The sequence below is a fragment of the Triturus cristatus genome, chromosome 6 (assembly GCF_964204655.1).
Source record: "Triturus cristatus chromosome 6, aTriCri1.1, whole genome shotgun sequence".
Classification (NCBI taxonomy): Eukaryota; Metazoa; Chordata; class Amphibia; order Caudata; family Salamandridae; genus Triturus; species Triturus cristatus.
Window position 1 is genome coordinate 705,447,344 of NC_140589.1, and position 62,999 is coordinate 705,510,342.

At 46.7% G+C, this 62,999-nt stretch overlaps 1 long non-coding RNA gene across 3 annotated transcripts; it reads right to left on the bottom strand.

Moving 5' to 3' along the window:
• Nucleotides 1–6,951: 6,951 nt before the first annotated feature.
• Nucleotides 6,952–60,714, bottom strand: LOC146817741 (uncharacterized). 3 transcript variants are annotated; one of them, XR_014963017.1, is made up of 6 exons: nucleotides 60,622–60,710; nucleotides 60,401–60,542; nucleotides 60,232–60,295; nucleotides 46,509–46,627; nucleotides 44,007–44,372; nucleotides 6,952–9,574 (listed from the first exon to the last, which is right to left on the bottom strand). It is a non-coding gene; the product is annotated as an uncharacterized LOC146817741 (long non-coding RNA). The 3 variants fall into 3 exon arrangements; XR_014963018.1 differs by lacking the exon at nucleotides 60,232–60,295; XR_014963016.1 differs by lacking the exons at nucleotides 44,007–44,372; nucleotides 46,509–46,627 and having other exon boundaries at nucleotides 60,622–60,714.
• Between the last annotated feature and the right edge of the window lie 2,285 nt (nucleotides 60,715–62,999).

The following is a 62,999-nucleotide window of genomic DNA, read 5'->3' on the forward strand; positions in this document are numbered from 1 at the left end:
TGACAAAGGTGCAATGCGTTGGATGCATACTATGCCTTGTTGTAACCAGCAAATTTGTTCTAATATGTGTCTCTGTGACATGTGCCAGGTGTATTGATGTAGTGTCACTTGTTCATCCTCACAGGTAGGCGCCTCTGCCAAGAAGCAGATCTGGATGAACGCCGTCAGTGCCGTGAGGAGGACGGATGGTCGCAAGCGGCGCCTGGCCCAGGTGAGAAAACGCTGGCAGGATATCCGGTGCTGGACGCGGAGGATCGCACGGGTCCTGCTGGGGGACTCACCTGAGACCCATAAGAACCGTGGGCGCCGCCGTCTGACCCACATCCACAAGCGTGTGCTGGCGGTGGTCTTTCCAGACTTGGACAGGCGCTTACAGGAGAAGCAGCAGCAGGAAGGGGGTAGGTACATGTGTGTTTGTTGTGTGTCACCAGCATTTGTAAGTGCGCAGTTGCATGAATACACTGCCAGGGTCTAAAGGTGCTGTGCAGATCCTGTTACCCATAGTATAGCGGTGCTCTCCTGCCTCCCTTCCCCTCCTTGCAATGTGTTCCCTGGTCTGTGTGTAGTCACTCCTTCACAAGGTTATCTAGGCTGGCAGTTTATCCACGTGAACAATGCCTGTAGCATCATGTGTAACAGGTTTTGGGACCTTGCCTGTGCCCTGTCCAGTTAAGTACTTGTGAGTTCCATGTCAGTTGGCACTGATGCTGAGTCCAGACATGGGAGTTATTCTCTCAAGTGTCATGCCTTACAGCACGCATGTCCTATGTTGTGGCCTGTTACATGATGTGCATGAGTGTGCGATACGCATAGTGCAGGGATGGTGGCGTGTGTTGCAGTCATTCCCATTCAGGACCATGGAGTTGTGTGGCCACTACTGTCCCCTGGGGCATATTTTCCTAGGTGTCATGTGTGTCATCACAAAATGTGGACACTCTCAGTGTCTACAGCATAGGTTGTGCTCTGTGCCATTGTCCTCTGGCACCATGTACATTGACGTAATATGTAGTACAAGTGTCCACTCTACAGCCTGACCTGATTTTCCTTGTTCATACTCACGGTGGCCAGTGCCTGTGTGTCTTGTTACAATCATCTGATGATGCCCATTTCTACATGATTATTTGGACAGGCGCACCTTGGGTATTTTGTGTCCAATCTAGCATTTTTCCAGCCCATGTGTATTTCACCCAGACTAAGAGATGTAAGTGCTTCCTGTGTCTCAACAAATTGTCTCATGTAGGGGGTGGTTGGTGCGGGCAAAGCCTACATGTCAAAACCTGAAATCTCCTTGCTAGATCTGGCCAGTGTGTGATGTTTGTCTGGACATACACTCAAGGTGCAGTGAGCCAGCATGTTTTCAGTATTACCTATGCAGCATGTGCCTAAAGTTCATGGATATGGTCCCTGCTCATCCCTATTTTCGGCAACGCTGTGTGGTGCAGATGCAGTGCTGGATTGTCCCCAGAGCCTGGCTCCTCTGTCAAAATCCATTTCATGTCATTTGCTATTGTGTCATGCTCTCCATAGTTTTTCAGTGGCATGGTGGGTCAACCAACTGTGTGTTGCAGGGCCTACATATGTACCTTGTTTTGCAGATATTACTCATCTTTCTTTTCAGGCTATGCACTGTAACCTATGTAGATTGGACTCATGTGACATATGTATACAGGTGTATGATTAATTCCTGTCTCTTCACCTTGCCCACAGCATCGTCGGGGGACACGGATGAAGACATCAGCACAGACCGAGCGGAGGGACCGAGCACCAGTGCCAGCGGTGACATCTTGGCTGGCACATCGAGTGGAACTGAGGCGGAGGGGAGTGAGGCGGAGGACCTGTCCACTGCCACCACAGAATATGAAGCTGACGGGTCCGAGGCTGAGCTCTCCGAGTGGGCGGAGGCTGCACAACCAGCTGACAGCGGCACAACATCTCTCCCCGCCCCCTCCATTGCCATCAGCCGCCTCCCACTTGCTCGTGTCCCTTCCCAGCGTGCCCAGTCACCACATGTCTCCTTCCTGCCAGGCACCGCACCCCCTGCCCCTGTCTCCACTGCTGCCGCCAATGCTGAGTCTGTGGACATCCAGCGGCAGTTGCATGTTGGTCAGGCTGCGATGCTTAATGTCCTCCATGGCCACAGCCAAGTGCTGAACAACATGGAGGCATACTTGGAGGGCATTTTCTCATCGCAGGCTGACCAACGCAACTTGCTGAGGTCCATTGACTCGACACTGACTGCAGCAGTGGGTCTCCTGCACCGCTTCGTCCAACCTCCTACCCCTGACCCATCCACACTTCCCACTCCCATGCCTGTCCCACGTACACCCAGACGTCAGCATGCACCCACCACAACAGACACAGGCACCACACCAGCAGGGAAGGTCAAACACACACCTCCTGGCACGCACACACAGGGTGAAGTAGGCAGACCCACTGGGTCGGGGGGAAAACGTAAGACACGCAGCCAGAGTGGGAGTCCGCATTCCACAAAATCCACTCCCTCTAAATCCCCTCCCCTCACATATCCAGCAAAGACTCCTTCATGGCCGCTCTGTCCCTGAGCCCCACAGTGACACCACCCCGCAAGCGGTCAAAGGAGTCCCCGGTCAGGGTGGTTGAGTCCCGCCCCTGTCCACACCCTCCCCCAGTGGCGCTGCGACCCATCCCTCTGACCCCCCCCCTCCTTGGGGCCTGTGGTTCCTTCGGGTGCAGGGGAGTCGCTGGAGGACCTTGCTAAGGTGTGCAGCACCATCCTGACCTCCGCCTTTGGCGCTGCCCCACCCCCTGTGGTGGAGTCCTCCGTCCCTGCACCCGCGACGCCTACCCTTCGCCCTCATGTCCCTGCGGTGCCTGGTCCTTCCCCCCCACATGATGCCCCCCCCCTCTGGAAGACAAAGGAGTCTGACTGTGCAGGCAAGCTAGGGGACACGCATCCCACTGTGTCCCCCACCTGGATTTGAACTTTGGATTGCCCTATGGGCATTGTACATTTTGAACTTTCAAGGGACAAACAGATTTTTGGATGCTGAATAAAGCAATTTCTTTTACCTTAGTACACTACTGTCTATCTGGTATTGCTGTTGGTGGACCTGCTCTATTATTTTGGGTGGTGATAATGTGTTGGGTGTGTGGGAATTGTAGTCTTGTGCTGGTCATAGGGTGGACCCTGGTATCTGTGTGCCATCACAAGCTGTTGGCTACATAACTTTGTTCATGTAAGCAGTTACTGCATGGTGACATCGTCCCAAGGTGTGTTCCTTCCTCTGTGTAACCTGACATCTTCCCTGCAGGGTCATTCCAATATGTGGTGCTGAGCTGTGTCTACATTGGCTGGGTGTGTGACGGACTCGTTAGACTTTGGCCATGCATGCTGAGCGATGTCTCCACCTGCATCATTCGTGGCGTCCTTGGTGGTCACTGTACTTGTGTATGTAGACTGTTGTCATGACTTCATGTGGACATGTTTTCTTTTCGGCGCTATGCATGTGTATACTCCCAGCCTCGCACACATGTGGTACATGTACTGCAGGATCTTTGTGCACCTGACTGACATTTGTGGGCATTGGATTTGTCGGTTCTCCACCCTTTTCTTTGCAGGGGCACTGCTGTGAGTGTTAGGCACCCACCCCTCCTGTGTCTGGGCACTGCTGGGAGGACTCTGCACACACCCCTCTTATGACTGGGCACTGCTGGGAGGACTCTGCACACACCCCTCCTGTGTCTGGGCACTGCTGGGAGGACTCTGCACACAGCCCTCTTATGACTTGGCACTGCTGGGAGGACTCTGCACACACCCCTCCTGTGTCTGGGCACTGCTGGGAGTGTTAGGCACCCACCCCTCCTGTGTCTGGGCACTGCTGGGAGGACTCTGCACACACCCCTCTTATGACTGGGCACTGCTGGGAGGACTCTGCACACACCCATCCTGTGTCTGGGCACTGCTGGGAGTGTTAGGCACCCACCCCTCCTGTGTCTGGGCACTGCTGTGAGTCTTAGGCACCCACCCCTCCTGTGTCTGGGCACTGCTGGGAGGACTCTGCACACACCCCTCTTATATCTGGTCACTGCTGGGAGTGTTAGGCACCCACCCCTCCTGTGTCTGGGCACTGCTGTGAGTGTTAGGCACCCACCCCTCCTGTGTCTGGGCACTGCTGGGAGGACTCTGCACACACCCCTCTTATGTCCGGGCACTGCTGGGAGGACTCTGCACCCAACCCTCCTATTTCAGGATATGTACGCTTAGAACATACACGGGTGTGGGTTCGCTCCATGCATACGCGGGTGGGGGTACGGTCCATACGTACACTGTTGGGGTGGGGGTACGCTCCATACATACGCGGGTGAGGGTACAGGCCGCACATACACTGTTGCGGTGGGGGTACGCTCCATACATATGCGGGTGAGGGTACGGGCCGTACATACACTGTTGGGGTGGGGGTACGCTCCATACATACACGGGTGAGGGTACGGGCCGGACATGCACGGTTGGGGTGGGGGTACGGTCCGTACGTACACTGTTGGGGTGGGGGTACGCTCCATACATATGCGGGTGAGGGTACGGGCCGTACATACACGGTAGGGGTGGGGGTACGCTCCATACATACGCGGGTGAGGGTACGGACCGCACATACACTGTCGGGGTGGGGGTACGCTCCATACATACGCGGGTGAGGGTACGGGTCGTATATACACGGTTGGGGTGGGGGTACGCGCCATGCATACGGGGTGGGGGTACGGTTCGTACGTACACTGTTGGCATGGGGGTACACTCCATGCATACGGGGGTGGGGGTACGGTCCGTACGTACACTGTTGGGATGGGGGGTTCGCTCCATGCATACGCGGGTGGGGGTACGGTCCATACGTACACTGTTGGGGTGGGGGTACGCTCCATACATACGCGGGTGAGGGTACAGGCCGCACATACACTGTTGCGGTGGGGGTACGCTCCATACATATGCGGGTGAGGGTACGGGCCGTACATACACTGTTGGGGTGGGGGTACGCTCCATACATACACGGGTGAGGGTACGGGCCGGACATGCACGGTTGGGGTGGGGGTACGGTCCGTACGTACACTGTTGGGGTGGGGGTACGCTCCATACATACGCGGGTGAGGGTACGGGCCGCACATACACTGTTGGGGTGGGGGTACGCTCCATACATACACGGGTGAGGGTACGAGCCGTACATACACTGTTGGGGTGGGGGTACGCTCCATACATACGCGGGTGAGGGTACGGGCCAGACATGCACGGTTGGGGTGGGGGTACGGGCCGTACATACACGGTTGGGGTGGGGGTACGCTCCATACATACGCGGGTGAGGGTATGGGCCGTACATACACGGTTGGGTGGGGGTACGCTCCATACATACGCGGTGAGGGTACGGGCCGCACATACACTGTTGGGGTGGGGGTACGCTCCATACATATGCGGGTGAGGGTACGGGCCGTACATACACGGTAGGGGTGGGGGTACGCTCCATACATACGCGGGTGAGGGTACGGACCGCACATACACTGTCGGGGTGGGGGTACGCTCCATACATACGCGGGTGAGGGTACGGGTCGTATATACACGGTTGGGGTGGGGGTACGCTCCATGCATACGGGGTGGGGGTACGGTTCGTACGTACACTGTTGGCATGGGGGTACACTCCATGCATACGGGGGTGGGGGTACGGTCCGTACGTACACTGTTGGGATGGGGGGTACGCTCCATGCATACGGGGGTGGGGGTACGGTCCGTACATACACTGTTGGGATGGGGGGTACGCTCCATGCATACGGGGGTGGGGGTATGGTCCGTACGTACACTGTTGGGATGGGGGTGCGCTCCATGCATATGGGGGTGGGGGTACGGTCCGTACATATCCGTACCCACGCTGTGGAATGCTTGTGCGGGCCGTACCCAGGCCTTTGCCACGTGGGTACGAGCCGTCCCACCATTGTTGGGGTGACGTAGGTGTGGGCGTGGTACGACTCGTACCCACGCTCTTAAGGCGTGGGTACGGGACGTACCTGTATTGTTGTGTTACCGGTTCGCGTCGTCAACCACTTCCGTTGTGGCGGACGCTGGCTTTGCTGGACACGCCCCCACCCCCTCGTAGTGACCAGGGCCTGGGGGTCAGGTATGTCCAGGGCATGTGTGCTGTGTGACTTGGGTGGGGGTTTTGTGGCCTGCCCCTCCTCCTGCCCCCCCTTTCCCCCCTCCCTTTGTTGTTCTGACCTTCTGCGGCGTCTGCGTCGGAACCTGTAGAGGAGGTCGACTGCTATGAGGGCCGGGATGACAAGTAGGTTCGGGTCCATGTCTGTCCGTCGCATGCAGGTACTCCTTGTTCGCGTTGTCCTGATTTCCCGGCAGTTTTTGGCTGCCGGAAAATATTCTCTGTGCGGGATGACGTCGGTGCGAATCGTACTTCCTGGTCCGTGAATGGCAGGCTGCGTGCGTCCCGACGTCACGTCGGCGCTTTCCCGGATCACATTTGTATGTATATTTTCGTCGGTCGGTGTTTTGTACGAATCGTACGGAAATAGTATTTCCGTGCGAATCGTACTTCCATGTTTGTATTTTGTTCCGACCGGGTACGCGCCGGGCGGAGAATATACTCCGTCCGACGATTCGTACCCGGTTTTCACAGGATCATAATCGGCACCATGGTATTTAAAAAAAAAATATATATATATACAAATAATGTTTATAGAAAATATCTGATAAGATATTTTTGTATTTCAAAGAAGTTCACCTTTTGAAAAAACTTTTTGTGCTTATAACCAAAATGAAGGAGAAATATACATGGTTATTTAAAGAAGCATTTTTAAGATTAATTTTTAGAACAAAGACTAGAAGATAATATTTTTTTTTTAAAAAATGCATTTTATGGAAACAAACTAAGCTTTCTGATGGTTGCAAAATTGGAATGGATTTTCACTTTAGGAAAAAAGAAACAATTTTTTGTATTATTTTTTATAACCAACTTTTTATTAATTGAGAGGTGCGATTAGTCAAAATACAAAGCTGTACGCCTACAACCACTGTGGCCGGCAGCAAAAAATCATTGCTTCATAAGACAAATGCGATAGGACAGAGCAGGTGTGATGCACCTAACATCATTGGACCAGCAATATACGCTATACACAGGGTCACTTATACTTTGGATTGCTTGGGGTTTTTGGATGTTGCAAAAATTGAATTTATTATGGTGGAAAAAGGAGAAGAATAAGAAAGAAGGCAACAAAAGGTAGGTTGACCCGACGTATATTTTGGAAAAATGTTTTTGAAAAATGTTATTGTCAATTGTAATTAGTGTTTGATAAAATTGAGGGCAAAGCAGGAAAGTAAGGTGAAAAAGTGATTTAGAAGCTTAGAATGTTAGCAACATTTTCAAGGTAGTCTAGAGCCACACACAACGAAAACTGTTGCATAATACCCAATAGTCTCTCAGACATTTCCTTTGTTTTTTGTGTAACTCGTGGGTTTAGACTTCCAGTTAATTTTTGTGAAAGTCTCATTTACTGAAAACGTTGCTCCTTCTTCAAAGTTTCCAAAAAAGAGTAGAAATTAGGGTGTGGTTTGCCAATTGTATGGTTGAAGGAGTTATGCCATCCCTCAATGGCATTATTTGTTTTAGCTTCTCCCTCTAAACAGCTCGTGTAACAGTTCCACCACTCCACATGGAAACGTGGCTTCCTCCTGCGACCTGAGCTGCTTAGGTGCCCAATCCATGTGTCTTCAAAATAATTTAGGATGGGTGCCAATTTGCCTTCATTTACATTGCAATAATCTGATTCTGTAATGGCAGTGTACTACTCGTCTACACTTTTGGGAGGAACAAAACAAAGAGCTGTTAATGTTTTTAACTCAACTTGTAGTTTGCTATCTGTTGAGTATTCTGCAACCAGGGATGTTTTTTGTAACTTACGCCAGAATGCCTGGGAAAAATGGAAAAAACACCCCTGAATTTGGGTATCCGTGTACGTTTTACTGATCGCATTGATCATGCTCAATTCAAAATCGACAATTATTTTCCTAGGTCTTTTGGATGTTGTATTTTTAATAACTGATAAAAGTTCTGTGTAGGTTGCAGAAGTCTTATCAGGCAGCAAACTATATACTAAGGGGATCACATTATGGTTAATTTTAGCGTGTATAGTGTAAATTTGAGTGAAAGGATGGGGTGTACTTTTAAACGTCCCATCCATCATCCAAATTTCACTATTTTCTAACTTAAAAAGGTTGCGGGGTGTACTAAAAATTAGAATACGTTTTTGAGGGTTTTCGTTGTCATGGAGAAGGAAGGGTTCATCAGCAAAAGAAATAGTAAGTTCATGTGGAATAACAATGTCAGAAAAGGTGTGAGGTATTGTGGTTTGTGTGTTACTTGCCTGCTTTTGTCTTTGTATAATTCGCCTCAAATTAGGAATTATAGGCATATTACTAGCAACATGACTGGGGACATGCTGTGCAACTTCTCTTAAAATGGATCCAGTAGAATCATTGGAGGTGCTTGCAAGTTCTTTCATCTCATTTAAGGTTTCCCTTACATCAATCTCCATTGCAGAGGCAGAGTGGTTATGATCTGTTGTTTTAATAATGATATTATCAAGGGTAACCGCTCTTCCGCTGCAATGGGATGAGTAGTATTGCACACACCTCCAATGATTTCTTGGAAAACTTATCCTTTCTTTACAATATGTGTATCCTGCATGCTTAAGTAATCTGTTTCCTTTTCTGGATTTTATGTAGGAAGCTGTTTCCTGAGTAGCATTATCTGTGAAGAAAAAATGTTTAATTTTAGTATGTGGATTAAAATGACAAATAAGAGAGAACAATATCCTACATTTACCCTACTGCTCCACTTACTTGGAGTTAGAATAGTAAATCCTGCCCTTACACTATCCTCCACTTTCCCTAATGTTCCACCTCTTTGGAGTTAGAATAGTCAATCCTGCCCCTACACTAACCCACACTTTCCCTATTGCTTTACCTTTCTGGAGTTAGAATAGTAATTGTCACCCCTACAGTATCCCACACTTTCCCTGCTGCTGCACCTTCCTGGAGTTAGAATAGTAATTGATACTGGTACACCATCCTACACTTTCCCTAATGTTGCACCTTCCTGGAGTTAGAATAGTAATTGTTACCCCTACACTATCCCTCACATTCCCTACTGCTGCACCTTCCTGGAGTTAGAATAGTAATTGGTTTCCTCTACACCATCCCACACTTTCCCTGCTGCTGCACCTTCCTGGAGTTAGAATAGTAATTTATACCTCTATACCATCCTACACTTTCCCTACTGCTGCACCAACCTGGAGTTAGAATAGTAATTGTTACCCCTACACTATCCCACACTTTCTGTATTGTTGCAGCTTTCTTGAATATGTTTTTTGAAGTTTTGCCTATTGATTTGTTTCCTAGTTTGGAGTGTACATTTTAAATAACTTTTGATTTAGGTGTTTTCTTCTTGGTCTGGTATCTGGTCTGGTTTCTCGTTTTTTGCTGGTCTTTTTTGTTGTCTGGTCTTCTGGGATTCGACTTCTGATTTGGTGTTGAGAAGATTTATGTGATTATCTGAAAAAATGAGAAAGTAATGGAAATGAACTTTTTAATGTCAATGTTTCTGATACAGTCAAAAAAGTAAACGTTGCTGTGCATAAGTGACATTTTACTTTACTGTACCTACATACTATACTACACTTTCCCTGCCACTGCACCTTTTCTGGAGTTAGAATAGTAATTGTTACCTCTACACCATCCCACACTTTCCCTGCTGCTGCTCCTACCTGGAGTTACAATAGTAATTCTTACCCCTACAGTATCCTCAACTTGTCCTGCTGCTGCACCTTCCTGGAGTTAGAATAGTAATTGTTACCCCTACACCATCCTACACTTTCCCTACTGTTGCACCTTCCTGGAGTTAGAATAGTAATTGATACTCCTACACCATCCCACATTTTCACTACTGCTGCACCTTCATGGAGTTACTTGAATTATTTTAACCTCTACACTTTCTTACACTTTCACAATCTTTTTTTCATTAATGAGGACAGAAAAAAAAATGCTGTTATTTTATGTTGAAAATATTTACCTCCTTTAAAACTTGACGTTTGAATTTTCAAAGATGAAAGTATTTTTTTTTTTCGATATTGTATTTCTGTGTGAAAAACAGAATAAATATGTGTGGAATAGAAAATGTTTTTTCGACAAACTAATTTATAATTGTGTTTACATAAATTTAGAAAAATACCTTCAAATTATTATTGATGAGGAGTGTGGCTCGTTTTGCAAAACGCTATTTTTTTTCAGTTGTCTTTTTCGTCACACTTTATAGAAGTTCTATTTTAGAAAAAAAAAATCAATTTGTGATTTGTTAAAAATAATATATCTTCTTATTTATTTGACAATCCTTTTATTAAATAAACAATTTACTTTAGATCTTAGTCAGCTTAAAAAATGTTGTGTTTTTTTTAAAGTAATAGCTTGGTGCTATTTTTTTAAATAAAATTGGAAACTCAAACTTATTAGGTGCAGCGTTTTAACTGTTTCTATTAATCATTTCTGTTATTCGTTTTAGAAACTTACTTTTTTTTTCGAAAAATAGGCTTCTTAAATGGATTCGGGTCTTATTTCGGTGAAGAGGTAAGAGGGTCAGCTTCTGGCGTCTGCTCACTCTGGGAGTTGATATTCAACTGAGTTTAAAATGGTTTCTTGCTCGTATTTATAACTTTTAGTCAGTGTCATTGTTATTTTTAAGAAAGACAGCGTTGGTTATATTTTTTTTAAATCTTTTAATTACTGTGGAAACTTATAATTTAAAAAATCATCTTAAGATGTGTTGTTTTCACTTTGTAGTTCCGTTTTGGCATCCATTTTGAAAGTAGTGTTGTGGTATTACTTTTATGGAAAGAGTTGTAGGACAAAATTTTGATCTTAAATGTTTAAAATCGCGATTATGTGTATGTAAAATGTTTGTATTGTCGAATAAATATTTACTTAATTAGTAATATATTGTAAGTGTATATTTAATAATTTGTTGCCTGTTTTAAATTTTCAAAATTGAAAAATAATTGCGTATTTTTTGAATACTCGAGTATTAATTTTAATACTCGAGTATTAATTTTAATAAATGCTTTGCATTTCATTAAATTAACGTTCAGTTTTTCTCTACATTTTAAAACACTTCCCCACCCAAAAACCCCTAATTTCCCTGCATCCCGTGCCAGGTTTTATTTCATAAAAAAAAAAAATTATCATTATTTATGTGTTGTAAAGGTATGCGTTATAATTGAATTTGTTGTAATAGCACTTTACAACTAATAACACTATCTCGCGTTGTAACAGTATGCATTGTAAAAACATGCATTGTAAATGTATTTGCGTTGTTAGAAATGCGCTGTAAAGCCATGCGTTGTAATAGTATGCGTTGTAACGTCATACATCCGCTTCAGGAAAATCGGTGCCCATTAAATAGTGTAATCGTTACTACAGTTGCGTTCCTGCTCTTCTTTGAGTGTGGTGTTTGAAAATAAGTTTTAGAATTTTATGACTTTGGCTGCTGAGTAACCTTACTCTTTTTGACACTGATTTTACTCCTGACCATTAGTGTCTGTGCAATTGGTGCCATTTTTGGGGTCGTTAGTTTTTTATTGATCTATGATGTAGAATTCTTGCCGGGATCATTTCTATTCAGATTACTTTAAATGTGATCTAAAAACCGGTGCCACTATTAGTGCCATCACCAACACTGCCATTGCCCACAAAGACTGCCTCTTTGCCAGTCGTGTCACCTTCAACCTGCAGCCATAAATCACAATAATGGTGTCTTTGCACAAATCCCACTCCCAAGGACCACCGTGAGCATTAAGTCAATATCACTGGAGGTAGAAATATTGACAATAACTTGGCCGTAACTACTACAATGTATACCATTACCAGTAAAGAACAAGGACACAACCTTCATAACCCAAGCAACACAATGTGGGCCATTACCTTAATGATCCAGAGGCTGCCATCCCATTGCCACATTGCAGTGCAGAATTTCAAATTTTGCAAACTTTGTTCCATGCTAAAAATGAATTCGATTAGCATCTTTAGTTATCCTCTAGCAGTTTTTTTTGGCCTGGCCTAAACCAACATATCACTCTTTGTAAGGACAGAAGGATGACTTGTCACACTTGGCACTCAGACAGCAACAAGCGGAAGACCATCAAATAGGGATATCCCTGGGCCTCTACTGGATTTGTTGATTCATTAGACAAAAATATTGATTGGTCAGATGCTGCAAACCATTAGCAGCCCCAGCAAGTAATACTTAAACACTACTATATAGAGTGGCATCTGACATCTTCCCATTGTGAGTGATGCCCTTTGATGCTCTTTGATTTGGACTCCAACAAGGAAGGTGAATACCCTTAAGAAGAAATAAATGATAATGATTGTAACAAGGGATGGCTGAATGACTGTAGTACATCGGCAACAATCCTTCTCCTTAGAGACCTGCTTACAGATATGCTACGTTATGTTCCATTAGTTGTATTGTGTTGGATCTGCCCTTCTCTGTGGAGTCACCCCCAAACATTTTACTTGCACCCCTGCTGTGTTCAGAGACCATTTTTGTGGCCTTTAGCACTCTGTGCATTTTACCACTGGTAACCAGGGCTAAAGTGCTTGGGCTGTCTTCTTCAAACATCTTAAAATTGACGTACATCCAATTGTCACATTTAATTTACTTAAAAGTCCCTTGTAAAGTGGTATACCATATACCCAGGATTGGTAAATTAAATGGTACTATGGGCCCTGCGGCACTTTTTGTGCCACACACTTTAGTAACCTTTTGAAAACATGCCTCAGGCCTGCCATTGCACCTTGTGTGTGCAGTTTTAAACTGCCAATTCGACAGGGCAAAATTAACATTTTGCCAGGCCTAAACCACCCTTTTAAATATATATAAGTCACCCCCAGGGCAGGCCTTAAACAACCCATATGGCAGATTACATTGTACTTAAAAATCTGGACATATACTTTCAAGTTTTACATCCTCCTAGTGAAAAACTCTCAAATTTGTTTTTCACTATTGCAAGGCCTAGCTCTCCCATTGGATAACATTCCGTTACCTTATTACATTTATTAAGTGATAATTTTGATTGGGAGTAGGTAGGAATAAATAGTTTGGTCTCTAAAGAATTGACATTTAAGTCCCTCTTTTTTTCTTTTTTTTTATATGTTTTTATTGAGCATGGCATACAATAAAATATATATTTCTTTTTACAATCAGATGTTAAAATACAATTAGATGTTTGAAGTACAATTAACAATACAGAAAAAACAATGAAGAAGAGGGACTCTCAGTAGTATTCAATAACCTCTATACTGCCATATTCAAATTTCCTTTTTGACAAAAGTGTACAGAAATTTCAACTAAAGTGCAATAGCCATTGAAAGTGCAAGATGCTTATTAACTATTCATATCTAATGAATACTATTTCCACAAGTAAAGTGCAAATGCTTATAAATATGCTGACTGAGTCCATTTAAATAATCATATAAAACATTTTCGTTTTAATCCCCTTTATCCTTTTCTAAATTTTCAAAATATCTCCAATTCACTTCAAATTTTTTGAGAGCTTCTACTCTGCTAGCATATGCTTTTTCGAATTTGTAAATCCTTTTCATTTTATTATACCATTTCAATGGGGAGGGTACATCTCTAGACTTCCAGTCCTGCAATATTAATGATCGAGCTACAGCACAAGAGATATATAAAAATACTTCTTCAGCCTTGGTCATTAACATATTTTCCTTGGATATGCCAAACAAGGCTGATTCTCTTTCAGGCTGTAGTCTCTTTCCAATTGCCAAATTTATATCTAAAAAGACTGCCTCCCAGAAGGGTTGGATTTGGGAGCATGTATAAAATATATGATGCCAACCTCCCTGACCATTAATATGACACCTAAAGCAGCGATTTTTGAATTCCACATACCGTTTCCCCAAGCTTCTGGAGTCAGATAGGCCAGCGATCGAGATAAAAAGGCCATCTTTTTAAAATTAGCTGCACTCAGGGTTTTATTTCCAAGATGGCAGATTTTTTCCCACTCTCTGGTTGACAAAACACATTGTGTTTCATTAGCTATTTTGGCTAAATGTTTATCGATTAATTGTATATGACCTTGATTGTGCATTAGTTTATACCATTTTCCCATACCCTTCATTCCTGCCCCATACAGGGCTGCCACTCGATTTCTTACTGGGTTAATAAAGCCTTCCATCTTACTCAAAAAATGAACAATCTGCAAATATTCGAAGAAAATAGGTAGATTGGGACTTTTAGCTCTTGCTGTAACTTACTGCCATGAAACTAATCTATTTTGGGTAATAAAGTGTCTTAACTCCTTAAATCCATAGTTTGCCCAATTTATTAAATGATTGTATCTAATTCGAAGACCTAAGCATGAGCATTCCCCTATACTTAAATATTGCAGCCCGAGGAGCCCTCTTTTTTAAAAAAGGACTGAAGTCTAAATGAATAAGTTCCTATTGTCTTATATCTAACTTTCTTTGGACATTTAGAGGTTTTTAAAAATACACAAAGTTGAGAGCCGGCTTCCAACATCATTTTATCCCAAAAGAAAGTATCTCTATTGGATTTTGGTCTTATCAGTCCTGCCACTATATCTAGGAAGGCTGCCTCATAATATGTTTTTATATCCGGTAGGGCAAGCCCCCCCTGGGCGATTGGGAGTTGAACCACTGCTCGTTTAACCCTAGATACCTTATTTCCCCAGATAAAACTCCTAAACATCATCTCTATTTCTTTAAAACAAGATATATTAATTCTAATAGGAAGATTTCTGAATAAAAACACTAATAGCGGAACAATAGCCATTTTGATTAGTGAAACCCTGCCTATAATCGAAAGGGGGATTAGCAACCACTGATCTAATAGCTTCTTGATTTTATTTTTCATTTTAATATAATTTAGATGGAATAATTGATGATATTGAGTGGATACGAAGATCCCGAGATATCTAATTGGATCTGGTTTGGCTGCTTGTAGCCTCAAGCCTGGAGGAAGGGAAACAATATCTATATTCACAGCCAAAACTTCGGTCTTATTTGAGTTTATTTTATACCCCCCAATTTGCTCATATTTATTAAATTCTCTTAAAACCTTCTCTATATTTTCCTTATTGGGCTTCAGATATAAAACTATATCGTCTGCAAATAACTTCAGTTTAGTCATTTGAAGGATGGGGGTAAAATTGCAGTGTTATTTCTTATTTTGACTGCAAGAGGCTCGATGAAAAACGTAAAAAGTAATGGCGAGAGGGGACAGCGTTGTCTTGTCCCACGATTTATTGATATTGTTCCCGCTTGTTTTGCATTTATTAAGATCTGGGCCGTCGCCCCCTTATAAATATTTCGTAACATATTTATTATCTGGACTGGAAAGCCAAAATATCGAAGGACTAAAAACAAAGTGGACCAATTAACTAAATCAAATGCTTTTTCAGCATCTACCATTATGATACATGCTGGAGTTAGAGTAGTATTAAAATAATCCAGGGCTTGTATTAGGTATTCCGTATTGGCTGCCATAAGTCGTCCAGTTATAAATCCTGTCTGGTCTTCGTGAATTGTTTCCTGAGCAGCGAAGGAAAAACGCTCGGCCCATATTTTCATAAAAATCTTATAGTCCGAGTTTAAAAGACTTATTGGCCGATAGGAGATTACATCTTTGGGATTTTGTATCTTTTTTTACAAAAGACACAATTATTGATTCTTTAAAGTTTGTGGGTATTAACCCTCCCTGTTTAATAAAATTAAATAGCCTTTGCAGGGGTTTTAATAGTTCTGTTGAAAAACTTTTATAGAATTCGATAGGGAATCCATCATTCCCACATGCTTTTGCGCCCGCTGTTTTTTTTATCGATATTGAGATTTCATCTAGCTTTATATCCATTCTGAGTTGCTCTATCCGATTTTCTGTAAGTTTACAAAGATCTATGTTTGCAAAATATTCTCGGATTATCTCCTCCTCCACTAAATACTCTGTGGAATATATATCTTTAAAGTGTTGTAGAAAAATCTGTGAAATCTCATCTCTATCCTCTTCTACTCTGCCGTTGTGGGGATTCCAAATCTTCACTATTTTTGCTGCCTCCTGCTTATTCCTAGTAGCGTTAGCCAGAAGTTTTCCTACCAGCTGACTCTCTTCATATACCCTTTGCTGATACATATTTGAGCTGTTGATTTCCTCTAATTAAAAAAAAATCTCTAAGAGCAGCTCTCACCTGCTCAAATTTATTAGGAAGCTGTTGTAGATGTAGAGCATATTCCTGTTCAACTGCTTTTTCTAATGTATCTATCCTTAATCTCCGATTCCTTGCCTGAGCAGCTGTATAGGCAATAATCTGTCCACGTACAGCCGCCTTAAATCCACCCCATATAGAGAAAGGTTCCGCAGTTCCTTCGTTGATTTTAAAATAATCTACAATCCATTTCCTCAAACGTTCGACCCATTTTTGATCCTGGAGCAGAGTGCGGTCCGGTTGCCACCTGGGTCGCTCTCTGCTCCCGGTCTCCAACAGAATCTCAAGCTCGACCTTTGCATGGTCTGAAAAGGGATTACAGCCATTATCTACTTTAACTATTTGGAGGGATCTCGATATCAAAAAGAAATCAATCCGAGAAGCGGTTTGAAAACGATATGAATGACAGGTAAATTTTGTCTTTTCTGGATTTTTAGCACGCCAGGGGTCTATTAACTGATATTCTTGTTTCAAGGCTTCGATGATTTTCAACGTTTTTGGTTTTAGTTGTTTTTTGTTTTTGTTAGATGTAGCTATCTTTAAGTCTTGTATAAAATTAAAATCCCCTCCCAATATAAGCTGCCCCGAAGCTCCTCTTAAAAGCCCATTTATTTTGACCAGACTGATCGTATCGTCTGACACTGGTCCATAATAATTTACAAAATTAATAATCTGCCCTTGTATCTTAACTGAGACCTCTATCCATCTCCCCAGTATATCTCTTTGGACTTCTAATATTTCCCAGGGTAGTTTTCTTGAAAAATAGATTGCTACACCTCTCTGGGCCAAGCCAGCTGATGCAAAAAATGCATATGAGAAGTATCTGGGTATATATACTTTGGGAGAGTTTGATTTTAGATGGTTTCCTGAAAAAATATTACTTGAGGATTGCAGGATATCAACCACTTCATCAGGGCCCCATACTTTTGTTTGTTCAACATCCAGTTGATATTGACTGATAAGATTTGGAATTTATTAATTGCCATTGAAATTCTGTATTTCTATATTTATCTCAAACATCTGATTGTAATAAAAACTGCCACTTTGCACTTGCACTTGCTCTATTTTTCCTGTTTTATACCCCACACCCTTTAACCCTTCCCTTATAACCTCCTCTGAATGTGGAATCCTCCCCACCAACCACGCTGACCACATCCCCCACCCTCCTCTTCTCTGGGTGTCCTGTTGTTACACCCGAGTGATCACACATCCCGGCAATCCCAGCAAATTTATTTTTCATCATTTTCTTTTTTTTTCCCCTTCTTTCCTCCTTTCTTCCCTCCTATCCTTCTCCCTTCTTTCTTGAATCAAAGAGAAAGTCTTAATCTTAGACCGATCCTGCCTAAGATGCCGGACCTTCTGAGATTTCATTCAATAATTTCTGTGCTTCCCCCAAATCAGAGAACATATAAAACTTGCCCCTTATCAATACTCTCAATTTGGATTGCTGAGCAATGGTTGCTTGAGCTCCTCTGGCTTTAAACAAACACAGCATCTTAACAAATTCTTTCCTTCTCCGAGCCGCGGTCGCAATCATATCAGAAAAAATACGACATTTTACATTTTTGTTTACTGAAAACTGCCTCTGTTGTATTGCGTTAGTCAATATTTTTTCCTTGATTCGAAAATCAGCAAAATTTAGCAGTATTGTACGCGGCATCGTGGAATTGGGGAAAGCGCAAGCTGGGACTCGATGGGCTCTTGTAATAGTGAGGTCGCCCTCAAACTCTGGCACAACTTTTTGTTTTATAAATGCGTCAACCCACTGCAGAGTTTGAGAGCCCTCCATTCCTTCTGGAATCCCGACTAATCGTAGATTAGATCTCCGTGAATGGTTTTCTAATTCTTCCATTTTATTCTCGAGGAAGTTTTTGCTCTTCACTGCAGCGTTTGCTTCTTTCATTACAATCGTCATTTGATCTTCCAGTACCGAAATCCTTGCCTCTGCCTCTTGAAGTCTGATTGGAAAATCTAACATTGCTTCTTCAATTTTTTCCAGATGGGCATGGACGATATTTAACTCAGTTTTCTGTGATGTTTTCAGCTCGCGGAGTTCTTCTAATATCAAGTTTAGCATATCCTTAATATCCATCTTACCTTCTCCGATGAATTGCCATCTAGGACTATTACCAGTCAGAGGAGATAGGTCGTGGGCTACGGTATTATTCCTATTAACCTCAGAATTTGTTTGAGGACCTTGCCACAATGTTTCAGTGATGCTATCATCCGCTACGGTATCATTCCTATTAACCTCAGGGTTTGTTTGAGGATCATGCCACAGTGTTTCAGTGGTACTGTCATCCAGAAGAACTGGATTACCAAGAAAAACGGGGGTATTGGCGGTCTGATCCAGCGCTTCAAATACTTTTGCTGTTTCTTCTAGGGTTCCCCCCGAGCCTCTCTCATTTAGTCCCAGCGCAGAGGTTGTTGGGATCTTACATCCATCTACAGATGGTCTTTCCATTGGAGAAGAGTTCCCCCGCGGGGTGGCTTGTACATCTCTTTGCCCCCTTGAAATAGCTCCTACTGTCAATACTGGTGCTAAACTTGGTCCCTCCATACCATAAGATTTTTGTGGTGCTTTTGAACATACCAGGGAGGGCTGCAAGATGGTTTTTTTAGAGAACAGCGCGAACTGCTTTGGTTCTTTTGCTTCGCCTAGCGTTTTTGAGCTTTCTGGAGGTATCGCAATCTGCTGCGATACACCATTATTTACTGTCAATTTTGTCTCTTTAACTGTCTCTACCAGGGCTTCTGGTGTAGATGTTACATCAAGGAGTGACTCCTCATCAGAGCTTGAAATATCTGAGCCTGCCTGATTACAGCCTTTCTCCTTGTTGACCATTCGAGTCCCCTCTTTAGCCTCTTTAGCAAGAGCTCGACGTGTTTTGGCCTTTAAACGTGCATTTAGTAATTTTCCCATCTTGGCACTTAAAAATAGCAATAGTCCTGAGGCCAATGTCAAACAAAGTCAGTTTCCCCCCCCCCCCCAAAAAAAAGGGCTACCTTATATCAAGATGGGGGGGTGTCTTCCGTTGTGGCCAGAAATCCTCTAGATGTACTGCTCTCTACATCCTTGTAGCCTTCCCCTGGGTGATCTCCTGTCCAGCCACTCCAATCCCAGTCGCTGCTGCCAAAGGAACTTCGTCAAATGAGTTTGCTCGCAAAAACGCCCATTCTTTCCCAACAATCCGGCCACAGCTCTGCCGTTCTATCACTGCCACATCCACAGCGGTATACACGCCATTATTCAAGCCCCCGTGTATCTCCGCGGATCAAAGGAATCTCACCGCCAGTACCTCCAGTGTAGATTTCGCCGGAAAACGGCCGGAAAAACGCCGAAAATCCTGCTCGGCAGATCTGCCGAGAATCAAGCAGCTCCACTCCGCCCTCAGGGATCGCTAGAATTCGCCATTTTGGGGTCGTTAGTTTTTTATTGATCTTTGATGTAGAATTCTTGCCGGGATCATTTCTATTCAGATTACTTTAAACGTGATCTAAAAAACGGTGCCACTATTAGTGTCATCACCAACACTGCCATTGCCCACAAAGACTGCCTCTTTGCCAGTCGTGTCACCTTCAACCCGCAGCCATAAATCACAATAATGGTGTCCTTGCACAAATCCCACTCCCAAGGACCACCGTGAGCATTAAGTCAATATCACTGGAGGTAGAAATATTGACAGTAACTTGGCCGTTACTACTACAATGTATACCATTACCAGTAAAGAACAAGGACACAACCCATAACCCAAGCAACACAATGTCGGCCATTACCTTAATGATCCAGAGGCTGCCATCCCATTGCCACATTGCAGTGCAGAATTTCAAATTTTGCAAACTTTGTTCGGTGCTAAAAATGAATGCGATTAGCATCTTTAGTTACCCTCTAGCAGTTTTTTTTGGCCTGGCCTATACCAACATATCACTCTTTGTAAGGACAGAAGGATGACTTGTCACACTTGGCACTCAGACAGCAACAAGCGGAAGACCATCAAATAGGGATATCCCTGGGCCTCTACTGGATTTGTTGATTCATTAGACAAAAATATTGATTGGTCAGATGCTGCAAACCATTAGCAGCCCCAGCAAGTAATACTTAAACACTACTATATAGAGTGGCATCTGATATCTTCCCAGTGTGAGTGATGCCCTTTGATGCTCTTTGATTTGGACTCCAACAAGGAAGGTGAATACCCTTAAGAAGAAATAAATGATAATGATTGTAACAAGGGATGGCTGAATGACTGTAGTACATCAGCAACACTCCTTCTCCTTAGAGACCTGCTTACAGATATGCTACGTTATGTTGCATTAGTTGTATTGTATTGGATCTGCCCTTCTCTGTGGAGTCACCCCCAAACATTTTACTTGCACCCCTGCTGTGTTCAGAGACCATTTTTGTTGCCTTTAGCACTCTGTGCATTTTACCACTGGTAACCAGGGCTAAAGTGCTTGGGCTGTCTTCTTCAAACATCTTAAAATTGACGTACATCCAATTGTCACATTTAATTTACTTAAAAGTCCCTTGTAAAGTGGTATACCATATACCCAGGATTGGTAAATTAAATGGTACTATGGGCCCTGCGGCACTTTTTGTGCCACACACTTTAGTAACCTTTTGAAAACATGCCTCAGGCCTGCCATTGCACCTTGTGTGTGCAGTTTTAAACTGCCAATTCGACAGGGCAAAATTAACATTTTGCCAGGCCTAAACCACCCTTTTAAATATATATAAGTCACCCCGAGGGCAGGCCTTAAACAACCCATATGGCAGATTACATTGTACTTAAAAATCTGGACATATACTTTTAAGTTTTACATCCTCCTAGTGAAAAACTCTCAAATTAGTTTTTCACTATTGCAAGGCCTAGCTCTCCCATTGGATAACATTGTGTTACCTTATTACATTTATTAAGTGATAATTTTGATTGGGAGTAGGTAGGAATAAATAGTTTGGTCTCTAAAGAATTGACATTTAAGCCCCTCTTTAATGGTAAAGCCGGATTTTAAGTCACAATTCTGAAAATGCGACTTTAAAAAATGTATATAAACACCCTCCTCCGGGAGGTACCCCGGGTAGGGAACTAGATGCCCTGGGGTCTCAAGGGTGAGCTGGTCTCCCAACACAACATATGTACACAAAATAAGCTCCCTGAGAATTTTGCAATTTATAAAGATATGTGATGTATCCCCCCAACTCTACTCAGTGCTAGTGTTGGGCATACAAAAAAAAAAAAACAGATTTTCCTCACAAACCACCAGGTGTAATGCTACATTATAGGACAATCCTCACTCTCCGAAACCTCTGTTTGATGGAGAGTGGGCCTACACCTGGAGTCAGTGAAGCACTACTAATTTAGAATGGATCTGTGATATAAGTGTTTTAAAAACCAATGTGGCATCCGAAAGATTAAAATCAATTGTGGAGATAAGGAGAATTAGTACACCATCACCACTGTTACCTTGGTGATGTGTGGTAACCCTGTAGTCTGTACACCACAAACAAACATCATCACAATGCACCTCTTTAACCAGCAACAGACCTTATACTTCCCACACCACTTTTCACCATTCACCACCAATAAGGGGTGAACATGACCACTACAAACACACCAAGAGCTCATACCATTCGAGGAGTCTGGGCCTCTCAGAAAGAAGGTGAACTGCATTCCCAACCTCCCGCTCTTTCCACATGAAAGACAATAAATATTGAGAGCAAATAAGATAGTGAATGAGAGCAAGAAAAGGAGAAGGAGAGAGGTAAATAGCAAGGCAGACAGCAATGGAAAGAGGAGAAAGGGACAGCAAATGATAAATAGAGGGGGTAATTGGAAGAAAAGGGAGGATGAGACAGCATACATAAGGGGCATTATGATGCCCTCTTTCCAGTGTTCATCTCAGACACGTCTGTCTTCTAGTGTCAGGTAAATTATGTACATGTTGGCCTAAAGAAAATGAGTACTGAAAGACAGCCGAAAAGGTGAAGGGGAGAAATGATGTGAGTGAAACAAATCTAAGAAAGAGAGGGTGAGAGAGACAGCGGGGAGACAGCGAGGGAGAGAATGGCATTGAGAGTGGGAAAGAGAGAAGAGACATAGGAGAGGCAGCTCAGGGAGCAGGGGTGTAGCTTGGGGAGGGTGTTACCCCACCCCAATAAATGTATTTTCTGATAATTGGGTACAGGTGCTTTCAGTTGGGTATTTGTGATAGATGTTAGTCGGATTTCACCAAGGAAACTTACATACAGAGACAAAAACGCACACAAACTCACTCCCTCTCTGTTTAAACCGTTCTCAAAATACTGGTAATTTTACAAATTATTGTGTTTTCTCTCTTAATACTTCTACCAATCCCCATTCCTCTCCCTTTCTAGTTCCCCACCGGCCCCTCTCATGCACCCTGTTTGCTGTATTGAAACATTATGTGCCAGCCTGATTGTTGGAAAATCTGAAGCTCACCCCCCACCCCATTCTTACTGGCCAAGCTACGCCCCTGTCAATGACCGACAGTCACAGAAAAATACACATAATACTGTATATCTGACACACAATGTACAAGTACTATTCAAAGAAGCGTCTTTTCATAGTTAACATAAGAAAATATTCCAGAGGTTATGTATGTTTCTGAAACCATTCCATATGTTGTCAAATACAGCTGCTTGATCTTTGAGTTGATGGGACATTTTTTCCGGTTGAGCCAAATTTCATATCTCGAGGATCCTTCTTTCAGATTGTAGCTTGATATAATTTGCACTTGACAGTAAGTTGTTTTTGCTAGAGTAATAAAACCCTGAGAGATTCTCTAAAACCTATACAGGCTTTTCCAATCACTGATTTTGTTGAAAAAAGATATTTGGCAGACACAGATATTTTAATTCACATTGGCTTACAGTGCCTTTGTTCTGCTACCTTCTCTCACCAGTGTACTAGCAATAGATATTCATACATTTAAGCCAAAGCTGCATACGGTGCCTGCCAAACCCAGCAGCATCCACTTCCAAAAGATTTAATTTCTCAATTTTAGCAGGTGTGCAGTAAATCCTCAGGGGGGTCGTCCGCTGTGTTAGAACTGTTTGCAGCTGATCATTCGTATTTGAAACCCGTTCCGGATAACTTGACTAATCCTCAAGATAGAGATCACAGTTCACTTCTAAATCCCAGATCACCGCAATGTTATTTTAAAGCAAGGTGTTATAGGATTTGAATGGTTGATACAGTGAGGCGGATGGAATAGAGACCAATAGAATAAAAAAAATACTTTCAGGTTTTGAATCAAAAGCGCCAATGTTAGGGATTCCATCCAGTAGAAACCGCTGCCTATGAAGATAGCTTATCAATTCATCTTCAGGAAGTGAATGTTTTTTTTCTTAAAAGTTTACTGGAAAGCATTGCTCAGTACATTCTCTTCTCCTTACGCAAAACTTGTGCTGTTCTATGCATTTTTGCCAATAGAGCATTTTTACTTTTAGGGGGACTCTTACATTATTTCAAATTGGTATTCAAGACAACATTAAATAGTCCACATCAACGTTTTTCATCTGACGCTTAAAAGAAGACCATGCAAAAGTCCTGCTATCCAAGTCAAGGTAATATGGTTTTTAATTCACTCTAAAACACAGAAAAGTGTGTTATATCATTTACCAGAGAATACATTGACACACATTTAGGGTCTCATGCAAAATAGATGAATCTAATCCCTATTTTGTGAAAATGTGAACGCCAAATGATATTTGATAATTTGTTGTGAGATAAGGGCAAGGGGTGAACTTTGCAGAAGGACCACTGATGAGGGAAACTCTACTTAAAGATGCGCTGACAATGGCTGCTAGTGGACTGTTGCTTAACTGCCACTAGCTATAAATAATATCTGAAGCTGCCCTTTTGCTTAGTGAACATCTACTTTAGTTTAGGCCAAACCCACATGAACTCCGTTGTTGTGGTTCTTCCAGAATGTGCAGCTGAGTGATGATCATTCTTTCTTCACTGAGGCAAATAAGCCTAAACACCCTGTTGCTGCTCGGCTAGCCTACCCTACTAATGTTGATGACCATGCATGGATGTAAACAACCAACAAGCCTAGGGAGTCATGAGATGCAGTGACTGAATCTGTAAAACCTTTCTACCACTTGTCAGAAACTGGAGGAGGACTGACTCATGAATCTACTTCTACAAAAGCAAGTGAGATAAGAGATGAATCTGCTCGGGAAAGCACTCTCTGCTGGCACCATGTTTGATGTTTTCTTGATCCTGTTCCGGCAGGAACCCAGGTCCTTTTTCATACTGGTTTTTCTTTTAACCCTCATTTCTTCAATACTCACTTGATCCTCTGATGGATCTTGTTTTGTGCCAATGTTGGGCTGGCTACAGGGGATCCAATATTCCAGATATCCAATGAGGATCAGGAATTGGATAACCTACTTACAAACTAATAATTAGGTTCATGTATGTGACTCTCAAAATCAGACTATACAAGTAAAGTATTATCATTATTAGTACGAACCTCCTGAAGAAATTAAGCCTGACTAAAATCAAGCAAACCAATAATTCTGCTAGGGCAACACAAAACAATAACATTAGCACCTGATGCTCGGAAATTTCTCTAAGCTGATCTCTCCTTGACATTAATAAATTAATTTAGAATGCACAATCAACTCAAAGAGACGTCATTATAAACAATAGACTCAGACTTCTAGTTGAAACTTAATTTATCAAAGATTTCAAATACAGGTCATCACATTATCGGTAGACATTTCCTGCCTAAAGACTACAGGATAGTCTGGTTAAGTTGGGCTGACCATTAAGTGACAAAGGGTTCAGGAAAGTTCAGCCAGGACTTCAGCCACGCTAGCTCATAGGCAGTTTCCCATTGAGGAAAAGTGCAAGTATGGAGCACACAGCATATGCATCAGTCCAAAGGGAAGGAGCAAGTAGAGTGCACAAAATCAATGAGCATGAACGAAGTCAGCAAAACAGTTTCCTACGGAAAGATGCAGGAAAACCAAAAGAAGTCACGCATATTCACCAATCAAATCAAGGTCTAATATAGTCCTCTAGTTCGGAGGTGACACCTCCTTGGTCACCTCATCATGTCATCATCATCATGTCAGACCACACAGGCAATTGGCCAGTTCATATATTGTCATGAGGCATAAAGGAAGAAACACATTATAGCCAGAGACAATACTAATCACATAATTTGTATGGTTTTCCGGTACACGTAAACTTCCAAGCAATTATCACAGAAGGCACATGAGTGAGTGAGTTCAGGAGGACAGTTTTCCCATAGCAAATGTTCCCAATGTGTCAACTTTGTTGCAAACAGCCCTTCTAAGTGAGTGAGAACTCTCTAGGAAGCAACAGTTTTGCTTCACATTGTAAATTTAGGAAACTTCCCAGAAGTGTAAGAAAATGCTAAAAAGTTCAAATGCAGGCTTAGAATAAATTCAATTTAGGAATATACAGGATATAAAGGAGTGAAATATACATTTTATAAAGGTAAATCAATATTCTAATAGACCATTTCTACATAAGCATTCAAAGGTGTTAATAATCTGTTTGCGCAGATTGCATATAAATGTGTTATTTTACTACTATTTAAAAGTACCACCTAGTAAAATTATTTCTGTTGATAAAATATTAATCTCATTTCAGGTGCTCTATTTTAGCCCATATATTAAGTTTACTATCTGAAGGTTTCATCACATTTACACTCAATATGACTGTATAGCACCATTTTGGCTTTTCTCATTTGTTGCACAACTTAACATATGCAGATGATGGAAGTCAGAAAGAAACCCTGAATGTAACATGTAACCTAATCTAAATTAGATTAGATTTCATTATTTCTTCACACAAAGTATTATTCCCATGGAGATGGTTAAGAATTTTATAACACATGAGTACATCCTTTTAACATTCTATCACATGTTAAAATAATATGCTACGGATGGTTAATAAAATATGAACCTATATTATTTAAGTGAAAGTTATTTAATCTATCCTAAAATTATATGCATGCTTTTACGATGCAGTGACTAAGGTCTCTAACCTTTATTTCTCATGTCTCTTTAACATGTATTCGGTGCACGTTTATTCATGTATTACTTAAAATGTCTCAAAATCAGTTTGTGTCAAGTAAAGATTCTTACAGCTTGTCAGCTGCATTAATCCTATAACCCTGCCTGTTGGAGGGGGCACCTGTGCTCTAGGCGACTTGAGAAGGTTAACAGTTGTCCAATGTGTTCTGATCTGAGGTCTCCCAAAATGGCAAGTAAGTGTGGTTGACAAACAAAGACAGGAATGATTGGTGTGACGCTTGAAATGCGGTCACCACTGCGCTTCTGGTATAGAGAGCTTCCTGTAACCCGAAGGGCACAGCCTGATCTAGAGTGCTTGCATATTCCATATCAAACAAACCGGATTCCGGCCAGACCAGGGCACCGACACGGCCCTTCTGGCAGTCGTGGATGAAGCCAGAAGCATTTTGGATTCAGGAGGGTCAGTGGCAGTGATCCTCCTGGACCTCAGTGCGGCTTTCGACACTGTGAACCATCTGGTGTTGATTCAGCGACTGTCCGAGGTTGGTGTGTCAGGGGTCGCTCTGAAATGGCTTAGGTCATTTCTCAGCGGCCGGACATACCAGGTCTGGGAAGGGAGTGATCGGTCGACATCTATTCCCCTCCAGTGTGCGGTGCCACAGGGCTCCTCCCTCAGCCCTACATTGTTCAATGTATATATGGCCCCCCTGGAGGATGTTGTGGCCCCATTTGACATTAAAATCGTCAGTTATGCGGATGATACGCAGTTGGTGGTTGCTCTATCCCAACTGGTGGAGAACCCCGATCTACTGCACTCTTGCCTGTCGGAAGTCTACTCCTGGATGTGTGAGTCATCTCTTAAACTGAATGGCTCGAAGACAGAGATAATGCTGTTAGGGAGTAAGACCTCTTCGCTCCCTGTGACCAGCTGGCCCAGCTGTATGGGAGAGCTCCCCAGTTCGAAAGAGGAGATCAAGAGTTTGGGGGTCTGGCTAGAGCAAGACCTGTCGTTTAGGACCCAGGCGAAAAAAACGGCAGGAGTCTGTTTTGCCCTCCTCCGGTCAGCCCGCAAAATTCTCCCTCTCCTTCCTCTAACATCCAGGAAGTTGCTTATTCAGGGGCTGATTACATCGAGACTAGATTATAGTAATGCTATTTTTCTGGGCGCCCCTGAAGTAACATTTAATAAACTCCAGCAGGTTCAAAATGTGGCTGCAAGGCTGCTCATGGGCGTCCCTAGGATGCAGTCAGCTAAACCGGCCCTAAAGGCCCTGCATTGGCTTCCGGTGCGAGAAAGGGTCAAATTTAAGGCTCTCTGCACTGTGCACAAAATCCTTCAGGGGAAGGGCCCTCCCATTTTGAGGAACTTAGCGGTGCCTTATAAAGCCAATAGAACATTGCGCTCCGATCAGAAATTTCTTCTCCAAACCCTTAGAGTAAAAAGGGCCCGTACTGGTGGGAGAAGATTCTCGGTCAACACAGCTATGCTGTGGAACGCGCTCCCTTTTAAGCTGCGATCTGAGACCTGCATTTTGCGGTTTCGGAAATGCCTCAAAACTTATCTGTTTTCTGCTTGATTGCACTGAACTGGCCTTTGGTTAACTATTGGCGTCTGGACAAGCGCTGGGATGCCCGAGGGTAACTGTGCGCTATATAAAATTTAAAATAAATACATAAATCAAGCATTGTTTTAACTTTTTCAACCCCTTCTGCGGTCTCACTGGCCCATTTAGCCCCATGGGGACTTCTGAAGCTCTCGCCTGTGTTTTAGCTTCTTACAGCCCAGTAGGCCTCTCATTGTGTTCTTAACTTCCATTTAAAAATTGTGAAGGAATTGCATACTGGAAGGTATTGCACGACTTAAAGTATGTAATTACAGCTTCAAACGGGGGGCACTCTCAATTTCTTGCTTAGTCCCTGGGGTTTCACTAATCACATACATTTATTTTGCTAGTTCATTTAAAATATTTGAATAAGGCAATTAAATATATTAAGGGATTTCATGCTTCATACTGTGATGTTAGGCTTCGCAAATTTCAGATATTTAATTTATGCTATTAAACCGATATAGCTACTTTATTCTACTTGGAATAAAGTGTCACTCAACCTGATACTCATAAGCCAGCGAAATGTCGAACATAAGCACACTGAAAACATGGCAATGTGAACAGAAGCAAAAAAAAGAGAACTTGCAGCTACGGATCGGCCTCATGTCACCCTCCCTCCTTCCCCATCCGTTGAAATTCTTCAGCTGAAGTGTAAGGTGTGTTGGTCTCGGGGACACTATAAATAAGGTGAGACCTATTTCAGTTATAGGCTGGCCTAGCAGTAAATGGGATGCACACACACAGTTAGCTGATGCCGGGAGATGGCCCCCGAGTGGGCTCTCCCCTTTTAGTGAACCCTGCAGACCACACCTGGCCTGCGGATGACGTGGGTACAGTTCCGGCCAGCAGAACAGAAACACAGGAATGATAACCATTACATCCCTCTCCAACTTGGTTCTTGAAAACAAAACTTTTGAAAAGTCTAGTAAACATACATAGTTCGGTGGCCTCAGTCTCTACAGTCTTAACACGCAAAATCCTGGAGCCATTAGTTCGGGCGAGGATTGGGCCGTAGATTGTAACATTGTTGTTGGCTTCGTATGGGTGGTTCACTTGGCATTGGCTGGCTGGGAGGTGAACCGGGAGGCGGTGTGCTTGGGGGACAGGTTCTGGTGCGTTTTCCCCTTCTTCTTTTTCCTGGCTCTGGACGTTCCTGCTTGGGCTCAGCGGGGGCCGAAGGCTAGACCCTGAAGGCTCTGTTATAACCTCTTTGAACCAGGAGATGTTTTGCGATATCTCCTTACTCCCCTTCGAGCGTCACCATGGTTCCATTGCTGGTGATGATTGTCCAGGTGCCTGGTTCATGAACGGTCCGGAACTTCTCCCCTGGCCGGCGGTCTTTGAGTATGACTGTGGCACCAGGTCGGAGTGACCGGGGTGTGGCATTGTGCCGAACACTTGCTCAGTAGTTTGGTCGTTCCGTCTTGCTTGGGTTTCCTGGATGTTCAGAGGCGGAGGTGTCCACCCTGGACACATAGGGATCAGGTCTCTTCTGTGGACCTTTGAACATAAGGGACCATGGACTCCACAGTGTGGTGCAGTGTGCTTCGGTATTCCATGAGGAACTCATGGAGACACCGCTCAGGATCCGCTTGTTCCACACTGGCGATACGTAGCATTTTGTTCAAAGTCCTCATGAACCGCTCGATGTCTCCATTGGCCTGGGGCCATTGGGGCATGATGCGGCGGTGGCAGATCCCTCGCTGATGTAAGAAAGTGGCAAACTCAACCCCAGGGAACAGGGGCCGATTGTTGCTCCGTATCACAAGGGGAGACCCAAATGTGGCAAACACCTTCTCCAGGGTGGGGGGCCACATGGGCGAAGGCGGTCAACATGACTGGTTCCACCATGGGATATTTAGAGAATACATCCATGAGGATGAGCATGCGTTTCCCTCCTGGGAAGCTCCCGAAATCCCAAAATCTATGATCACTTTCAAACATGGGAGAGTGCAGGCTTCTTCTGTGATCAGCGGGTTGGTCTCTCAGGAGCGCTGTTTATTTGGCAGGCCAGGCACCGGCGTACTAGATCTTCAACAATTGCCTCAAGTTCTCCCTCATTTTGGGTACGCCTTGGTGGCCTCCGTGGACCAGTTGGGTTGCTCGGTGTCTCAGAGCCTGCGGTATCACTTGCCTCGAGCCTCTCAGTAGTATTCCATCTTCCGTGGCACTTAGCTCGCTCCTCACATGTGTCAACTCTTCTCCGTCTTTGAGTGTCCAAGTGTCAGTCTGTTGAAGGTAGTTCCTCCATGACCCTTCTTGAACCACCTGGAGAGTCTGGGTGTATATGGCGTCTTGCTCGGCGGCTTCCTTGATTTCCTCGAGCGTCATTGCCTGGGGGCATGCCGCTTCTGAGATCATGTTGATGTATTGTTCCGACCCCTCAAGGTCATCCACCTCTTCCTTTGGCGCTGGTTGTTGGGACAGAAAATCCGTGGGGTTCTTTGCCCCAGGTCTATACACTATGTCCATCTGGTATGGCTGAAGTTGCACAGCCTATCGCTCGATACAGGGTGGTGGATGAGGGGTTGACCTCTTGAAGAGGGGGACCTGAGGCTGGTGGACGGTTACCACAGTGAACAGCTGGCCCGTCAGGTACAGGTGGAAATGATTGCAGGCCCACTTTATATCGAGCGCCTCTCTGGGCATACCTTGCTTCAGTGGGGGTCAGCGACTTGCTGGCAAATGATAAGGCTGCCCATCGACCTGGCTCCTGTTCCTGGGCCAGCACCGCTACCAACCCCACTGAACTGGCATCTACCAGTAGTTCTGTCCGCTTCGCTGGATTGAAATATGCGAGGGTGGACTCTCCCAAGAGCGCATCTTTGATTTTTTTTTTTTTTATAAAACCGTTTTTATTGCAGAACAGTCTTATCAGCAGCATACATTCTTACTTTTCCTGCAAAGCTTTTGCCAGCGCCCTATTTCTCGTGGTCATTTAGACAGCCGTACACAGCTCATGAGCCCACATCCCGGAGGCCGGGCAGCGACATTCAGGGTACCATAATACTGAACTATATTGTGAACAGTACTTTTGCCGCTAACATAGTAGGGCGTCTGCGTTCCGCTTTAGAGTTTTCCTCCCCCTGTCCCCCACTTCAACACTGCCCCTCCCCATCCCTATCCCCCTATTCCCCCTCCCCGCCACCCGTGCCCCCGCCCGCGACTGCGACTGTTCCCGGCCTTAGGATTTTGTCTGGGGTACATTTCAGAAGTACTTAACCATTCACTGTGTTTGTGTGGGTAGAATGCTCCGGGGGGTCCCCCTTGGGCTCAGATGGCATCTCGTCCACCTCCATCACGTTATTGCGCAGGGCCTGCACCAACCCCTCCCATGCTGTGGCCGCCGCTAGCGCCCTGTCATCGGCCCTGCGAGTCGCTAGTTGGTATCTAAGCGTGCTTTCACTCGCCGCCCATTTCTGTAGCTCCTTGGCCCACCTCTCGTGTGTGGGACCCGCCTTCGACTTCCAGAGTCTCGTCACCTCCCTTTTGGCCAGCAGGAGACCCATGTCGATAAACTTACTGGTATTCTTGTTTTTGGGTGTGTGAGGAAACCAGTGTAGGACACAAACCGCCTTGGTGTATTGCAAGTCCCTGTCTGTCACCTCAGCCAGTGTTTCGCCTACCGCCCTCCAGTATTCTCGCAGGTGAGGACAGTCCCACAACATATGCCCGAGCTCCGCTCCCACCGTTCCACACCTAGGGCACGCCGCATCTGCCACCCCGAAATGCTTCCCAAGTTTACTCGGTGTAAGGTAGGCCCTGTGGAGGATATAAAAATGTATCAGCTGAAAGCGCGCGTTCCTGGTGCTTTTCCTAGCCCTCCGCATTAGTCCCGCCCACATAGTGTCAGGGATCTCAGTTTCTATTTCCAGCTCCCATTTTGCCTTTAGCGCCGCCAGCGGCCGCAGGGTTTCGCGCAACATCCTGGAGTACAAACACGTCACCGCCTTATAAGTGCCAGCAGACATCATGGTGTACTGGCAGGCTGCGGATGTAGCGGGTTCCGAGAGCCCCTCTCCCCAATGTGCCTGCATCGCCCTCGTCACCGCCGCATGCATCAGGTAGTCTCCTCTCGGGAGATCGAATTGCTCCTGCAGCGTTTGGTAAGGGATCAGCGCTCCCTCTTCATATAAGTCACCCAACATTTGGAGGCCCGCCTCCTCCCATACCTGCAATCCCGACCAGTCTCCGCCGTGCGGAAGCGCCGTTACCATTCCCAGCGGGATCTCCGGCGCATACGGTCGCCGCACCCCAGCCTGGCGCTGCGACCGATTCCAGCATTGCCGGAACGTCTGCTCCTCCAGGGATAAGTCTCTGATAACCAGCCTCTGCTGTAGCGTGATATATGCCAATACATGTCTGGGAGTGCCCCCCTCCCTGTCCTGCTCCGGCCCCCGGTACACCCTTGCCACTTCTTGCGTAAAGATCTGCAACTGCGCTGCCAGGTAATAAAGCTCAAAGTCGGGCACCGGCAGGCCCCCCACGTCTTTTGGCCGGGTCAGAGTCGCCATCGCAACTCTGCGCCGTTCTGTGCTCCATAAGAAAGAGACTAATAATGATCGCAGCTGACGAAAAACAGAGCCCGGTATCCACACTGGTAGCGTGCGGAAATAATACAGAAGGCGCGGCAATGCAATCATTTTCAGCAGCGAGATATGCCCCGTTACCGAGAGCGGGAGTGTGGACCAGAAGGACATACCGCCCTTCAGTGCTCGGATACAGCGCCCCACATTGCCTTCCAGCATATCCGCGGCAGTGTGGTATATATGTACTCCGAGGTATTTAAGGCAATCAGGTTCCCAATGAAGCAATGGCCGGTCCGCCGGCCGCGGCTCGCCTTGTCGCAACGGGAATAAACAGGTCTTGGCCCAGTTCACTCGCAGTCCAGATAGCCTGTCAAATCGCGCAAGAAGCCGCTCCGCTCCGTCCAGTGCCTCCGCCGCATTCTCCAAGAACAGGAGCAAATCGTCCGCGTATAATGAGATGAGTTGCGGGGCCCCTCTATAGTCCAACCCCCTGTAGTAACAGCCTGTTCTGGCCTCCGCCGCGAGGGGCTCCACTGCCAGTGCAAATAGAAGTGGGGAAAGCGAGCATCCCTGCCTGGTGCCCCGACCCACGCAGTACTGGCGCGATACCAGGGGTCCCACATGCACCCTCGCCACCGCCGAGGCGTATAGGACCTTCGTCCAACCGATGTATCCCTCCCCGAGGCCGAAATGCCGCATGGCTTTGTATAGGTAACCCCACTCCAGGCTATCGAAAGCCTTCTCTATATCTACAGATAAGACGAGTGGCGTTCGTGCGTTCTCCTGCGGGTCCCCCATCAGACGGACAAGGCGTCGGATGTTAGCAGTGGTGCTCCTCGCGGGGATGAACCCCGACTGGTCCCTGTGAACCAGTCTCGGCATGTGCCTCAGCAACCTGGTCGCCAGAATGGTGCTCAGTATTTTATAGTCCGTCGTCAGCATCGACAGCGGCCTATAAGAAGCGGGGTCCTTTCCTTCCCTTCCCGGCTTCAGTAGTGGGATCATCAGGGCCTCACACATAGAGTGGGGCAGCCAACCCCTCGTCTTGGCCTCCCTATACACCTCCTGAAGCCGCGGGGCCAGTTGGTCCAAGTATCTACCGTAAAATTCTATCAGCAGGCCGTCTAGGCCCGGGGTTTTATTCAAGAGCGCATCCTTGATGCTCTAAAAAGCATCCTCCTCCCGAAGTCCCCAGTGCCACTTGACGCCTGATTACATTAGGGCCCTCAACGGCTCAGCACGGGTTTCAAGATTGGGGATAAACCTCCCGCATTAGGTAGATATGCCCAGGAAATTCCTCCCTTCGATAGGAGTGGTTGGCTTTGGAGTGCTTCGGATGGCTTGCGACTTCGTCAGATCCACTTGAATGCCTTCCTGGTTGAACACGTACCCGAAGAATTCTAGAGAAGGTTGGAAGGATAGACACTTCTCTCTGATGTTCACTGAGGCGATGTAACATGCTTCTTATGTGCCTGTGATGGTCAGCAGCCATGGCAGAGTGGATCAGGATGTCATTGCTGATATTTATCACCCCAGCAACCCGGATAGCATCTCGCGGATAGTGTTCTGAAATACCGCTGCTACTGAGGATATCTGAAGTTCAGTCGCTTATAACGACGCAGCCCCAGGTGGGTACTAAATGTTGTGATGTAGAGGCTTTCTTCCGCTAGCAGCAGTTGATGGGACCCCGTGTTCAGGTCGATTTTCGAGAACCACATTGATCCATTGACATCCGCTATTATGTCATCCATAGTTGGCGTAAGGTGGCGCTCTCTTTTGACTGCCCGGTTGGGCAACTTCATATCGATGCAGAGGCGTATGGCACCTGGCTGTTTGGGCTTTTCCACAATAACCATCGGGGACACCCAGGGCATCGGTCCGAGACCTTTTCGATTACTCCTTGTTTTTCAAGGGTTTCCAGTTCTCTCTCCACCAAGGGCCTCAAGTGGAAAGTGACTCGCCGGTGTCGCAGCGCGATTGGGGTGACAGACTTGTCAATGTGCAGCTTGATGGGGTCACATTTGATGCGTCCATGTCCTTGGAAGAGTTCCGGGAATTGGTCAAGTATCTCTTCAACCTGATGGGCTTGGCACTCCAGGCAAAAGACACCAGGCCCAGGTCTTCCGCCGTGTGACTGCTGATTAGTGTGTCTGCTTCACGTTCTATGACGTGAATGATGGTTGTGACCCCTTGGTCACTTGACCTGATCGGGACGGATATTTTTCCTCTCAGTGTCAGAGGGGTTTGGCACCCATAGGTGAATAATTTGGTCTGGGACGGGGTGATCGGTGGTCGAGGTTGGAGGCCCCTATATTGCTGGGGGCCCATCACGTTTACAGACGCTCCTGTATCAATAATCACCTTTACTTCTGTTCCTGCGATTTTAACCGTACAGGCCGTTTGTGGCCATCGGCGACGCTTGAGCTTCCGTGCAAACGAGATCAGGTATGTTTCCACCTCATCCTCCTCTGTGGATGAATCTTCCAGTCTTTGATACCTTCGGCTTGTCCTTTGTGGATCTTACTTCTGTGCGGAGTCGGTTAGGGATAGTTGTCATACCGTCCGTGATGGTGGTTTTTGTCCTCGGGTGTCTCGGCCTTGGTTCCGTCTCCTGCACACTGCTGCAAAGTGGTTGGGGATCCCACAATTACCGCAGGTTTTGCTTTGCATGGGGCAGTCTTTCGCTGCATGTGGCTCATGCCCGCAGTACCCGCACCGCGTCTTGGACGCTTTGGGCTTTGCCTTCCTGGGTGTGCCATTTCGTGGTCTTGTTCGGAGGGCGTTTCCTCACTCTGTTTTGACAGTCACCGGTGATCCTTGCGGCTTTGTGAGGGCTTGGTCCATTTCGTTGGCTCTAGCCGCAGCTAGATCGTGGGTCCTTGCTAATATGAGTATGTCTTCCAAATCGATTTTTGGCTGGGGAGGATGAGACCTCTGACCATCTTGTCTCGGCACCCTTGGATGATCTGGGCCCTTATCTACATTGGTTGATCATCCTCCGTGCATGGGCTGGGCAGTTTGGTACAAAAGGGGGTGGTGATGGACGGAGCATAAGAACCAATCAAACACTCACACCCAGTCAACAGATCTGGGTTTGATCCATCACCGTTCTTTAGCCCACTCTGCCACCCCAGTTCAGACATGGCCATATGCAAGTCAGTCTGACCCTGTGCCTCATGGGAACAGTCCAGCCCGAACTGCCATGCCTTTCCTGGACCGAAAACAAGCTTCCTAGGACCGGTTTCTGGCATTTCAGCCGTCTTCAGCCAGGCTTGCTTGAATCCAGTGGCAAAGTGAGCAAGGGACTCACGTCTGAGCATACCCTGCCAACTTATGGCGAACAAAGCGGTACAAAAGGGGGTGGTGATGGACGGAGCATCAGAACCAATCAAACACTCACACCCAGTCAACAGATCTGGATTTGATCCATCACCGTTCTTTAGCCCACTCTGCCACCCCAGTTCAGACATGCCATATGCAAATCAGTCTGACCCTGTGCCTCATGGGAACAGTCCAGCCCGAACTGCCAAGCCATGCCTTTCCTGGACCGGAAACAAGCTTCCTAGGACCGGTTTCTGGCATTTCAGCCGTCTTCAGCCAGGCTTGCTTGAATCCAGTGGCAAAGTGAGCAAGGGACTCACGTCTGAGCATACCCTGCCAACTTATGGCGAACAAAGCTGTACAAAAGGGGATGGTGATGGACGGAGCATCAGAACCAATCAAACACTCACACCCAGTCAACAGATCTGGGTTTGATCCATCACCGTTCAGTTTGCACAGGTGGGAGTAGAATGCATCAATCGACTCCCCTTACCGCTGGCGGTCCTGGGGCAATTTGAATCGTTCAAAGTCTGGATTGAGTTGGGGGTTGAAATGCGCATCTAATGCCGCCACGCAGCATCATAGTCCGTGGCAATGCCCGTATTTGGCAAGTGTTTGAACAGCTTGAATATTTTTTCTCCAGCATAGTGGAGGGGTAGCGACCTTTTCACTGCCCGTCGGTCTCCTTGGTGGCTACGAAATAGAAATTCAGGCATTCTATCCAGATTTTCCACCTCGGTGATGCAGTGGCCGGATCTTCCAGTTCACTAAAGGGTGGCAGTACCCCTGTAAGTGCGTGTTGAACTGGGAATCTGGGTGGTGCCTGCGCTTGGTCGTCGTCACCCATATTTCCTATAGGTGGGTGCCTTTCTCACTCCCTTATGTGCTTTTCTGCTCTCGATGTGGTAGTGGCCTGAGTCTAGACTCTCTTCGCTGTTGTTTCTTTTCCCTGGTTGGCTGCTCTCTGGTCTTTCTTCCTGGTGTGCTGTGTCTCCACACTTCGCTGTTGTCTCTTTTCCCCGTGGTTCTACTGCCTGCACTTTTTTTTCCTTCTTTGCAGCCTTAGCATTAGGTAGTGCCTCTTCTGTCTGTGATTGTTAACTTGTTCTCCCCAACTTTTCTGCTAACGTTCCTTTGCAGTGCACCTTCCTTCGTGTGACCTCCTCACAGATCAATGGCTCTCTTGTCGGTAGCACCCCTTGCTTTCTGGGGCCTACGCGCTTTTACTGGGCTTCGCCGGGTACCAAAAACACGCTCCTAGTGCGTGCCCACCTGGCAGGGGCTCGTCTCCTGTTTCCCAGGCGGGGCAGCTTAAGAGCACCACCCCCACGGAGACCTCGCTCAATCTGCGAGCGATGCAGCGGTTGTGCGGAGCAGGACGACTCGCTGGAGGGTTGGAGCAGGTGCTGGGTTGCTGGGTGTTGTCGGGGCACCTCCTCCGAGCAACAGGATACTGGGAGCGTACAGCAAGGTCAGCACTCGCCCGCCAGGCTGACGTCACTCCTCCAACGTTCCTGGCGACGCAGCAGTCGCGGCTCCCCAGTGCGGTGATCGTCACGCACTTCGGCAGCGGAGCTTAATAGGGGCAGCGGCTGAAAACGAGGGTCACAGCCCCCCTCGTCGCCAATGTGCTGGTCTCGGGTACACTATAAATGAGGTGAGCCTATATCAGTTATAGAGTGGCCTAGCAGTAAATGAGACGCACACACACAGTTAGCTGATGGCGGGAGATAGCCCCGAGCGGACTCTCCCCTTTTATTGAAAACCGCAGGCCACGCCTGGCCTGTGAATGACGTGGGTACAGTTCCGTCCAGCAGAACAGAAACACAGGAATGCTAACCATTACATAAGGCATGTGTCTCCTGTTCTGTAAAACTGAGGGAGGGACTGACAGCTAAACAAGCCTTATGGCCAGCGTGCCTGATTCCGAGAGAGAAACGTAAATGAGCACAACTGGTCAATCTGCACATGTAAGCCCGTATTGGCTTTAATTTATGGAATCACGTGAATCTTCCTGATACACGTTTTTTATTTTTGAGAGGTACTGCAAGGGTGCTACCACCTATGATGTAAAGTGTGTGCTTTTAAAAGATAATGACCCAAAAGATTGCTTTCTGATGCCACACAGTTATTATTTTTGGGGGGTATTATAAGGGAGCTACCAGCTAAGCAGTTTGCTTTTAAAAGACAGTTATTAAAAAATTGCACTACTTACAGTCTGCAAAAAATCTATATTTTGGAAACACTTTTTATTATTGTGTCCAGTCTGAAAAATCTAAATAACTTGTGTTTCCTGAATAGATGTCATTTGTTTAAAGGTAAATCAATAAATAAGGAAATCTGTGTGGTACTTAACATTGTTATCTCAAATTCTGCTGTGATGTTCTGTGGCTATACTGAATAAGCAGCTACCTACATCATTATCATATGAAATCTCTTTTTTGATGTCATAACTACACTTTCACAACTGCCTTATTAACCTTCTTGCTTTTTCAAATTTGCTTGACAATGCACCATTTGCTCACTCTTTTTTTAAAAAAATCTCAGAATGAGAAACCTCCATTGTGACACTCAGATTCACTCGATCTACTCGCTTGCCACAGGTTACTCAGACCAAACTTTTACATCCCACTGCTTTCAAATGTCACCAGCCGCCACTGACACATGCTGCTCTCCTAATGTACCATAGTCGACTTTTAATGCTCAGTTTTTGTCTTGTGGTTTCTTTACTGTATTATTTGCACACCGCGTGCTGCTAGGCAGCCAGTAATCTATATAGCCGAAATCCCCACAGCACTCACTGCTGTAGTACAAGGTATCTAGCTTTTCCTGTTTTCTTCAAAGACATGTTCCAAATATAATGTGTATTTGTAAAGCGCACAAGCATAACAGGTGCTAATTGTTACCAAACTCAATGATACTCATTTTATCGACCTCAGATATTTGAACGGCTGAGTGGACTCACCGGGATTTGAACCTGTGACCATGAAGTCAATCACAGGCCTCTGAAGTTGCTCCCTGAAACATGAAGGGGCCCACAGGAGGACCATGAATAGGTATTCTTCTGTTTCTTAAAAGGCAGCGCAAACAATTAAAAAACTATGGTTTGTCTCCTGTGATTTTAACGAAAACATGACTGCTGGTGGCTAACGCTTACTAGACAGGCACAGGGTTCAAGGATTTAGGGCCTAATTATGATTTTGGCGGTCCAGAGGAATGCCAAACTCATGGTGGAGGTGCTGTGGTGGTCCGGGTCCGCCACACCAGTGGTCCGACTGTCGTATTACGAGTACAGCGGACGGACCATGAGAGGATTGCTGCAGCCGCCAGGGATCCGAGATCGGCAAGCATATTACAAGCTTCCTCACCGCGACCCTAACTATGGCGCTGAAACTGCATTGGAAAGGGTGGCAGTGAGGAAACAATGGTGCCTCAGGCCCATGGGATGAATGCAGGGGGGCACATGTTGTGCCCCCCCTGTGTGCATGCACCCCTTTCTTGTACGGACTTCACGGTCCATGCTGTGCAGGAACAGGCTTTGATGTTCCCATTGTGGTGCTTTTTTAAAAGGCATCTCCATGGGAAAGCCAAAGGACCGCCTGCCAGACTACGAGGAATCTCGTAATCTGGCGGGCGGCTGGCGGTCGAGGTTGGTGGCGCGATAGCAGGACGGTGGCGTGCCGCCGCGCTCCTATATCATCAAACTTGTAATCAGTCCCTTAGTTTGTACAAGGTGGTCTGGCTGCCTATGCACTGCCAGACCCTGTATGGTCTTGAGGATGCCTCCAAGAAACTTGCAACTCTTCTTACTCAAACCATGCTTGCACTTGGAATCCCCAAAGTTAGGAACCTTCATGGATCTTTTCTCACAGGCTCTACTTACTGTACTTGGGCAGTCTTGTCAGAAAGTTTTATGAAGCATAAAATGGGCATCTGGAAACTTCTTCCATGTTTGTTAGGTGCCAGAAGTACGTGTTTCTAGGTATTAAAAATGTACTCCAGGGAAAGAGAAAATATGGTACCTGGCGCCATCTAGCTTTATTGTCAGATAAGCCCAATGATGGTTACAGGCTTGGTTTCATTTAAAAAGCTATAAATACATTTTTCTGAAGCAATTCAAGGCCATGGAAGGCAGGGGCCTGGAAATAATACACACTTTGTCTCAGCTGTGGTTGGTGCAGGTGAGATCAGTGGGGCGGTGGGGACAGGTGAGGGGGATTTCGACTGAAGGCGACAAGGGAAAAATTATTTATTTCATTTTCCCTCGTCGTTGTCTTTCGAAATTCCCCCCACCTGGCCCCACCTCTCTTACCTGCACTGGCCGCGGCTACATTGTCTGTTTCCCACCCACTTATGGCAGCCCTGTGTCCATGGCATGGGCTGTCTTGTCTGCTGCTGATGTGCCTCCACTCATTACACAGTGCTTTTCAACTCTTACATTCAGGCCTGCACTCTTGAAGTGCATACTGCACATACACAAAGTCAATGGCAGTTATATTGTAACCAAATGCATTTGCTCTATACAGCTAGTTGCAATAGAATCAGAGACTTGTATTTCTAGTTTTATTTTTAAACTTCGCAGCCTTTTCCTCTTCTGTGTTAGTGTTAGAGTGGCATGATGGTTGTTAAAAACAAACAACACACAGCCTTTTCATTACCTTTCTAAACGACCAAAAGACCAATCAGAAGCAATTATCCTCTAACATGTTTTATAAAAAGAGACCTCTCCATCTGCGGAATCCTGCCAGCCTGATGTCTGAGTATTTATACTCCAGCGTAGGCGCAAATCTTGAGGGCGCAGGTGCTGAGATCTTTCACAGAAGAAGTCTGCAATGACCCTAAAATGTTATGCTTTTCGATATATACATAAGGAAAAAGCTATGTCTGCCTATATAGTTTACTCATAACTAACTGAAGAGCTATGCAGCAGCCTATGTGTGCATTCAAATTCACTGTTGGCATGCTAAGCCCTCAGCCTGTATGTTATGAACTGTGTTCCAACCATTACATTTGAAAGTCTGCTAAAGAAAACATTCGTGCGGTGCACTGGTGTTTTAATTGTAAGCTCTAACTAGAAAGTAAATATTCATTCATTCATTAATGGGGTACACAGGGGTAATCTAGATATCTTAAAAAACTACTTTTTAGAAGTATCAAGTTATGCTTTTTATTGCATTGCTTTTCAGCACAATTACCTTAAATAAAATATGCAGTCAGATATAAAATCACACTTTAAAATTTCGTTTAGTGCGAAACATACATTAATGTACATCATGGAAAATGATTTTAAAATGTAAATATTTCAAAATAAGTAGTTTGTTAAATTCATAAAAGTTCCAGATAAACAATGCATAGTCTGTTTGAAAATCAATCTAAAAAATCTCATCATTGTACTATTTACTTTTCTATCGATCATTTTGTGTTACAAAGAATAAGGCCATACCTCTCAATCCAATAAGTGCATTTTTAAAAATCGGATGTAAATTCAATTTTCTTTGACTTCTTAAAAAAAAGGATCTAATATCAGGTGAATGGTGTGGGGGGGGGGTGGCTAGGCCTGCCCAGATGGTGGGTGCAAACCCTTAGTGCTGCGGCAGCTTGTCCAACAATCGCTCTCCATCCTGACCAGTAGCACAACGGGGGAGCTGCTAACGTGCACAGAAGTCTCCTTGCACCTTGCTGCCAACTCACCGGTGTACTGAGGTCGATTTTGGTGATGCCCAGATGTGTAGGCCCCACGGTCCTCATGGCGGCTGGCATCATGGTGGTGGCCAGCTACCACTATAATGAGCTGCACCTGAATGACGAGCGACTGGGGGGGAGTCGGCTGTCTTGAACACTACCCCCCTGCTCAGACCTTGGGGCCCACCATTGCTGGGCAGATGTAAGAGCCCTGGGGGCCCATGCTGGGGGTTGCAGAAGGGCCCCTGCACCTGGGTTCCGAGAGAGCGCCCTTCATCGATGTGCTTGGGGATAAGATGTCTCTTGGTGGCCAGCAGTGATAGGAGGGAGCACCGGGACCCTCACCTGATAACGGCCCCTTGGTCTTCCACCATAGACCCAGAATAGTCCCGTGACCTCCGCTGAGGAGCCTCAGATCGAAGACTTGGTTGTGATGCTTGGAGGCCTGTGAGCTCTATGAAGGCCAATAAGGCGGCAGCAGCCGGCTGCAGCTAAAGCAGACTGCTGCTGGGTGACAGGCGACCAGCAGGGAGTCAGTGGTCATGGCCCCAGCCCCCCGCAGAGGCGCTGGGCACCACATAGCCAGCGGGACGGTAATGGTCCTGTGCTGGGTGGCCGTGGAGGAACCCTCAATTCATGGGAGGCTGCCTCAGCGCGACCATCATGGCGTGCTGGGATATGCTAACTCTCGGTGGCTGGACATGACCGGGCGGTGCACTGGATTAATTTCCTGGCCTCATCCTTTGGCCTACACCTGCAGATCCAGGACTGCACTAGGCTCTCTACTGGGACAGCGTGTGAGAGAGGCAGCACTGGTGAGTCTGGTGGCTGGCAGCTCCCTATGTTGCCCCAAGTCAGCTCCATAATCGAGGTGAGTGAGGGGGTCTGAGACCAGCGTAATTGAGAGGGCCCCTGTCGGGCACAGAGCCCTTCCTCCAGGGTTTGACTCTGCTACAGGCCCACAGCTCCTGGCTAATCAATGAGCAGGCTGAGGACCTCAGACAGCATGAGACACTGAGCTACCATGTGGGGTGACCCCTGGCCAGCTTCTGGGCTAGGTTATTTGGTGCAGTGGCCCGGGGGGGCCCTGGCCTTCTCACGCTGACTGGCCTAGGCACTATGCTGGCGCCATAACTGTGGAGCACCACCTGGGGGGGAACCCTTACATTGCTCTGCTCCCTGGCTCTCTTCAGACTCACTTCAGGCTGTGCATTTGTGTCATAACCGTGGCGCGCAAAGCACAGAGTGAGGAAAGACACTGATGAGAAGTGGTGCCCGACGACTGAAAGTTTATTTCCCTCCACTGGAGTTGACCCTGGTCACAATCGAGGCACATAAGGGACACGGCCGAAAATTAGTCAGCTTGGTAGAAGCTTCCCCCTATGCTGCTCCTCTCTACATGGCACCCTACACCATTGCAGAGTCCCTCAGATTCAATCTACTCACTCCTGGTTCACTTGATTGGGTGGGCCTTGGGCGACGTCTGGCTCTGGAATCCCTACCTCAGCATCTGCAAGGAATGCTGGAGATTTACTGACACATAAAAAACTAGTGCGACCTGCACCATCCCGCCTACTAACTGCCATACATCGGCATCACCATTGAGGCTCATGGCGAATCAACGGTGGCCTGGTCCTAGCTGTGCACCACCATCTGGGCCCACAACTGAATAGTGATAGCATTCCATCCATTTGGTTCTCACTTCGGCACAAGGGGATGTCCGTCTCATATCATTCCCCCCATGTGCCGTGGTGGCCCTTCCAACTTGGTGCAAACCATGATCCACTGCTACGGCCCAGTCATGGGCCTCCAAAAATCAACCCTCTATAATTCCAGACATCCTACAGGCAGGGGATATGCCAGCCCTCACCAAGTCAGACAAGCTGAGCAAAGTCCTGCCGGTAAATTGAATATTCCTGTGTCTTCATGGAGGTCAGATTTGGCTCCCTCGCGCAGACTTTAACTTTCTTTGGGATAACCATTGTAAGCTTGCAGACAGGGTCTCGGACATGAGAAGACCCTGTATGCCCTACAACTTCTCACAAAGGACAATCAGCCTGCAATCCGGGACCTGTAGGGTGGGTCACACACCTCAAAAACAGAGGGGAGGACTTGGAGAGGTGCTCCTGTAGGAGCAACATCTGTATCTTGAAGCTCCCAGAGGGAATCGAGGGAACTGACCACATTACCTACCTGGAGACCTGATTCAAAACCTTCACTCTGGCTTCGGACCTTACCTCCTTCTACTCCCTGGAGAGGGCATACTGAGTCCCGGCAAGTTGCCCACCTCTGGACTCCCTTCCGGTCCCATGCTGCCGAAACTATCAATGTCCTTACAAATGTGGAACATGGCTCTTTAAAATACCAAGACTAAGGCAAATGGTATTCATATGAATTGATATATACCAAAAATAAGCTGTTAAATGTCTTGATTCAAGATTCAATTCAATTTGATGATATGCCTAATATGACTCAATCAATCAATCAATCAGGGATTTAAAGCGCGCTACTCACCCATGAGGGTCTCAAGGTGCTGGGGGGTGGGAGGTGCAGCTCCGATTCAGCCAATCTCTGTGGGTTCGGAGAGGAAAGGCGGGAGTCTGATCCCTTTGGGTTCTGCCGGCTAGGAAGGAGCGGAGCCAGTCGAGGGCTGTTCCCTGTATTCCGGCGTCGTGAAGTCTGTCTGCAAGGGTGCATGGAGATGGTGTCGAAGTAGGATGTGGCCTTGGTCGAGGAGCGTGCAGATGTCATCTGTGGTAGCAAGGAGGTCGGTCTTGGCGCTGTGGTTGCTGCAGAATCTATATTGGGAGGGGTCGAGGATGGAGTTCTCTTCAATGAAGTTTGTCAGCTGGGCGTTGACAATCTTCTCGGTGACTTTGGCTACGAAGGGAAGGAGAGAGATGGGTCAGAAATTCTTCAGGTCCGTTGGGTCTGAAGAGGGTTTCTTGAGGAGGGGCTTGACTTTTGCACGTTTCCAGTCATCGGGGAAAGTGCTGGATTCGAAGGTGGCATTGATGGTGCATCATAGCTGGGGCACTATGGCGGCGGCTGCTCTGTGGAAGATGTGTGGAGGGCAGGGGTCCGTGGGGGCTCCTTAGTGGGTGCTCTTAATGGCCGTGGTGGTATCTTCAGTGGTGGGCGAGTTCCAGGCGGTGATGGTGGGCCAGCTGTCGTCGCTAGAGGAAAGGGTGGTTTCTGGAGTCTGCTCGCTGAAGTTGTGATAGAGGGCTTTGATTTGCAGGTGTAAGTAGGAGCCAAGCTTGTTGCAGAGGTCTTGGGAGGGAGTGACATCTGTGGCTTAGCTGTAGGGCTTGGTGAATCACTGGATGATGTTGAAGAGTTCCTTTGAGTTGCTGGAGTTGGTGAGGATTTTGTCCCGAATTAAGGACTTCTTTGTGTATCTTATGCGTTGGTGGTAGTCTGTCATGGCGTTCTTGTAGGTGGTCAGGCCTTCCATGGTTTTGCTGTTTCTCCACAATTTTTGGAGCTGTGTACAGGAGCGTCTGGCTTCTTGGAGGTCGGTGGTGAACCAGGTGGCATTCAAGTGGCATTGTCTGTCAGTGGTGCAGAGGGGTGAGAGCTTGTCTGCGCAGTTGGTGATCCAGTGGTGTAGTTCCTTGACTGCAGAGTTGGCATCAGTTGAGGTGGGGGTGTCGCGGCTGAGGGTGGAGTTGAGGTGCTCCTCTGTGATCTTCCTCCAGTTCCTTTGCAGAGGTCCAGGAGTGGGTTTGAGTGTGGTGGCGGTATTAAAAGAGAAGTGTACGCAGTGGTGGTACGTCCAGAGGGGCAGTGTGGTGTGGCTGAAGTGGATGTTGTTCCCACCTGCGAAGATGGAGTCGAAGGTGTGTCCTGCCTTGTGGGTGGGGGTGGTGACGAGTTGTTTGTCTGATAGTGGCGAGGATGTCCAGGAGGGTGGTGGCGTGGGGTGTGATGAAGTTAGCAATAGTAGTGATGAACGAAGCACAGGGTCCGGGGTGTCTGTAGGTAAGGGTGCCACGAAGCGTGGTTTTAGGGCTGGTCTGGATCTGGAAGTAAAGGTGTTCTGTGGTGGCAGAGGAGTCACTTGTGGTGGAGGTGGAGAGTCGGAGGGAGCTCTTGTGTGTGATGGCGAGTCCCCCTCCTGGGTGGTTGGGGTGGTCCTTCCTCTGGATCTTGTAGCCGTCGACAATGGCGGTGGCGATATAGGGGCAGAGGAGGCATTGGTCCAGGTTTCCATGAAGAAGGCGATGTCTGGTGAGAGTGTGTTGAGGAGGTTCCTGATCTCTATGGCATGTCTGTGCAGGAAGCGCACGTTGAGGAGGGTGCACTGCAGGGATTCTGTGGTGTTGGCATCTGGCGTGGGGGCGGTGGTCGTGGTGGTGTGGAGGGTGGTAATGTTCAGCTGCAGTGGCGGCAGGAGAACTGGCCGTGGGTGGTATTCGGTGTGGACAACTGGCAGTTGTTGTTCCTTCCCTAGTTGAGTGTGAGGAGGGCGGCTGAGTCGTAGCAGTGGGTGGTCGGAGATCTAGGGTTCTTGGCGCTGGTCACGGACGGGCGCAGGCGGGCTTGCCTTTGGTACGCCATCAGTGCGCCAGCGGTGCTGCTGTGCAGCAGCCGCCATTAAATAGGGAAGGGGGAGGGAAGCGCAGCTGGGAGCTGGGAGCAGGAACTACCAGGGAAGAGGGGGCCCAGGGCAGCAGCAGCAGGGAAGAAGGACATGAAAATGGGCACAGAACAAGGGTACAAGTGACAGGAAGACTGAAAACAAAGAAAACTGAACAAGGACAAAAGTACAAAATAAAAGACAGACAAAGACCGACAAAGACAGACAAAGACAGACAAAGACAGACAAAGACAGACAAAGACAGACAAAGACAGACAAAGACAGACAAAGACAGACAAAGACAGAAAGCGGGCACAAACACAAGAACTGACAGACAGCAGCGGACCAGCAGAAGAGCAAGGCTCTCCCACTGGACCACCAGGAATGAGGCACAGGCAGGAGCCTGCGGGTGGAGGAGGGCCTCAAACACCTACCAGCAACAGGTGAATGGGGTCAGCAGCAGGCAGCACAACAAATCGGAGAGAGCAGGTCTCTGACCAGGAGGTAGAAAAAATACTTGGTCCCAATCACTGTAGAAATCCATTCATTGATACTAGGGAGAGGATGATAGTCAATACCAATATTAGGATGTAATGCTTTTAGGTCCACATATAACATTAATTTGGTATCCTGATTTTCTAGCCAACATAATAGGGTATAGCCATTCTGATAAATTTACTTCTTCAGTCACCCCATCCATAATTAAGTCATCCAGATAGTTCTTAAACTCATTGCGTGCACTCAGATTCATTCCTCTTTTTTTTTTACAGGACTGAAGTTCTTTTTCAACTTTATGTTTTGAGAAAACACCTTCAATAATACTAATTTTTCAGCGAAAACATCTGGAAATTGTTCAATTAAACAATTGCTACTGTCAGACACCCTAATAAACTTGATCCTTGACCTCAGGATTTAGTATAATTCCTAACTTCCACAAATCCTTCTATTCCAGTACATTAATTCCTTTGGCAGCTACATACAGTTTTATTTCTTCAGATTTCCCCTTAAATCTAGGTTCACTCTGGTAAAACCCACCATGTCGACTCTAGTACCATCAATGCTTCTGCTCTAATGTCTGTTGGTTGGAGCAAGTTTTCCTGGAAGAAATCCAAAATGTATCTTTGAATACTTCTTTAATAATGATTGATCATGGAGATCGTGAATCTGCAAGTAGCACTAAATACCTACCTAAAATCTCAACCTAACACATTGGTGAAGATCAATTTTGCAACCCACAGTCTTTATTTTCTTCAGATCTTTTAAGTATCAATTCCACCCCATATTCATTCTTAGTGTAACCTCGTTCATATTTCTCTTCTCCTGTTCTTATTTCCTCATGTTCACATGTCGAGGAAATGTAATCTCTCTTCATCTAAATTCTCCTTTTATTTCTGCGCACTTTAGTAAAGTGGCCCACTCTGCCACATAATTTGCATTTTTTCCTATTGCAGGAAACAATTTTCAGTTTGCTAACTGATTATTATTTCCACATTTAAAACATACTCTCTAATCTTTGATTCTCTTACCCTCTGCCAAGTTTCGAGCCTCATTGAAATTGCAAACTTCTGTCTTTGTAGATTCCCTCTTCATAAACTCTCGGGATCCATTTCTTGCACTGCTCTATGGCTTTAGCTGTAGCTATTGTATCTTGTAAGCTGGGATCAACTAATAACCATAATTGTTCTTAAATGTTCTTACTCTTAATACACTATAATCTGATCTCTTATCGTTTCATCTCCCATAATATCAAATTTGCATGATGTGGAAAAAACGCTTAATCCTAATCAAAATTGTTACTTTCTTGTTGTCCTCTGGTATTTAATTTATAACTGTCTAATGCTAGGGTAACATTAGGCTCAAACTTTATTTCAATTCTACACACTGCTTCCTGAAAATGATCTACATTCCCACTACCAGCAGGTTCTGTTATTCTTGTTAATGTGTGAAAAACTACTTGGCCTTCTGAACCTAAAGCCTGTAAGAATATGCTCTTCATTGGACATTTTATCTGTTCTGATTGCTCTCATAAAGGTTAATATTCTACCCTCCATCTACTACACGGTATCAGAGGTTCCCCTTTACTGTGAAGAAATTTGGCTGGTGGGTAGAACTGCTTTGTTTTAACACTGTTTGCACGCAACTTTATATTTACCAAGAAGAACCATAAAATAATATATATTTGCATGAAATGGGCAGTAATCATATAGATTACACTTATTTCTCAGAATATGTATACTTGTGTGTAACTCACAAACGGTTTTTCACATAAATGTGTGTACTCTGCAGATGTAGGTGTGCATCAAACCCAAACTAATGTGTACACATCAAAGTGACTCAAACAAGGTGTACCTATCACAGTTTTTTAAAAATATATGGATGTCAGTTGTGCACAGATGTAACATAAAGGAGTAAACGTAGACAGATATGGCATAAACTTTAGTTCTGAAAGTGCCTAACATGTGTGCACATCACAAAAGGTGGCTTTGATCACTGCTACTAAATTACTTGTGAGCAGCTTCCCATTAAATCACACTGGCTATGTGTCTCTACAGGTCCTTGGAACAATAGTATGTTTGTTTAGATTTTCCTTGTAATATTGAAACATGATTGTATGTAGGAATTACGCATGCATTTAGAACGCATGCCTTTCTAATGCTGCCATTAGTAAAAATGCATCGTAACAACACGTTTCTTTTGCACGCAAGTCGTTACAACGACTTGCCCTAGGGTGGGCTCTAGAGGTTGGATTAGTATAATTTACTGGTCCAACTCTAGTCTGCTTATCAGTAGAGAAGGTGTTGGATTTTGAATCCAAGACCTCTGCACCAATGCACCCCTCTAAAGCAAGTCGCTGTAATGACTTGTATGCTAAACGAATGTGTGTTAATGACATGTTTGTTTAATTGCCGGCACTGTACAGGCACAGCATTATTACGGCGTTGTGCTAAAGGCTGTTTCCTTTAAAACATACAAGTGATCTATAGAATCGTGTACTCATCCAATTATTGCTTCCACCAAGTGAAATGCTAATATTTTATAAAATATACTTACATCACCATGAAATGCATAAATATTCCAATCTCTGTAGCTCTCAATTGGTTTGTGCTATACCCTAAAAAGCTGCGGCGGAATTATAATATGGCAAGGATGGCACTCTTTGTCTACAGAACATTTTTGCTATGCCAGCTCATACATCTCTAACATATACAAGTGTCTGTTTCGTAACATACTGCAAAACATTGAGGGGCTTATTTATGACCCCCTTGCTACAGTTTTATGCTGCCATTGTGTCACTTTTTGTGATGCGGTACAAAAGGGGGTGATGATGGACGGAGCATCAGAACCAATCAAACACTCACACCCAGTCAACAGATCTGGGTTTGATCCATCACCGTTCTTTAGCCCACTCTGCCACCCCAGTTCAGACATGGCCATATGCAAATCAGTCTGACCCTGTGCCTCATGGGAACAGTCCAGCCCGAACTGCCAAGCCATGCCTTCCCTGGACCGGACACAAGCTTCCTAGGACCAGTTTCTGGCATTTCAGCCATCTTCAGCCAGGCTTGCTTGAATCCAGTGGCAAAGTGAGCAAGGGACTCACGTCTGAGCATACCCTGCCAACTATTGGCGAACCGAGCGGTACAAAAGGGGGTGGTGATGGACGGAGCATCAGAACCAATCAAACACTCACACCCAGTCAACAGATCTGGGTTTGATCCATCACCGTTCTTTAGCCCACTCTGCCACCCCAGTTCAGACATGGCCATATGCAAATCAGTCTGACCCTGTGCCTCATGGGAACAGTCCAGCCTGAACTGCCAAGCCATGCCTTCCCTGGACCGGAAACAAGCTTCCTAGGACCGGTTTCTGGCATTTCAGCCGTCTTCAGCCAGGTTTGCTTGAATCCAGTGGCAAAGTGAGCAAGGGACTCTGGATTCAAGCAAGCCTAGCTGAAGACGACTGAAATGCCAGAAACCGGTCCTAGGAAGCTTGTTTCTGGTCCAGGGAAGGCATGGCTTGGCAGTTCGGGCTGGACTGTTCCCATGAGGCACAGGGTCAGACTGATTTGCATATGGCCATGTCTGAACTGGGGTGGCAGAGTGTGCTAAAGAACGGTGATGGATCAAACCCGGATCTGTTGACTGGGTGTGAGTGTTTGATTGGTTCTGATGCTCCGTCCATCACCACCCCCTTTTGTACCGCTTTGTTCGCCATAAGTTGGCAGGGCATGCTCAGACATGAGTCCCTTGCTCACTTTGCCACTGGATTCAAGCAAGCCTGGCTGAAGACGACTGAAATGCCAGAAACCGGTCCTAGGAAGCTTGTTTCTGGTCCAGGGAAGGCATGGCTTGGCAGTTCGGGCTGGACTGTTCCCATGCGGCACAGGGTCAGACTGATTTGCATATGGCCATGTCTGAACTGGGGTGGCAGAGTGTGCTAAAGAACGGTGATGGATCAAACCCGGATCTGTTGACTGGGTGTGAGTGTTTGATTGGTTCTGATGCTCCGTCCATCACCACCCCCTTTTGTACCGCTTTGTTCGCCATAAGTTGACAGGGTATGCTCAGACGTGAGTCCCTTGCTAACTTTGCCACTGGATTCAAGCAAGCCTGGCTGAAGACGACTGAAATGCCAGAAACCGGTCCTAGGAAGCTTGTTTCTGGTCCAGGGAAGACATGGCTTGGCAGTTCGGGCTGGACTGTTCCCATGAGGCACAGGGTCAGACTGATTTGCATATGGCCATGTCTGAACTGGGGTGGCAGAGTGTGCTAAAGAACGGTGATGGATCAAACCCGGATCTGTTGACTGGGTGTGAGTGTCTGATTGGTTCTGATGCTCCGTCCATCACCACCCCCTTTTGTACCGCTTTGTTCGCCATAAGTTGGCAGGGTATGCTCAGACGTGAGTCCCTTGCTGACAATGCCACTGGATTCAAGCAAGCCTGGCTGAAGACGACTGAAATGCCAGAAACCGGTCCTAGGAAGCTTGTTTCTGGTCCAGGGAAGGCATGGCTTGGCAGTTCGGGCTGGACTGTTCCCATGAGGCGCAGGGTCAGACTGATTTGCATATGGCCATGTCTGAACTGGGGTGGCAGAGTGTGCTAAAGAACGGTGATGGATCAAACCCGGATCTGTTGACTGGGTGTGAGTGTTTGATTGGTTCTGATGCTCCGTCCATCACCACCCCCTTTTGTACCGCTTTGTTCGCCATAAGTTGGCAGGGTATGCTCAGACGTGAGTCCCTTGCTCACTTTGCCACTGGATTCAAGCAAGCCTGGCTGAAGACGACTGAAATGCCAGAAACCGGTCCTAGGAAGCTTGTTTCTGGTCCAGGGAAGGCATGGCTTGGCAGTTCGGGCTGGACTGTTCCCATGAGGCACAGGGTCAGACTGATTTGCATATGGCCATGTCTGAACTGGGGTGGCAGAGTGTGCTAAAGAACGGTGATGGATCAAACCCGGATCTGTTGACTGGGTGTGAGTGTTTAATTGGTTCTGATGCTCCGTCCATCACCACCCCCCTTTTGTACCACTTTTTGTGATGCAGCAGCGGTGAGAACAATGTGTCACATTGCGCCATATTTCCAAGGTGACACATCTAGGCAGATGCGTCTCCTTGTACAGCCATGCACCACATTATACCTGCCTCAGGTGTAATGTATGTAGGGTGGGCATTCCACACAACAAAGCCTTATACGAGTGACGCAGTGAAATCTATCAGATTTCTCTGAGCCACTTCTAGGATGCCTGTGAGTCAAAACCTTACTCCTGCATCATAGCAGGCGTAAGGGTGACGGAGTGCTATGTGTGTGGGTCTGCCTCATGCATTGCTGGAGTTGCGTCATGCTTGCGACACAACTCTAACAATGCGTGACTTTTGTGCCAACAGATACATACGGATTCCTGACGCATCTGTCACTCCTTGTGACATGTAGTGATACACAATAAATATATGGTGCATCCATCGTGACGCAAGGAGTGCGCAGTGAAAACTGTTGCATCACTGTTTTCACACAGCGATGCAAAAGTTTTCATAAATAAGCTCCTGAATGGTGTGTAATAATTGTTAATCAGGTAAGTAGACATAGTGTATTTATGATTAAAAATCATACATATGTTAAAGATGTAGGGATTTCATTACAAAACTGGAGGCAACCATTGTACAAATACTTTTATTTGCTGCCCAAACATGCAGCCTTTTAAAGAATGTAACTACATCACAATAAGTAGAACCTTAGCAACATAACAAGGAGACAGTGCACGCTCAAATCTTCCTCTCTTGTTCGCTGCTCTGACACAGCTAAGTAATTTTTTTTCATTTGTGGCATGACTTTTACTTAATTGTCCTTATTTGGTAATTATTTGATTGATATCTTTTAGTTTTACGTTTCTAGGAATGTACTGTTTGATATATGTATTGGACTTGTGTCCCTTATCCTGCACTCCCCTGTCCAATTTATGGCCAGGAATGGTCTCTTATTTAATTTTATGCCTTCCGATCGCTTTGAGATCATTTTTCCTTATCCAGGTAAGTGTGTCTTGTCTGCTTAATCAAATGCCTCCGCTTGTAATACTCATGCAAGCAGTTGCGGGCACTCAGGCTTCTCTACCGCTTTAAGCCCATTTAGTTGTTTCTGTTGTTTTTCTGCCTTTTATTCACTTCAGGTTCCGAGCGTCAGCAAAAAAATAAAAAAATAAAAAGGGGGAACGAACCGGAGCTTGAGCATTTTGACTCCTGCGTCTTCTAGCAATCTGCTGGGAGATGCGAGAGTGTGCCTTTATGGCTTCAATTGATGCGCACCACGTAATGCTCCCCTCCAGCTCAGTGTCGTGTTACCTTGGTTGCGCCTCCTCGTCTCGAGAGTGTAACGGTGCCTGACTGAGCCGGAGCCTCCTTCTTTCCCCTTCTTTTTCACGCTGCACTCGAATTTCTCATACTGCCAGAGGAATCTGCCTTGCAAACAAGCTTGACACTGATCTTGAGTGCTTTACTGGCACTTCTGTGAGTAAGCCTTATAAAGGCCTTTTACTGATTAAGATATATATACTGTACCACAACTGATCTTGAGTGCTTACCTGCACTACTGTGACTATTACTGTACCTCATTTTAACCTACTCTAAAATGGACCCTGACGCAAACATCCCTCAACAGCCCCCTAAGGAGATTTTGGGAGATAGCCTAAAAAGGCTTATTGGGGAAGAGCTTAAATCTTCCATCAGGGAAGCAGTTGACGCTGCTCTGTCTAAGAGGAAGAGGGTGTCCCCTGTCGAGGGGATTTATTTTTCGCTCTCGGACAGAGACTCCCTCTGTACCTCTGGTCCCCCAAAAAGGGGTAAGGTACGCCAAAAAACAAAACACACGAAAGAGGCATTCACCCATGCAATAGAGATTGGTAGCCCTCGCGCTACAAAAGATGTTGATGCTCATGGCAGCACAATAGAGAGATCCCAGTTCCTTGGGACAGAGAGAGGAGGTGCCCGTAGCGGCATTATAGAACCCGGTTCCCTTTAGGGGACAAATGATTTCACTGACGATTCCTTACTATTTAATCAGCAAAGTACAGACTATGAGGACATGGATGAGTTTATTTTCGATCGAAATATCCCTGAAGATCTTGATGAGGACTTAGACCATCCTTCCACCTCATCTTTTACCGTCAAAGACCCCCTCGGCGGGGAAATGTTTAATCCGACTGCCATCCGCCACCCTCGCAGCACCGAATGGTGGCCCATGGATCATGTGGGTAAATACATATCCCAGTGGGTGAGGAAACCACTGGATAGGGAGACACGTAACCTTCTGCGGAACAAGTGCCCTTGCCCCTCTTCGGAGGACAAGATTTGCAGCACCCCCAATCTTGATCCCGAGATTATCACATTCCTTTTCAAATCCGGGCGGGACCCTAGGTAGGGAATTGAAAAATACCTGAAACAAGGACAAGCTTCTTGACGTTCTTGGACCCCTGTCCAAAATCCTCGGCATGACCGAAGAGGCTAGATCCAACAATACCCCGGTCAATACCGAACTTCTATGATGGTCCCAATGGGCAATTTGTTTAGTTGGTAATGCCAATGCCAATTTGATCACCGAACGGAGGAAGGCGGTCCCCCTCAGAATGAATCCCAAGCTTGCAGATCTATCTGCCAAGAAAGACATGTGCGACGCAATAGGGCTTTTATTCAGTGATAACTTTGTTAAATCCTTGGGCAAGTACGTGTCCACCTTCAATGTCTTTAGCAAGGCACAATCTAATATGCGCAGAGATTTTGGGGGACAACCACTTTTTGGAAGGGCTGACAGGAGGGGACAACCTGTCAGCTGTGGCTCCTTCAGGTCCCAGTTTTACACACAAGACGAAAGAGGCTCACGCTCCTATAGAGGCTACCGTTCAAACTCCAACTTCTACCCCCAGAGAGGAAGGGGTTCAAGAGCCCGTGGAGGCAGATCAAGATGCTCCAACCTATCCTATCAAGGTAAGCCCAAAGTCCCCCTTCCCCTTCAAGGTGGCAGGGAGACTGAAGCATTTGGCTCACAACTGGTTACAAATTACTCGTGGGTCTTGGAAACTGTAGTGGGGTTCAAGATAGATTTTTGGGAAGAGCAGTACCAAGCAAAAATCCCAAGGAGGATGACTCTAGACAAGAAAAATTTGAAACTGATAGAGCTGGAAATATCTCAAATACTAGACAAAGGGGCCATTATATAAGTCCCCTTATCAGAAATGTCAAAAGGTTTTTTAAGTACCATCTTTCTAGTCCAAAAAAAGGACAAGGGTTGGTGACCCGTCATAAATCTGAAATGTTTAAACAAGTTCCTAACATACAGACACTTCAAGATGGAGGGTATCCATCTTTTGAGGGACATTTTGCAAGCCAAGGATTGGCTGGTAAAACTGGACCTCAAGGATGCCTATTTTACAATACCCATGGATGAGGACTTCCGAAAGCATCTTCGGTTCGCATGGAAAGGAACTCTTTATCAGTTCCAGTGTCTCCCCTTTGGCCTGTCCTCAGCACAGTGGTGCTTCACCAAGATCCTGCAGCCAGAAGTCAGCTACCTCAGGGAGAGAGGGGTTCGCCTAATAATCTACCTAGACGAAATCCTCATTTTATCCCTGGACGAGTTAGAACTACAGAAACATCGACAAATGACCATAGACCTCCTTTGGGACCTAGGCTTCATCATAAATTTGGAAAAACCTATTATGGTTCCGACACAAGAGTTGGAATTCCTCGGTTTTAAGGCAAATACTATTCTTTCCAACCTAATCCTTCCCCACAAGGTTACCAAGATAAAAAAACACGTCTCACTTGTTCTTTCAAAAGATTCTATCAGTCTAAAAGACCTAGCCAGGATCTTGGGTCTCCTCTCATCCTCTATCCAGGCCATTTCTCCCGGCCCCCTTCATTACAGGGGCCTTCAAAGACTGAAAGCTTTGGGTCTGAGGAAAGGCCTGTGGTACGAAGACTCACTGTCCCTCTCGGAGGACGCCCAAGAAGATCTTCACTGGTGGCTGAAAAACCTTCAAGCATCGAATAGGAAAGCTGTTTTCGGAAACGTCCCAGATTTTACCCTAGAATCGGATGCGATCCACCATGGTTGGGGTGCTCAATTAAATAATTTAGAGACCGGAGGGAGGTGGTCCTTAGAGGAGCAATCCCTTCACATGAACTCTCTGGAGATGCTAGCAGCCTTGAACGTGCTTATGAGCTTCAAAGAGCTACTAAAGAACTCAAATACCCTAATCCGCTTAGACAATTTCTCGGCTGTCTCTTATATAAATCACCTACGGGATGCAAGATCCAAGAATCCTCCGGATATTGCCAAGCGAATATGGTATTTTTGTTGGGATCAAAAGATCTCTCTCAGGGCAGAATTCATTCCAGGAACTAAGAATCTGAGAGCAGATTGGAATTCTCGTTTTCTCCACGATTCCAGCGACTGGAAATTAAATCCCGAAGTCTTTTCCCTGATCCAAGAGCTTTGGGGCCCAATACATGTAGACCTGTTTGCCAGCAGACTACCTCACCAAGTCCAGCGATACTTCAGTTGGAGGCCAGACCCGAATGCGTCAGGGGTAGATGTCTTTCTCCAATTTGGGGAGGGGATCAAGGGTTACGCCTTCCCCCCCTTCTCAATGATTCAGAGATTACTGTGGAAAGTGAGACTAGAGTTGTGCTCCATCATTAATGTAACTCCCTTTTGGAAATTCCAGGTTTGGTTTCCTGGGGAAATGGAATTAGCGACGGATTTCCCACGGCTGATCCCATCATCCTTAGGGCTACTCCAGGGTCCGGACGGAGAAGAACACCCTTTGGTCCTAGAAGGGAGGATGAACCTTTTTGTTTGGAGGATATCAGGGATTCAGGCAGATATTCTGACCTTCGGGAGAGGCTAAGAGCCTACTGGAAGATTCATGGGCAACAGGAACCAGAAAAAGATACAAGGGTGTTTGGAGAAAGTGGTCTTGTTGGTGCCTGGAAAGGGATTTGGATCCCGTTCAGTGCCCTCTACAACAGGTAGCTAATTATCTTGTCCATCTCTTCAATTCAGGTCTTTCTTTCAGAACCATCAACTGCTACAGATCAGCAATCTCTTCTGGTCATTTCCTGATTAATAACCTTGCGATTAGAAGCAACCCCCTAATCAAAAGAGTGATGAAGGGTATTAGGTTGGGGAGATCACCCAAGGCTTGTTACGAATCCCTCTGGGATGTTAACCTTATCTTTAATCTCTTCCTTTCTTGGCCTATTGATGACTTACTCTCCCTTAAAAGAATCTCCATGAAATTGGTGACTCTTTTGTGTTTAATTTCCTTTAGAAGGGTCTCTGGCATAAAAGCCCTGGAACTTTCTAATAGGTTTTACTCCTCTGATGGCGTTCATTTCGATATTTGTAAAGGAACCAAAACAATGTCAGAGTCTATCTTCTACCCTTTTTTTCATGAGTGCGAAAAACTGTGTGTTGTGAACTGCATGAAGTGTTATGAAAATAAGATTTCAACGCTTAGACCTGTTTGCACTGATCAACTTCTCTTATCATATGTTAGTCCTTTTAGACCTGTTTCCTCTGCAACCTTGGCCAGTTGGGTCCGTTTGATTATGCATGAGGCTGACGTGGATCTCTCTAGGTTTGGAGTTCACTCCTCTAGGGGTGCAATGGCTAGCAAAGTATTTTGGGCTGGGGGAACCCTGCCCAAAATACTTAAAGCTGCAGATTGGTCTAACGCTGGTACTTTCTCAAAGTTTTACTTGGGACCAATAGAGCATGTTAGCAGTGTAGCTCTACATGGCTTTAAACATGCTTAATGGTAGCCTACGGTCTTGTAATCAAATGACGATTCTCCAATTATTATGCAGAGAGAATCTTGATTTCATTAAAGACAAACAAAGGCTAACATTATCCCACCCTCCTCTCCCTGAGCGGTTTGGGTTCCGTAATGCTTATCTCTAATAAGTTGTTTTTAATCCGTCTCTATACCTTTCACTATACAGTGTCTTTTGTTTTTTTCTCAGATAACAATGTTAAGGATTAATTGGATCATCACGTCGTACAGCTGTGTCATCGCAGCCCAAGAGGAAGATTGGAGCGTGCACTGTCTCCTTGTTATATTGCTAATGTTCTACTTATTGTGAGGTCGTTACATTCTTTAAAGGGCTGCTAGTTTGGGCAGCAAATAAAAGTATTTGCATAATGTTAGCCTCCGTTTGTCTTGAATGAAATCAAGATTCTCTCTGCATAATAATTGGAGAATCGTTATTCTACCGTACAGTACATACTCTTAACACCCTTAAGACAAACAGAGCAATATGCCTACGTAAAGATGTGATATATATAACACTGATTCCTGTATTCATCGTTAAGTACACATAGATCAATGAGAATGCTAAACAAATTCAACAGATTTGGCAGCACACCAAATGTAAAGGTGCAAATTAAAAAGTGCAAAGTGGCAAAAAAAGACCATGTGAATATCACAGGAATCACTCAAATGCAAAGTTGCATGGATGTAGTCAGAGACGCAAACACCAACAGTTAATGTATGTGCGCTAAGGTATGGTATATCTTAGAGTTTTCTTTTCTATTAGCCTTGCCAGCTAGGCAATTTCACAAAGAAGCCTAACTATAACTGCTTATTCTTACAGATTATCTAATATTTTAAGTCCAATATATTCACCGTAGATAACTCTAAATTGTTTGGCAAGTAGTGACCCTCCTAAAAGATTACTCCCATTGATGCTTCGGAAACACTCAAAAGTACATGTGTCAGAAATTAGCTACAAACAGACCCTAATAGAGGACCGAAAAACACCTGCTTGTGTTTTGGGTCCTAAACTAGGGTCTGATTCACAAAACGTGCTGTTGAAGACTCTGCCTGAGTACTTGAAGAAAAAGACCCGCTGGTACGAAGCAAGCAGATACTAGATAAAAACATCACGCCAGGCAAACAGTGGAAAACAAGTACAGATAAAATGTCCGTTTCGTTAAAACAATGAATGCGGCTGCTTAGGCGTGTACCTCGTCAAGCACAAAACATGTTTATACAGTCAAATGAATGCTGACAACAAACCCCTAGAAATTAGCTCATTTCCCAGCTTCATAAAGCATGTAGAAAGTGTTCACGTGGTCAGGTGATTGTTTACAGCACTCAAATAAAACGTAATACCGCCATCATCGAAACAAAACGTAAAATGCGCCTGCCTTGCAAGACAATTGACAGGCTTCTCGGTTATTTCACTGGGCCTGCGCTTCATGGGCCATAAACCTGCACAGCTGACTGCAAATCTCATTTTTACGTCGATAAAAAGGAGTGCTGTTGCATTTCACGCGTTGATTTTAAACGTTCAATACATTGCTAAGAATTTTTCTCCTGCTCAAGACGGGGGAAGGCCTTCGGAGTAGAAAAAAAACTCTTATTCGGGACCAAAAGAAATTTCACGTGTTGGTTAGTAGAAATTTCTCACTGCTCAGTGTGTGCTTGTTGTTGTTTAATAAAGAACAACAAATAGTCTCAACTGGTGTCATTCAATCTAGACAAATAAAAGGCATGTGTAAGACATTACAATTGAGATAAGGAAGACTCTGAGAAGGAAAGTTTAGAAAAAAAGTATATTGTATTATATTAAATAAATACAAAGGAACGCACAAACACTTAATTGAGCAGGATAATGGGACAGTTGTATCAGCACTGTACGCAAAATTCCATATTACAAAAGGACAACCCGAACTTGTACTTGGTGCTTAAGGTGTACGTGACACGGAAACGGCGACGCAAGTGACAAGGTGAGAACAGCAGGGGACGGCGCAAGGTGAAGTGACAGTGAATAGTTGAAAAATAAACACACAGGTTCTGAATTCAATTAGTTACAATAAAAATGATTGCACATTCATTTAAAGGAACCATAAGGCCATCAATTAAGCTGAGATGTCGACGGCGTTTCGATTCGGTTGAATTGGGATCGTCATCAGGACTGGGTTGCAATATTCAAGCGGTGATGTACAAGGAAATTAGAGGAGTGTAAGAGAGGAGAAAGGACAAAGTTTAAGAAAAAAGAGGGAGAAGAACTAGTTAAAGTACCAGAACCCGGGTATGGGAATCAATTTGGAAGAAAACAAAACAAAATCAGGCGCAAATTGGAGGTAAGGGTATAGGCCCGTCATTAAATATACAGTTAAATACACAAGGACAAAGGGAGGGGAAAGTGTAGGGAGGGAGGGGGGGAGGGGAGAGGGGGGGGTTGAGATGGGAGGTGGGTAACAGGGGGAAAAAAAAAAAGGGGGTTTGAATTGCCAAGGAACTAGTTAAAGGATCCGGGCCATAGACAAAACGGAAAGTGATTATTTAGTCAAAAGTCTGGGGGGAGGAGGACGAATTACCTAATGAGTGTGAGGTACGCAAAAGGCACTTACAAAGACAGAGGGGCCAGGAAAGGCGAGATCGATTCAGTGTAATTACCTAGAAGTAGGGAGTTGTAATCAGGTTACAGGGGAGGACAGAGCGTGATGATAGAAGATTTCTACGTAAACAGGGAAAACACAAATACAAAAGGGGAAAGGAATTAGTTAAAAGGCACAGGAAGAGTAAGGTCAACTGAATGGCAAGGAAAATCGAGTTTAATATTTACACGAAACTCACAATCAGGAATAAAAATATACCTGAAGGCACCGAGGGAAAGAATCGTGATCTCGAGGGAAACCAAGGCGCAATGATAGTGGGAATCTGGAGGAGGGACACAAGAGAAACATCAAGTAACCGAGGTCACGGTGTGTTTATGATCGGAGGGAAAAGAAGGGTATGGTCGGGAAACAATTGAGGATGGCATACCTAATGAATAGAACGTCAGCGGTGGGCTAACTCCGTCACCGGGGGTCCAGCGTTATCGAAACCAACGGCAGGAATGAATCAGCAATACCATAGTTTAAGTTAATGGTAAATTGGGCGAATAAAGCGCCAAGGGCACGACAATCTGAAAAAGAAATCCCAGTGTAAGAAGGGAAGTTTGCAAAAAACGGGAATGACCGGGCAACAGGTTACGGGCAGATTACCTAATGGATCGAACGTCGGGAGAAGGGCGTCTCAGTCGCCGCAGGACCAGCGTCGTGTATCACTGGACGAGACTGTTACAGGAAATCAACAGGAAAAGGGGGGGGGCGTGACTGAACGTAAATACGTCCAAGTGAGAGGTCACTGAGTGAACATAGACAACAGACCACAACGTGGGAGCAGTGAGACGGAAAGGAGAGGAAAAGGATTAAAATTGTCAAACATATTTAATTTAATTTGAGGCGAAAGTACTAACTAAATTAATAAAATATATCACACAAGTGGCAATAATTAATTATTTTAACAAGCAGCTCTGTAGTAACATAATCACAGATAGAATCTGCAGTTGCAATCAGAGAGGCAGGAAGACATATATAAAGTCCTCTCTGGTAATTGGGTAACAGGAGCATACACTTTCCACGAAGGGGCAAGTAATAAGTAGGGGTGGGCGTTCCGCCAGCGTATAATAAAAAAGCAAGCCACCCCGGCTCACGGGCCCGGTCCTTGCTTCTGAAAGCAGCCAGGCCGGGGAGCCTCCTCCGGGCACACGGAGCCTAGCAAGGCCCGGGGAGAGCCTCACCGGGCCCCGGTGGACCCCCGTCCCCAGCGCCCGGACCCTCCGCTGGCTTGCGGGACAGGGGGCTCCCGCACCCCGGGACGGAGCTCCAGCACCGGGCCCAGCTTCCTGGACCCCCAGCCAGGCTGGGGAGAGCCTCCCCGGGCCCCGGTGGACACCCTGTCCCCAGCGCCCGGACCCTCAGCTGGCTTGCGGGACAGGGGGCTCCCGCACCCCGGGACGGAGCTCCAGCACCGGGCCCAGCTCCCGGACCTCCAGCCAGGCCGGGGAGAGACTCCCCGGGCCCCGGTGGACACCCTGTCCCCAGCTCCCAGACCCTCGGCTGGCTTGCGGGACAGGGGGCTCCCGCAACCCCGGGACGGAGCCGCACCCTGGGACGGAGCTCCAGCACCGGGCCCAGCTTCCTGGACCCCCAGCCAGGCCGGGGAGAGCCTCCCCGGGCCCCGGTGGACACCCTGTCCCCAGCGCCCGGACCCTCGGCTGGCTTGCGGGACAGGGGGCTCCCGCAACCCCGGGACGGAGCTCCAGCACCGGGCCCAGCTCCCGGACCTCCAGCCAGGCCGGGGAGAGACTCCCCGGGCCCCGGTGGACACCCTGTCCCCAGCTCCCGGGCCCTCAGCTGGCTTGCGGGACAGGGGGCTCCCGCAACCCCGTGACGGAGCTCCAGCACCGGGCCCAGCTTCCGGACCCCCAGCCAGGCCCGGGAAGAGACTCTCCCCGGGCCCCGGTGGACACCCGACCCCAGCGCCCGGACCCTCGGCTGGCTTGCGGGACAGGGGTCTCCCGCACCCCGGGACGGAGCTCCAGCACCTGGCCCAGCTCCCGGACCTCCAGCCAGGCCGGGGAGAGCCTCCCCGGGCCCCGGTGGACACCCTGTCCCCAGCTCCCGGGCCCTCGGCTGGCTTGCGGGACAGGGGGCGCCCGCAACCCCGGGACGGAGCTCCAGCACCGGGCCCAGCTTCCGGACCCCCAGCCAGGCCCGGGAAGAGACTCTCCCCGGGCCCCGGTGGACACCCGACCCCAGCGCCCGGACCCTCGGCTGGCTTGCGGGACAGGGGGCTCCCGCACCCCGGGACGGAGCTCCAGCACCCGGCCCAGCTCCCGGACCTCCAGCCAGGCCGGGGAGAGCCTCCCCGGGCCCCGGTGGACACCCTGTCCCCAGCGCCCGGACCCTCGGCTGGCTTGCGGGACAGGGGGCTCCCGCACCCCGGGACGGAGCTCCAGCACCGGGCCCAGCTCCTGGACCTCCAGCCAGGCCGGGGAGAGACTCCCCGGGCCCTGGTGGACACCCTGTCCCCAGCTCCCGGACCCTCGGCTGGCTTGCGGGACAGGGGGCTCCCGCAACCCCGGGACGGAGCCGCACCCAGGGACGGAGCTCCAGCACCGGGCCCAGCTTCCTGGACCCCCAGCCAGGCTGGGGAGAGCCTCCCCGGGCCCCGGTGGACACCCTGTCCCCAGCGCCCGGACCCTCGGCTGGCTTGCGGGACAGGGGGCTCCCGCACCCCGGGACGGAGCTCCAGCACCGGGCCCAGCTCCTGGACCTCCAGCCAGGCCGGGGAGAGCCTCCCCGGGCCCCGGTGGACACCCTGTCCCCAGCTCCCGGACCCTCGGCTGGCTTGCGGGACAGGGGGCTCCCGCAACCCCGGGACGGAGCCGCACCCTGGGACGGAGCTCCAGCACCGGGCCCAGCTTCCTGGACCCCCAGCCAGGCCGGGGAGAGCCTCCCCGGGCCCCGGTGGACACCCTGTCCCCAGCGCCCGGACCCTCGGCTGGCTTGCGGGACAGGGGGCTCCCGCACCCCGG